At 34.5% G+C, this 54,842-nt stretch overlaps 4 protein-coding genes and 1 pseudogene across 5 annotated transcripts; 3 read left to right on the top strand and 2 right to left on the bottom strand.

Annotated features, from left to right (window-relative positions):
- Window positions 1–10,170: 10,170 nt before the first annotated feature.
- On the bottom strand, window positions 10,171–11,405 carry LOC146899502 (uncharacterized; annotated as a pseudogene).
- Window positions 11,406–13,509: 2,104 nt separating this feature from the next.
- Window positions 13,510–14,879, bottom strand: LOC146899501 (akuammiline synthase 2-like). Its single transcript, XM_085737932.1, has one exon. It carries the CDS (start codon window positions 14,855–14,857, stop codon window positions 13,511–13,513), a length of 1,347 nt encoding a protein of 448 aa, XP_085594058.1. The 5' UTR covers window positions 14,858–14,879; the 3' UTR covers window position 13,510.
- Window positions 14,880–16,142: 1,263 nt separating this feature from the next.
- Window positions 16,143–17,489, top strand: LOC146899500 (akuammiline synthase 2-like). The gene has a single exon (XM_085736797.1). It carries the CDS (start codon window positions 16,143–16,145, stop codon window positions 17,487–17,489), a length of 1,347 nt encoding a protein of 448 aa, XP_085592923.1.
- Window positions 17,490–33,704: 16,215 nt separating this feature from the next.
- Window positions 33,705–39,270, top strand: LOC146899499 (centromere protein C-like). Of its 2 annotated transcripts, none has more exons than XM_085737806.1 (11): window positions 33,705–33,908; window positions 34,836–35,041; window positions 35,139–35,227; window positions 35,318–35,426; window positions 35,530–35,690; window positions 35,858–36,729; window positions 36,818–36,893; window positions 37,185–37,255; window positions 38,043–38,154; window positions 38,238–38,345; window positions 38,877–39,270. In XM_085737806.1, exons 1-11 carry the CDS (start codon window positions 33,753–33,755, stop codon window positions 38,999–39,001), a joined length of 2,085 nt encoding a protein of 694 aa, XP_085593932.1. In that variant the 5' UTR covers window positions 33,705–33,752; the 3' UTR covers window positions 39,002–39,270. The 2 variants fall into 2 exon arrangements, with proteins under 2 accessions (XP_085593932.1, XP_085593931.1); XM_085737805.1 differs by having other exon boundaries at window positions 37,158–37,255.
- A 2,727-nt stretch (window positions 39,271–41,997) lies between these two features.
- Window positions 41,998–49,433, top strand: LOC146899498 (uncharacterized). Its single transcript, XM_085737804.1, has 10 exons — window positions 41,998–42,235; window positions 43,227–43,318; window positions 43,705–43,812; window positions 44,550–44,632; window positions 44,829–44,962; window positions 46,083–46,132; window positions 46,377–46,469; window positions 47,837–47,928; window positions 48,715–48,821; window positions 49,141–49,433. Exons 1-10 carry the CDS (start codon window positions 42,017–42,019, stop codon window positions 49,177–49,179), a joined length of 1,017 nt encoding a protein of 338 aa, XP_085593930.1. The 5' UTR covers window positions 41,998–42,016; the 3' UTR covers window positions 49,180–49,433.
- The last annotated feature ends 5,409 nt before the right edge of the window (window positions 49,434–54,842 follow it).

The following is a 54,842-nucleotide window of genomic DNA, read 5'->3' as shown; positions in this document are numbered from 1 at the left end:
ATCTTTGTAGCTCTGGGATGAATACTTAAGCTACTCCTATGACTCTCTTCAAGAATCATCTTCCTTATCTCGGCATTGTCTGGAATACAAATCCTACCTCGAAACCTCAACACACCCTGATCATCGACCTTAAAGTCACTATCTTCAGTTTGATTACTAGCAACCAACAAGTCCACAAACTTAACATCAGCTTTTTGCGCATCCTTAATATCTTTTAAGAAATCATTATCAATTTTCAGCATTCCTAACTTAACGCTCTGAGACGACATTTCACAAACTAAGCTCATATCTCTAAACTGTTCAAGCAATTCAAATTCCTTCACCATCATAGCAGACATATGTAAACTCTTCGTACTTAAGGCATCCACAACAATATTAGCTTTACCCGGATGGTAATTCAAACTAAAGTCATAATCCTTCAACAATTCGAGCCACCGCCGCTGTCGCATATTCAATTCTTTCTGATCAAACAAGTACTTCAAGCTCTTGTGATCACTAAACACCTCAAATATCGAACCATACAAATAATGTCTCCAAATATTAAGGACAAATACAACCGCAGCTAATTCAAGGTCATGAGTAGGATAGTTTCGTTCATGAGTTCTCAACTGTCTTGATGCATAAGCAACAACTTTACCATCTTGCATAAGCACACCGCCTAAGCCCAATTTGGAGGCATCACAATACACCGCAAAAGGTTCTTCAGGTTTTGGCAAAATCAAAACTGGAGCCGTCGTCAAACGCTTCTTCAATTCATTAAAACTGTTCTCACAATGGACATCCCACACAAAGGTTTTTACCTTTACACGTCAACTGTGTTAACGGAAGTGCTAACTTAGAAAATCCTTCTATAAATCTTCGGTAGTATCCTGCCAAACCCAAAAAGCTTCTAATCTCTGTAACTGACTTAGGAGTCTCCCATTGTGATACTGCTTCAACTTTAGATGGATCGACTGCAATACCACTACCAGAAATAACATGGCCCAGAAAACTTACCTCGTTCAACCAGAATTCACACTTAGACAATTTAGCATACAACTTCTTCTCTTTCAGCACTTGCAAAACGATTTTCAAATGTTCTGCATGTTCTTCTTCTATCTTAGAGTAAATCAAAATATCATCGATGAACACAACCACAAAGAGATCCAAAAATGCATGGAAAATGCGATTCATATACTCCATAAACACGCCAGGCGCATTACTCACACCGAAAGGCATCACCTTATATTCATAATGACCATATCGCGTCCTAAAGGCCGTCTTCTGCATGTCTTCATCTTTTACTTTAATCTGATGATAACCCGACCTCAAATCAATCTTGCTGAACACGCGTGCACCCACCAGCTGGTCCATCAATTCATCAATTCTAGGAAGTGGATATCTATTCTTTATAGTTACTTTATTCAGTTGTCGATAATCAATGCACAACCTCATACTTCCATCTTTCTTCTTAACCAACAATACCGGCGCTCCCCAAGGTGAAACACTCGGTCTTATGAACTTCTTATCTAGCAAATCTTCCAACTGTTTCTTCAACTCAGCCAACTCAGAAGCTGACATACGGTAAGGTGTCATAGACACAGGCTTCGTTCCCGGAACAAGATCAATAGAAAATTCAACTTCTCTCTCTGGTGGTACATCAGGAATTTCATCAGGGAAAACTTCAGGAAAATCACACACCACTTGCAACTTATCAATCACTGCTGGATTCTCCAAAGATAAGGATGCCATCAAGGAAAACATCAAGATCCCATCGCGTTCTAATTGCTTCAGCTGCTTAGTAGACAAAAATTCTGCTCCACTTTCCTCTTCAGCAGAAGAGAAACGCACCGACTTACTAAAACAATTAATGAGAACATGGTTGTACTCTAACCAGTTCATACCAAGAATTACATCCATTCCACTCAGAGACAGACAAACTAAATCAATCTCAAAATCACGATCAAACATAGATCAAGGACATCGTAAACAAACAAGAGAAGTAGTCACCGAACTCTTAGCTGGAGTTTCGACAACCATTTCTCCACTCATATCAGACACAGCAAGACCCAACTTAGAAGCACAATCAAAAGCAACAAAACAATGTGTAGCACCAGTATCAATAATAGCAACTAAAGGAGTATTGTTAATATAACAAGTACCTCTGATCAAACGATCCTCATTTTCAGTCTGAGTACCAGTCAAAGCAAACACTTTCCCTCTAGTCTGAGTCTTCTTCGGATTCGTACACTGAGACCCAATATGACCCTCTTATTTGCAGTTAAAACACACAATGTCCCCATGCTTACACTCTGCAAGTGTATGTCCTTTACTGCCACAACGAAAGCACCGTTTAATATCCTTAGTACAAGCATTACTCTTATGGCCTTTCTCGCCACAAGTGTAACAAACAATCTCAGCACCAGCATCCTTCTTGTTTGACCTCCTCTCATCATTAGCTCTTCCTTTCCCTTTGTCAGCAGGAGCACTGTAAGGCTTTGGGCGACTTTGTTGGCCCTTACCCCTCTTCTCACTCATAATCTTATAATGAGCTTTGATGTCATCTTCATAGATTCTGCATCTGCTCACCAAAGCAGAAAAGTCACGGATCTGTTGGTAGCCAATGGCTCGCTTAATATCAGCACGCAAACCATTCTCAAACTTGATACACTTAGAGAACTCAACATTGTCCCCAGTGTAGTGTGGATAGAACTGAGCCAGCTCCACAAACTTTGCTGCATACTCTGTCACCGACATGTTTCCTTGCTTCAGCTCAAGGAACTCGATCTCTTTTCTTCCGCGAACATCTTCAGGAAAATATCTGTTTAGGAACTCTCTCTTAAACACAGCCCAAGTAATAACTGCATCATCCTGCTCTAGGGTAGGTTGGAGGCTCACCCACCAGTCATCAGCTTCCTCAGCCAGCATATGCGTTCCAAAACGCACCTTCTGATCATCAGTACATTGCATAACTCTGAAAATTCTTTCAACCTCCTTGAGCCACGTCTGTGCTCCATCAGGGTCGTACCTTCCTTTGAAAGTAGGAGGATGATTTCTCAGAAAGGTCTCTAACATTCTCACATCAGCATTCACACCAGCACCAGCATTTGGATGTTGTCCCACAGCTTGGGCTACAGCTTCCAAGGCAGCAGCAATCGCAGCATCATTTCTTCCAGCCATTCTAGTCCTCTTATAGCAGATAAAATTCGCAGCCTCCAGGTCTCTTCTCTGCACAACACACAACAATTAGAATAACATAATAATGGTATTCCAACTGCTAAAGACACAACTCGACTCACTACTTGGCCGGACGGACCGACCTGCTCTGATACCAATTGTAACACCCCGTTTTCCCAACATAAAAATTTCATTTAAAATCATAGTATTTAGTTCATAACGGAATGTCACACACTACTTTAACATCTCAAAACAGATAATAATAATAATTATCCTTCAAATTCAACATCATGAAAATCTTAAACTGTTGCAGCGGAAAATAGTTCAACATTTAAAAGTCTTGGCACGCAGGCCTTATTGGAAAATCTCATAAATTAGCTCATAAAAGAGACACGTAAGGAATAGTAGTAAAAGCAAGCCCCCATCCCGTTACGTATCAGAGCACCTAGACACCAAGTAAAGAGTCCACTCATGAACGCCTCTAATCTTTATTACCTGCACATTACCCACGGTCGAGGCAACATATACGCAGAAGGGGTGAGATTTCATAATCAATACATTAAGCATATAATCCAATAAAATGCATTTAACAACTTAAACATTAATAACATATCAACGATTAACAATTAGCATATTTTTCATTTCATAACAAATACAATCATCAAATACCATTACTAATTTTCATCACAAATCATAATCAACTTAACACTCAACTTGACGACTCAACTCACCTTTGACCATGCAACTCTATCAACTCAACAACAACTTGACAACACAACTCATCTTTGACCATGCAACTCTATCAACTCAACAACAACTTGACAACTTAAACATCATGAAACTTCTTGATATGCAAATGCATGTGGTACCAATCAACAACAAAATGAGCATAATAGGCTCTTCAACGTGTGAGAACAAAGGCTGTCGGGCCTAAAGCCCCCAACTTTAATGAGCACAAAGGCTGCCGGGCCTAAAGCCCCATACTTTAATGAGTATGCAATGAACTCAAACTTCCAACAACTTAGACAACAACGTGAACAACTCATACGACTCATAATCATGGACAACTTCATAAATTCCAACAACATAGACCGACTCATGCAACTTCAAGACATTAACAGTCAACAGCAGGAAACAGCAGCAAGATACAACATTTAATAACACTTGAATGCGTTAACATCATCTAAGGAATGAATGACATCAACATAAGTATCATAAAGCATCATAATATCATTCATACAACAACACTACTAATCTCAGTCACCTAACAGACTTCTGGAGCTTATGAAAGTATCCTAAACAGCTCTCTTACTTACTTCTAAGATCAACTCAAGACTACACGTGCGAAAGGATCGCATCGGGACAATTTTGGGCGACTAACAGCCTAACTCGCAGTGGCGAGTAACTTTGCTCGCAATGGCGAGCAAAGCGTGCATTCTGGGGTTCCTAAGTCTTTACTCGCAGTGGCGAGTTATTCTGCTCGCAATGGCGAGCTTACAAGTCACTCGCGGTTGCGAGTTGCATTGCTCGCAGTTGCGAGCTCTGGGTTCTAGCTCTTAGTTGCGAGTGTTCTTGCTCGCAGATGCGAGCGATGAATGTCAGTACGGCCAGAAACCTAAAAATCACAACTTTTCACCTATATTCATGATTCCTTCATCCAAGTAGCATCTAATTATCATATTAAGTAATATCTAAGATCTGTACACTAATTTTGCATCAATCTAACATATGTTCATGATTCAATCATCAAAATTGATCTTAAACCTAATTCTCAATTCTCACCAAAACTTAACCTAATCATGCTAAATTCATCCTATAGAATTATACCCTTAATAATATTGAAAATTAGTCTCACCCTTACCTGGTTATGATGAAATCGCAGCTCTCCCTCTAGTTCTCCTCTTTTCTGACTTTTCTCCCTTTTCTCCAAAAGCGTTTCACGTAAAAATGTTTCTAACTTATGTTTGCCCTATTTATCTTTTCGTATTACTCTTCTCACCTCTAAACTTACTCTTTACACATCACAGCCCAACTTCTAATATTTTTATTTTATTTATCATATCTTATTTTATTTAATAATAAAATAAGTCATAACAACTTCACCACAACAAAATACCCCACATAATTCATTTATAAATCATATAAACCACTCAACTTCATGAATCATAAAATTCACACATATCAATCATGAAAATCACTTAAATCATATATAAATATATTTTTCAATAATCAAATAATTAAGACGGGCATTACACATAGTGCTAACAGAGTGTTGAGCATGCGACATAGAGATGGTTCATTGACTATGCTCATAGTAGATTTTTTGAATGCCTTCAACTTGGTAGACAGGTCAGCACTGCTACGTGAGGTGAGATTGAGATGCCCGTCTATTTCTTTATGGGTTGAGTTTCTTTATAGACGGGCAGGGAGATTGTATCTTGGTGATGGACATATTATGCATTCCACTTGAGTGCAACAAGGCGACCCATTAGGGTCACTCCTTTTTGCTTTTCTTTTGCACCCTCTTATTCAACATATCAAAGATAGTTGCAAGCTTCTTCTTCATGCTTGGTATCTTGATGATATGACTCTTATAAGGGATTTAGAGGAGGTGGCTAAAGCTCTAGACATCATTTGGGCTAAAATTGGGTCTTAAATTGAATATTCATAAGACTGAGATCTTTTGGCCTTCATGTGATGGTAATAAGCATCAGGGGGTTTGTTCCCTTTGGATATTGGGAAGTCGACATTAGGGGCGAAATTCCTCATAGGGGCTGTTAGCCGAGACAGGTTTTATCGAGGGACTATCCATGAAGAGAGCTTTCGGGCTACTGAGTTAATGCATCCTCTTCCACAATTACGATATCCAAATAGTGAGTTTCTTCTACTTCGATCATGCATGAATATCGCAAAACTTTTCTTTAGTCTAAGGATGTGCCAACCAATTCACATGGAGGATGAGGCTATGTTGTTTGATAAAGAGTCGCGTGGACTAGTTGAGGACATTATGGTTGGTGGAGGTCCTTTCTTTGTGGACCTCCAGTGGAGGTTGGCTTCTTTACCTATTAGGGTTGGGGGTTGGGTTTGTACTCAGCATCAGAGGCTTCCTCGTAAGCATTTGTGGCTTCCAGGGTACAATCATAGGTGTTACCAGATCATATTTTGAGAGACAGTGTCATAAGTAGTATGGACATGGATTTTGATAATGCTTTGGATGATCTTTTTGGTACAATTCCATATTTTTGACATTAGCTGTTTTACTTGCAAGGACATCGTCCTTCCTAAAACACAACATGTTTTGGCAAGTGCAATTTTTTAGTAAAAGTGTCCAAGATATGGAAGTTAAGTTTGACATGACCACTAGACAAGAGGCAGTTTTTGGGTGTTTGCAAGTAACAGATGCTCAAGATTTTCTTCTAGCTATCTCGATTGATGGTTTAGGTCAGCATATGTCACCACTAGAGTACTGTACTATCTTTAGATTTTTCCTTATGATCGCTTTATTTTCTATTCATGAGGTGTGCCATGTTTATCATAAGGTGTGCCTGAATAGTTTTAGGGAGCATGCAGTTCATAGTAAGGATCTCCCTAACTTTAAGTAAAGACATGACTTTGTTATGGATGTCCTTTTTAATATATTCAGGTCGGCGGGAATATCAGTGAAGAAGAAGACCCTTGTGAACTTCTTGATTGATCCACTAGATAGAAGATCGACACTTAGGTCTGCATATGTTTTGGTGTACGGATGGGTAGGAGGAAAACATGCATGTGTGTACTTTACAGAGTTTCAGCACTCGTGGGATTAGGGGCGATGCTTTTACGGTAGGACAGACAATCCTAAAAGTGGACTTATCAAAGTGGACAGGCAAATTGGCCAAACATGAGAAAACGTGTTCTGACAATCAAAATGTTTTATACCATTTCCTTTTGAAACTTTTAGATTCCTAGCACTAGAGGTTGTTGATCTTCTAGACGTAGTTCAAAGGGTCATGCACAACAATGTCATGACTCATTGGTTCATGAATGTTGTGTTTACGAGGGTTGATTTTGCTATCCAAAAAGGTCTAGCAGTGCAGCTTGTTGCCCGCTTGTCTTCTATTCGTGTGTAATTAATCATTGATGTATAAATTACTCAAGTTGTATGTTAAAGTACGTATTAGTAGACTTATTTAAGGACTTTTTTTATTTTAGTATCATTGGAGTCATTGAGTTCTTAATAAGTACTTTTATTTAAAAATTATATATAAATTACATGTACACATGAGATCCATTTAAAGATGCATGATAGTTTACTGTCATTATGGATGTTCTTAGAGCATCTCCAATGGGGAGTCATTTACTTAAGAATGACCTTAACCTATTAAGGACCCTCATTGGAGGAAGAAAAAAACAGGTACTTATTAGTTGTCGGCAACTATATAAGGACTCTTTCTCTTTTCAGTAACTAACGGGTCCCACTATCAAAACAAGAAATAAAGTATATATAAGTAGGTCCCATATTTCAAGTTCATGTGAATCTTTCTTTTTTTCAATTTCTTTTTATTTATTTTCTAAATGTACATGTTAAAGTACATATAAGTGGACCTATTTAAAGATTTTTTTTAGTTTAGTACCATTGAAGTCATTGAATCTTTAATAGGTAATTTTATTTAAAAATTATAAATAAATGACATGTACACATGAGACCCATTTAAATATTTTTTTTAGTTTACCACCATTATTGATGCTCTTAGTAGGAAAAGTAGTTTAAAAAAAACGATATATGTACGACTATTTTTGAACTCTTATATTCTAATTGTGTTCTTATTTTCTCTCTCTATTGTTTTTGTTATATATATATATAAAAGAAAGTTGTCATTAAAGTTGTCACAAAAGTTTTTGTTATCTAAAAAGAAGTTGTCATTAAAGTTGTTACAAAATGGTTGTACAAATATCATTACTTTTGTTTAAACAAACACTTTTTTTGTGGGTGTCATTTAGTACTTGGGGGGTGTATTGGATTATGATTTTAAAAGAAAATTTTGCCTGAAAAAGTGTAGTGGGTTTTAAAAGATTATGCAAGATTTTAATGACTTTTAAAATTTTAAAAGATTCTCAAGATTTGTAATTTGGATTTCAAGGGATTTATATCCTAAGATTTTATAAGATTTTAAAAGACTAGCAGGATTTCAAAGGACTTATATGAACAAGTCAATTGTGTTTTTTTTAGATGCTTATGATGTTTTTTTTTTTCCAACATTGTGTATTACACCATATATTCATTTCTAACTTATAACAGACTTTGAAGCCGTCTTGCATATTAAAAATGATTCTAAACAAAGAGTCATCTTAAAAGAAAATTAAAGTTTGAAGTAGAACTAATAAGTTGAACAAATAGCTAAAATTTTATGAGAATGAAATTAACTGAAAGTAGCTTGAACTATATTGACTAAAAGTTTTCTACACCCAGAACAATATCATTGAAGAGATATCTGGAATAATGTTTTGTGCACCTGGAAACTAACGAGAAAAATGAATCTCGTTGGACGGCACACAAAAGAAAATTGTGAGAGTCTCACAAAGTCTCACAAATTTTTGTAAGTCTCACAAAATCCATTCCATAAAAGAATCCATCAAAATCTATCAATTTTTGAATATCGAAAAACATTTTATTAGTTGTGAGAAATCCTAATTTTTGAATGACCAACGGATTTCGTTGCATTGAAAAAAATGTCTTGAATGTCTTAATTGAATACCACAAGATTTATTTATATTATATAAAAGTCTTGATTGAATACCACAAGACTTTTTTATATTCAAAAAGTCTTTTGAAATTCCTTAAAATCTCAATCCAATACACCCCCTTAAATATTAAAATTCAATGATATAGAATTATTGATAGATAATATACAAATAACATAAAATTATTAGATACTATTATTAAAATATATATATATATATATATATATATATATAATATTTACACGTAAGACTTTTTTTAGGAAATATTTACATGTAAGACTCATTTAAATATTTAATAATGAGTTTCTCTATTGTTCATGTTTTTATTTTTCCATCGAAGAGTTTTTTTCCTTAACAATACATGATAAATGCCTCGTTTTTCTTTAACAATACATGGAAAAGACCTCAAGTATTATGAAAGTTGGTCCGACGATAAATAGAACATGATTAAAGATTGTTTAAGCTAGTAAAAATATAATTTGATTAAAAATAATCGTAACCCAAACCTTTTTTTTGGGAAAAAAAGGTTTGGGTTACTATTATTTTTAATCAAATTATATTTTTACTATTTTTTGGATAAGCCAGTAGAGATGACAAACATCAAGAGGAAGTCATCGTTAGCTTAGCTCAGTTAGTAGGGGCAATGCATAAAATATGCAAGGTCCGGGGTTCAAATCCCGGCCACCACAAAAAAAAACATCAAGAGGAAACACCGACATCCCAACTAGGTTGGCACCCCGGGAACCTCCATCCTATGCCGCCAATCTCAAATTTTATGAAAAAAATGGGGAAATATATATATATAGACAAAGAGGGGGGACTAAGCCAAAACCCTCAGTAACAAAGAACAACAAGATAAAAAGTACCACATATTATGGAAATCTGTAGTTAGGAATACCATATATGTCCCAAAAAAAAATCAAAACCCAACTCAGACGGTAAACAGATAACCAGACTGCACCTAGAACCGTGTGTCTCATTTGTTACCTTCTCGGTAAAAATGGGATGAGATCACCTCGGACATTCCAGAAGTCATTGGGCTGAAGGTGAAGCTTTCCCCGTGGAGCGGGTTCGATAAGGTGCCTTTCCGTCAAACTCATGCTTTTTCAACATTTGTTTATGTTTCTTGGATAATACGGGAGGATTCTCTGCTGCACACTGATCATATTCTTTTATTTTCTGCCAGAGATCGAGGTCCTTCTTTATTCGAGGATTTGGATGAGTCATACCTTCCTCTCGCACAATCGAAGGGATGTTCACATCTTCTGGAACCGCACCATCAGGCACCACAAATTATACCACTGTCAAGACCTCACCATCTACATAAGAAGTGTTAATATGTTGTTCGAAGGTAGCGACATGGGAGTCATCAAGGGTGGCATCAGGCTGAGGGGAAGCATTGCCTGATGGAATAATGTCAACATGATGCTCATTGAAATTCTCTTGCATGTCAACGTGCTCAACAAAAATCAAAGGAAGAACACGAGACCGAGTTTCATCAGACACCGGAAGCGTTCTGTCCACCTCACTAGATAGCATGTCATCGTGCGCTACATTTGTCACCAAAGTCAAAATAGGTTCATCTACCTGAGGCAGGACACGCTGAGGAACTTCATCAGTCACGTTTTGCAACGCAAAACTAAAGGAGTTAGCTGCAACGTCTTTCACGGGAACCTCATCTTGCGTTTATGTCACATCCAAGGCCACAAAGGCATTGGAAGAGCCATTGGAAGAGCCAATGCCGGAAGGATTGGATTTTAAAGGCACCCATTCTTTCTTCTTAGATATTACCTTCAATTTCTCTTTGTCAACATTCGCAGAAGGCTCATTAATTTGCTTCCTTGGATACAACCACCGACAGCCAGATACGTTATGTCCAAGATTCTGATAATGCGAGCAAAATTCTGGCATCCATTCATAGATAACCTCAACAGGAAATGAGAAACCCTCCCAATCTACCAAAATCTCATAAAACATCTTCTTCGACAAGTCCATATCAACTAAGATTATAGCATAGTGTCCATATAATCTTTTGTGTTTATGCATATTAAAATCACGAGTCCATTCAAACAGTCTCAAGACACCCGACTTCATATGTATTGTTCCCATAGCCCAAACAGAGCGCATATCTCCTTCGAAAGCGAAGTAAAACTCAAAGTAACCTCTGCCCAATGATAACAGAGACCACGAACCTGAAGTATTCCATTGTTTCTGTAGCTTCTGTTGAATTTCAGTCGAGGAATACGACTTATCACCCTTATTCAAAATTAGTCTCCCTCGGAGATTTCTCTTACATAATTCAATCCCTTTTTATACGATGTTTGTGAAATACGAATGCTGTCCAATTCACCTCGGATTGTTGGTTGCGGCAAAGCATCATTGGAAGTAGGAGTAGTTTTCGACGAGGACAACACCTGAGCAAAGGAAGGCGCAAGAGCAGTAGCTTTCACCGATTGTATAGGTTGAACCAGCACAGCAGAAGTTGGAGCCGTCGGTGCAACAAATTCGGCCTGCCAATCAAACGGCATGGCCGCGGAGAAGGCAAAAAAAAGACCGGACCAATATCATGTTATATTGGATTAAACAGTGGAATTGGTGTTGTAGAGACCAGGTGGAGAGTCACATGTATCACCAATTGGAAATAGCACCACCATTTGGAAATTAAACAAACGTGAAGCAAAAAGAATTCCAGCTGAAAGAATTAAATCATGAGGTGAATATGTGAGTGGAGGAAATAATTGAAAAGCAATTTGGTGATGAATTTAAAATTAAGGGCAGCGCTTATGCTAGGTGCAAACCCTAGCAGAGCGATTCATACTTCCTTCCCAATATTCTATATTTTTACTATTTACAAATAGCAATCGGCAATGTTTTTGTCTTTTGTCAACTTCAAAATATTATATTGATGCTTTTCATAATAATAACATAAATGATCTCTAGCTTTGGTTAAATTATAAATCATTGTAAAAGCTTTTTGAATTCTCATTATAGAAACTTTCATTCTAAATTTAGTAGCAGATGTATAATGAGGATCTCTAAAAAAAGACAATGAGGTTGTTCATGATTTAATTAAAGTGGCTACATCTTTAACTAGTTTTCAACTTTCGTACAACCTTGTTTTTTTTCTTCTTCTTTGTTTTGGTATTTACTATTTTCAACTATCAAAACATGGTTGGTCTTGAAATTTTGATTGTCTCAAAAAAAAAAAAAAACAGAGAGAAATCAATACTTTTATAATAATATCTAAATTATTTTCTTCTTCTTGCATTTTTTTTCATTGCAATGTCATAATAATATTCTAATAATCAAGTTTTTTTAAGGAAAAAAGTTTTTGACAGAAGTTTGTCTATTTGTAAAAAAAATTAAAAGAAGTGATTATTAATCTACTATCTTATAACATGGTAGATCATAGATAATATTTAATAATTTTAATTTATAAATATTTAATATTTACACACATTTCCTACACTTAAACCTTCTACTATACCACCTCCCAACATGGACAATCTGTTGGTGCATGAATTGATACAACAGATGCCGCAGCTATCCTTAGTATCCCGTCCATGCTCGCTGCCTCCATGATACCCGAGCATGCAACCACTCATACTTTCATTGTTTGCCATCGATGCACTCCCCTCCATCATTATACAGCGCGCAAAAGATGCGTTACATGACTGGAGATGCATGCAAAGAGCATCATTGAATTTTTTATGTTTTTTGCGTTTAAAAATTTGTATTTAATTCATGTTTTGTTAAAAATTCTATTTTTTAAAGAGAGATTTATAAGCTTCACGAAAATTTGATATATTTATAAAGACCAAAAACATATTTAACCTAAAAAATTATACTAATTACTCAACTGATTAAAAAATAAAAATTGTAGTGACTCCATTATGTTTTTTAAAGAAAAATTGTCCCTGCCTTTTTTAGGGGAAAATAGTCCCTACTTATTTTTTTGAGAGGAGTCCATACATAACTATTACGGAATTTATTAGAATGATTTTGATCTTAACTATACAAGAGCTTATTTTAACCATAGACATATGGAAGTGTGAATCGTCCGTCTATCGGCTCATTTTATTGTATTAATATGTATAAATTACAAACAATAGTTTTTGTAAATATTTTATTAAAATTGTTTTAATTTTGATTAAATTATAGGTATAGATAATATATATTACACTTTCATATTGTAACAAACTATATTTAATTTTTCAATGATATCAACAATATAACAAATATTATATAAATTTTAATCATTTTGAATGACACTCCAATAAAATAGAATTCTTATACTAAGAATATGGCAGATGAATTTGTTCGACCTAGTAATAATGTACCAGTACCTCCAATACTTGAGCTTGTAAATGATCCGACCAGCCATGACATGTATGTAGATAACATCCATTTGCACTTGAATCTAACAAGTTAAAGGATTAGAATAAAATTTTAAATACATATAGTTTAAAACATGTATTAAATATAAAATATGCGCCTATGACCCTAATTTTTTTTGGATTGGGTCATGTAACATGTGTATTACAATGAAAGTTGAAATATTTATCAATTCTATGGTATAAAAATATCAATTATTACTATTATTGTTTTGGTTGTGCTTATTCTATTTTGGAGATTAAATATCAGAACGGTTAGAATTAATATTGGGATTAAGCAAGGCAAATTTCAGAAATTCTTTATTATTTTCCAAGTCATCTAAATGATTTTCAGCCATTGTCACCCATGCCTCAATTCCCTCATATGTTTCCATCAACACAACTTGGTTTGGAATAGCTTCTTTTGTAACACCTCTTTGTGCGATCCATAAAGGCTTCCCCCAACCAAAATCAATCTCTTTGAATCCCATATTTGCCCAACTTGTGAACACAAATAAAATTGGATTTTTACCCACTTTTTCAAGCGTTAATTCGGCACGCACGTCACTCCATAAAAAACTAGGATCGTTTTTCACTTTTAGAAACAATTCCTCATTAACATTTCCAATTTCTTCTTCTAAAATTTTAACCATGTCGCTAGTATTAGTGTTTTTGTTGACATTATCACAAACAACCGTTGCTGGCCATATTAAATTTCCTATTGAATTTTGTAACACATCCTCTCCCATCCTTCTCCTGATGTCTACAACATGTAAATTCACCACTTGATTCTTGCTTTCGTCACAAAGTTCCTTGATGCATGCTACAATCATGTGTTTACATATAAATGAAGACACTACCTTGTAGGAAGTAGGTTTTGTAATTCCGTCATTTTTTGAAATTTCCTTCATTTCATTTATTGATTTGTTATCAAACAAGAATCTTCTTATAGAACACTTGACTTCTATCTCTACTCCTTCCTTAATATTTAACACATCGGATCTAACACCGATGGTGTTTCTTAGAGGGAAATATGAAGAAGCAATTGAGAAATTCGGCTCACAAATTTCATTCCTTGATCCATTACAAATAGAAGACCATGTTTTCAAGAATAAACTACAAGAATGTGCATCTAGTATTGTGTGAAGATTGCACAATCCAATAGCTATCCCACCACAATTAAAAAGGTTCACTTGGACTAATATTTGAGGCAATACTTCATTGTAAGGTTGTGTTTTGTTTGGCTCACAAGGAAGCAATTTGTTCATTAATTCCAATTTGGGTGGACTTAGGAACTCACTCATTTCCAAGTTTATTGAAGCCTCCATGTAAATTGCTCCTTCATCATTGCAATCAATGGAGAAGATATCACTTCTTCTACCACCAAGAGGGTAGAAAATTGTTAGCGCCTCAGATAGTGAGTTTTTCAATTTTCTTGAGACATTTGAGAAGGCTTCCATATCATTGGTTTTGTGATAAAATATGATTAATGGAAAATAGGTGTTTTGTTGAAACCCATCAAACAAACATAGTTTGTAGGTTTTGTGTTCGCTTGATGTAGGAGCTGATGGTTTGATGATTTCAATTGATTTAACTTTGTTTTCCATTGTTAGAAGCTAGAGCTTTTTACAAGAATTGTGTTCATCCATATGTGTATATATATATTATTTATTTTTGTGAACGTTAAGAACATTAAATTAAAAACCATAACTTATTAATTATCATTAATTTATATATACTTGATTTTTTTTAATAAGTTGATGCTTGATGTTATATAATTAACTCCAATTTATCAAAATTAAACTGTCCATATCAATGTAACATTTGTTCGGTTTTACATTCAATTTTAGTTTTTCATTCTCACACTCAAAAAAATATAGATGTGTTGGCTTGTTAGGAACTTCAACTTTTTATATTATTTTCAATTTTTTATTGTCTCAACTTTTTGTATAAGCCTCATCTAACAAACTATAAAAAGATAGAATTGTTAAAATTAACCATTGATTGTCTGTTTTGAAACAAACTATTCAATGTGAAAAAATATAAAAAAAAATTAATAGAAGCCTCACGAAAGTTCGTTATAGATAATGTAAGTTTTAAAAAAAAATCAATTCACACCACTTTTCTTTAAGTGACAAAATATATAAAAATCAAACAAGAATCGGTTTAATCAATCCTGCATAATTGCATCAAAACATAAATCAATTTTGTTTAACTTGATTATGAAAAAATCAATTATGTTCACAACATAACTAAAATATACACTTATACTACTATTGTTCAACGTGTAAATTTACCATCTCTAACTAGAATTTATAAGACGAAAAATAAAAGACTTTAGAAGTATACAACAATCTAAGTTCTTTTGAACCAATAAAAATGTTACAAAAAATTGTTTTCATTATTTCATAAAATGTATCATCTCTAACTAGAATTTTATCCTCTTCTAGAAAAAAAACTAAAATTTTATTTTCTCTTCATCGTAATGAATTATTTTAAAAGGCTCACATATTTTTATTAGTAAGTTAAAATTAACAAAAATTTTCAAAAATGAAAATAGAAAATCTTTTCATAAGGTAAACAGACCCTACTTTCATGGAGAATTTGTGATGGTGAAATTGCTTTTGAGTGAGAGAACGAGAAACAAAAATTAAATGTAAAACCGAACATATGTTACATATGTATATGAGCAGTTTAATCTTGATAAATTGGAGTTAATTATATAACATCACAAGTATCTACTTCTTCAAAATAAATTAAGTATACAAAAATTAATGATAATTAATAAGTTGTGGTTATTGATTTAACATTTTTAGCGTTCACCAAAATAAATAATATATAAACACACAAGGAAGAACACAATTCTTGTAATAAAAGCTCTAGCTTCTAAGAATGGAAATCAACATTACATCAATAGAAACCATTAAACCATCATCTCCTACATCAAGCAAACACAAAACCTACAAACTATGCTTGTTTGATGTGTTTCAACTAAACACCTATTTTCCATTAATCATATTTTATCAAAAAACCAATGGCATGGAAGCATTCTCAAATGTGTCAACAAAGCTAAAGAACTCACTATCTGAGGCACTAGCAATTTTCTATCCTCTTGGTGGTAGAAGAAGTGATATCTTCTCCATCGATTGCAATGATGAAGGCGCAATTTACATGGAGGCTTCAATAAACATGGAAATGAGTGAGTTCCTAAGACCACCCAAATTGGAATTAATGAACAAATTGCTTCCTTGTGAGCCAAACAAAACACAACCTTACAATGAAGTATTGCCTCAAATATTAGTCCAAGTCAACCTTTTTAAGTGTGGTGGGATAGCTATTGGCTTGTGCAATCTCCACACAATACTAGATGCATATTCTTGTAGTATATTCTTGAAAACATGGTCTTCTATTTGTAATGGTTCAAGGGATAAAATTTGTGAGCCAAATTTATCAATTGCTTCTTCATTTTTCCCTCCAAGAAACACCATTGGTGTTAGATCAGGTGTGTTGAAAATGAACGATGGAGTAGAGATAGAAGTCAAGTGCTCTATGAGAAGATTCTTGTTTGATAACAAATCAATAAATGAAATGAAGGAAATTTCAAAAAATGACGGAATTATAAAACCTACTTCCTACAAGGTAGTGTCTTCATTTATATGCAAACACATGATTGTTGCATGCATGAAGGAATTTTGTGACGAAAGCAAGAAGCAAGTGGTGAATTTACATGTTGTAGACATCAGGAGAAGGATGGGAGAAAATGTGTTACAAAATTCAATAGGAAATTTAATATGGCCAGCATTGGTTGTTTATGATAATGTCAACATAAACACTAATACTAGTGATATGGTTAAAATTTTGGAAGAAGAAATTGGAAATGTTAATGAGGAATTGTTTCTAAAAGTGAAAGGTGATCCTAGTTTTTTGTGGAGTGATGAGTGTGCTGAATTAATGCTTGAAGGAATGGCTAAAAATCCAATTTCGTTTGTGTTCACAAGTTGGGGAAATATGGGATTCAAAGAGATTGATTTTGGTTGGGGGAAGCCTTTATGGATTGCACAAAGAGGTGGTACAAAAGAAGCTACTCCAAACACAGTTGTGTTGATGGAAACATATGAGGGAATTGAGGCATGGGTAACAATGGCTGAAAATTATTTAGATGACTTGGAAAATAATGAAGAATTTCTGAAATTTGCCTTTCTTAACCCCAATATTATTTTTAACCATTCTATTGTTTAATCTCCAGAATATAATAAGCACAGTCAAAAAAATAATAGTAATAATTGATATTTTTATGCAATAATAAGAATTGTTATGCCTTCTAACTTTCAATGTAACACACATGACATAATCCAAAAAAATTATGGTCATAGGTGCATATTTTATATTTAATACATGTTTTTAACTATATGTATTTCAAATTTTATTTTAATCATTTAACTTGTTAGCATCAAAATTATTGATCAATGTTTAATAATAGGCACTAGCAAAATACCAGTGCATTTCCACGAGTTCACTGATTTTTACCTGAAAGTTAAGTTCGACATTAAATTAAGTTAGAAAATATAGAATGTGAAGGTGAGAAAAACACAAGAGGATGGGGGGGTTTGAATTATGTTGGATTTTTCTAAAAGCTTTTCTAAGTGTTTCAGAACTGGCAAAAGTTTGATGGATTCAGAGTTTGTATGCAGCATAAATATCAAACACAAAGATAATAGAGAGAGAAAACACAATTTGTAATGGTTCCTCCCACAAAACAAGAAACTGCCGTCCCCTTGCACTTCAAAGGGATTTCACGATAATCTCACTAGATTACAATTGCTCAAGGACTCTTGCAAGAGACTTCCAAATGCTCAAGCACACTTGCAAGAGAATTTCAATGCTCAATATCAGCTGAAAGAGATTTCCACTGCTCAACCATGCAGGCAAGAGACTTTTAAGTGTTTATAAATAAACAAGACATGTTGTTACACTTGATATACAATCAAAGATGTAAACTAAACAAATCAGCTTACAAACTCTAAAGACTTAGAATTTCTAAGATATAAACTTTGATATGAAATTCTTAAGTATTTTTGCGCTATATGATTCTGGAAAATCAATGGCACAGTAAACATAGCAGAGTCTTGCTATTGTTCTTCAAGTTTTTAATTTCTTATATAGGCAAGGATTTGAGAGACGTTGGAGAACCAATGTCAGCGCAATTAAAGTCGTTGACAAGCTTCAAATAAAGAACGTTGACCCTTTGCCTGTTATTGATAGTTTCGTTGATTAGACATTTAAAATTCGTTTGCAGAATCAGAAATTATCTATTCATTCTCTTTGTCCTTGAAGTTCTTTGTTTGTTTCTACACGTGATCGGAAGAAGACAAAATGTACTAACAATCTTTGATTGATAACTACAGAAGTGGACAAATCTGACGTGGAGTCTGGGTCCCTCAAGATGTTCTGAGACTGGAGGTCTTCCAAGTCTGATGGAGATCTTCCAAGTCTGATGAGGTCTTATGAGTCTGACGATTCTTCAGAGTTCGACGAGAGTCTTCAAATTTTGAGTAGCATCCTTTCTTTTGATCTAAGGTGTTGACTTCTAGTTGACCTTTCTTTAGATCTTCTATCATAGTCTTTGAGCTTCTCTTGTGCATCTGATGCTCTTATACATGTCCAAACCTTGTTAAATTTTAATCTATGGTCCTGCACACTTGAATATATATTAGCATATCCAATTTTTATTTAATACTTTGTTTTTTTTTTTTTGACAATTTATTTAATACTTTGTTTTCATCAAAACCATAGAGGAATTGTACAAACCAATTTTATTATAATTTTGATGATAACAAATACAAGTATTTTAGGATAATTGTTGTTAATCTAATTAACAAGTTGACTACATGGTCTGAGGGTTGTACCGGAGTCTGACAGTCCCAGAGTCCAAGGTTTGTAAGCTCCCCCTGAGTTTGAGAGTCCATAAGGTGAATTTTGTAAGCTCCCTCTAAGTTCTATCCAAGTTAAATAAATTCCTTTATAATCACATTAATTAAAACGTATCAGAGCATAAAATGCTTATCAGAGCATATACTTAATACATACTTAGTTTTTAGCTTATAACATATTATATCAGAGCTAAGTATATCAGTTAAATTAAATTAAACTGAGTTAGATTGCTTTTAAGTTCCTTAGTCCTTTCAGACTTAGCTTTTTTGTTATAAATGTGTCTATATTTTTACTCATATATCAACACGGACACCTAATTATTTTTAATTTATATATGTGTTGATATCTTTATTCATTTATCAATACGTGGGCCTATTTTTTTTAATTTATACTTGAGTCTGTATTTTTGCTCATATATAATTACGGGTACCTAATTATTTTAAATTATACACGAGTATATGCTTTTATTGGTATATCAATTGCCTATTTTATTTTATTTTATACATATTCTATATATTTAATCATATATCTACACAGGTACCTAATTATTTTTAATTTATACATGTGTTTATATTTTTATTCATGTATCAATACAAGGACCAATTTTTTTTAATTTATACTCGTGTCTATATTTTTATTCATATGATAGCTCATTGGGAACAAGCAAATGTTGAGAGATGTGGGAGAAAGTCTGGCGAATATTACTTTGTTTCTATCATTGTTCACTGTCACCTAGCTTCACCCTAAAGCAATCCAACAACCACCACCGCCGTTACCATTCTTCACCGATCAACCATGAACTCTTACCAAATACTGTGGAAATGTCTTAACCCTACCACTAAACCAACCATCCCGACCAAAATCCAATAGAAAACCCACAAATCTTTTGCTTAGATTGTATCAAATGTTTGCGAGATTCCGGCTTCGCAGCTGCCTCAACCTTGCGTTGTAGGAGATGAGCTTGCAATCATGATCCCAGAAGACAAATACATGGCAGGAATTGATGCATGCAAGCTAAATCTACATGGAAGACAGGAAGAGTAATATGACCCAAAGGTGCAATGTAACACCCATACCAGACGTATCTAGAAAGTCTGGCACGTGCGTTAATATTAGTACTGGATACATTAAAATATACAACAATTAAAAACTTCGAATGAATAATATTTACATCAAGTTACGTTCGTATAAATAATAATACAATACAACCCATCCATGCATAAAAATACATCCTTGAAGTCCATAACGTCCTGCAGCTTTACGAACGAACCCTTGAAGTAATATCCATCCGGCTCCGAACATGCATATACATCCTGCTTATCTGAAACAAATAAGGATTGGGATGAGACATAATGTCTCAGTGAGTTCCCCTAAATCCTAGGCTATAGGCAACCTCAAGGGGAAACCTACGGTCACCACGTGTCTACATTACAACCTGACGGTTGATTATACGTGTGTGGGGACTTGCATTCTTAGACGGTAGTGCTTACTAGAGCCGTCATAATCATATCCTACTTGTTACAGGCTTCTCATCTATACATGTCATGGCGGTCGAAGGGAACCTAAACCGCATTGCCAAGTGTACACTTTACGTAACAAGGCCTAAACATAAATTAACATAGCATATCATGACATGATTCTAAACCGGACGATTAGGGAAACCTAAGATCGTCACCGGTATCATATTCTTTACTTGCTCTAATCCATGCCTTATACTTATCATGTAGCATCTAGTGCTCTTGTTCTTAAACATAAATGTGCATAAGTTCATTCTTGCATAATCATGAAACTTAACCATAGTCATATCGAGCATAACGTATCTAAGTTCATTCATGGGTTAGCGTTGAACAAACAATTATTATCTTGATTCATTTTACGGATAGTCCCGGGTGGAGTAACCCCGAGATCAATCCCATACATGACCGATGTACGTACATCGGACTCCCTCGGTGTCGTGCGGGTCCCTTGCGGCTTGAACCGTTCCCCTTAGGTCGAGAACCTCCCGTATCCCCCTGGCGTGGATAACAAGAGACACGAGCACCTACGTCTTGTTACTCAGTGACATGCGGGTCCCTTACGGCTTGAATCGTTCTCATAATGAGAACCCCTTGTATCCCCCTGATGTGGATAACAAGAGACATGTCACCTACACATATTAATCATGGTCTTGTCGTGCATATAAGTTAAACATAATCATACATACATATTTACCTCGGAACCTTAATCGATCCGATTAACGGTAACTTATACTTATTCATAAACATATTATCTTGGTGGAGAGATTAACTAGTCAATCCACGACTTACTTACTTGCTAGGTCATACTTGCTCATATGCGAAGAGACTACACTTCGCGTCTTATCATTCCAGGGAATCATATCCTATACTTGTCTTACTTATCATTCATGCTATCTTTCTAGTTCTCAACACTATGTCGAGGCTCTACATCCATTCCCTTTCTTAAATCATAGCTACCCGAGCATATTGCATAACATATCACTCTTGCGTATCATTTATCAACAAGCATTGTTAACGATTTACCATGCCTTTCCTTTGTTTAAAACCTTGTTTGGAATTGTACATTAGGCACTTGGAATTGAGGGGTTTCATAGTTTGAAAAGATACTGCAAGATCAAGCCTCGGATAACCCTTGCTGGCCACGAAACGAATTGACAACACATGCTGTGCAGTCAATTTCGCCAGGCCAAATATTTCTCCGCCAGGCGAAGTCATGGCGAGCTCAATGGCGAGCTACTCCAGAGAGCACTGATCCCCAGCTCGCCATGGCGAGCTAAATTCCGCCAGGCGAACTGTAGCAGTCCAGAATTCTGCAGAAAACGTGATTTCACATAAAAACCTCAATTCAAGTGATCTAATTCATTCTAATCATCCATAACATCATAAAAACAACTTATATCATGTGCATGGCATCAATTAACAATACTTGATCATAAATGATACAAAGGGGTACCAAAACCCTAGTTTTATAAACTAACATAATTCATGATTTTCTTCACAAGATTATACAAACCCAAAGGTAGGTAATCTATTTATGGAACTCACCTAATCAAGGCTGCAAAAGATCCCAAGCTTCCAAGCAACCAAAACCCTAACATGTACCACTTGCTTCTTTTGTTCATAACCTTTTCATCTTGATGATTTCTTGCAATCTAAGGCTTCATGATCCTTGCTTGATCATCTTTGATCCACCCCAAAGCTTCTTCATCAAAACCCTAACCTTGAATCTTTTCTAAAGAGAAGGAAGGATTGGAAATAAGCTCAAACCAAGTCACCAATCTCTTGTGGAAAGATAGAGGCACTAAAACTTGTTCTTGGATCCATGAAGAAGAAGATTTGATGAGTTGGTGGGGTGAGAAGAGAAGGAGAGGCCGATGGAGAGGAGAGAGGGGAGAGCAAAACTCTTCTCTAACCTAGAGAGAGAAAAGAGATAGGAAAATGAGATATTTTTAGCCCATACCATATAAATATCCTTTTTCCGTGAAATTACCCTTATGCCCTTGTCTTCAAGCGTGTTTAATTCGTCTCTGATACTTTATCCGTGATAAGCTGACATGTCATAAAAATATTTCCATCAACTTACTTCTCATAAACTTTCTTCCTCTGGCACGCTTGACTGATAATATTCCGATACTGATAAGCGGGATATTACATTCTACCCCCCTTAAAGAAATTTCGTCCTCGAAATTTAGAGATCGCCTACCAATTATCATGATAAAAAAAAAAAAACTTAGCATCTTTAGTCTAAGCCATAAATATTCAAAATATTGATTCTCAAAAAGTTCATCGTTGCTTGTGTTTCGTCTTGTTTCTTGATACACATACATAAGCATATAGCTTTCTTGATCTTAATATCACTCAAACTTAGAGTTATCTTAGTATATCATGATTTGGAACTTACCTTGCTACACATAGACGTATTGTCTCAGACTCGTATCTTACCCGTGTAACATGAACCATTCATAAAGGTATCTTATCATAAACATGAACACTCAGGATTTGCCTTTTTAACTGGGATCCTACGAAAACCAGGTTTGCCCTGCAGTGCTTACTTGCAACATAAAACATATTTCATACATACGTCTTATCATGAATACATAATCTTACTGTACCTTGAGACACATGCTTCTTACTTGTATTACTCATATAAACAATTCCACGGATCACTTATCTCTTTCCGAGTCTTAGGAAATCTTCGATCTCATTGCAATCTTATTGCATCTTATCACCCGTACTAAGGGATAACTCATATTGCCTGACATGAAAAAGTGAAATCAACTCACCCCTTCATCTGATAATTAACCACCACCGTCGTGGTTCACATGCTCTTGAAACTTTCTAGCAAATCTACTTGCACATATATCAATCATTCTTAAAACATTTCCGTGTATCCTACCTGATATTGACTTCATACGAACATTGTCGTTTCCATAACATGTACATACTTTCAAGTGCCGCCTCTTGTTAAATGATAACGATACATGTTCTAAAATCTTCCTTAAAGAAATTTTTCTTAAATTTTGGTATTCGGGTTCTTGGAACGAATTTATACATGACTAAAAAGATTTTATCATTTCCAAAACTGATTGTACAAAGATGCCACAGAACCTCCGGACGAGTTTTTATATTCTGAAAAAAAAAAAAATTTAACAACTCGCCCCAAACTTGTCCATGACAAGTCGGTCCTGAAGTTTGTACGTCTTAAGTGAGTTTACTTACGACGTATCTTAGCAGTTTTGGAAATGTATAATTCCATGAGTTTTTAAAAAAAATAATAAGCATCATTCCCAAGTTCCTCGATACCAATCTTAACTTTAAAATTTATAAATCATGCTTTATCATATCTTAAAAAGTATCATTTTCACTCAACAATTATTGCGTACGAAAGTATGATTCTCATTACCTAAAGCTCAAGAGTTGCATCTCCTTTCTTGATAACATGCTTAACTTCGAAGATGGATTCTTCCTTTCTTATCTGATATACTTATTTGTATTACCACTCATCATAACCATAGAAAATCCTTGAACCTCTTGACGTTAACTTGTTCCTCTTCTTCGGAACACTAAACTTGAATCTTCCAATAATCCTTTCAATTATTACTTGAACATTAATACCTTCTCCGAATACCGGTCATCCTTCTTGATGCTTGGATTCTTCACTTGAGTCACGGAAGGTAACCTTTTAAACCTTACATGTTTTCCATTATCATCATTCATACATCTTGGCCAATTAATATATAGCAACTCTCGTCTTTCACATCTTACTTACGTAAAGGCACATACTTAAAACTTTTACCTTAGCCAACACTGATTGAATAAGCATTCATCCTTACTTATCACATTGAGAATTCCTCGTTTGTCTTATGATGCTTCTTGTTACACTTGTGTTACCAACCGAATATTTTTTTCAAAGATTCTTTCATACTAAAATCCCATGTTTCATGTTTAACGATTAGCTTCCATGGCGCTACTCTGATTCCCACCGGTTGGCTTAAACCACTACTCTAATCCGATAGAGCAATTGAGACTTCATATCCCTGTTTACCACTTGAATACTAACTTCTTGTAATGTTTTCAAAATCTTCCATGTTGCAACCAACGTCATAACCTTACACTTATCTTGTAATTTCAAAACTCGTGATAACTTATCTTATACTCATAATACTTGACTTGGGGGTAAACCTTACATTCTTGCTGGTTGCATTCACCTGCTGAGGTATACATATCATACTTGAACTTGGTTCCGAGTAAACTCAAATTCCTTTGACAACTCGTCTTGTACTTGAACATATCTGTCTTAAACATTTAGCCTTTGCATTCTCGCATACTATATTTTGCTTAATCATATCAATGCTTGCTCATAAATTTTTCCTTTAAAGAAAAACTTCGTAAACTAACGCATGGGTCATTGACGTTGAAAATTTTCTACTATATAAATTGAGTTTAGGCCCGACCGTTGCTCTAAAATCATAGAACGAGTTGATAACACATACGTGCCATCAAACCTAGACTCTAATTAGTCTAGTCCGCTCTACAAGTGTCGTAGCAGCCCTGTTCCTAGAAAATCTCGTAAATTTTCAAAATATCAACCTCAATTACCCATACGTGTAAATCTTTTTAAAATCCTTTAAACTTTATAGTTCAACTTCATAATGAGCCTTAGCAAGTCAATTAAGCAAAACATAGGTTCGAGATTTACGTCATAATTCCACATAATCCGTGAACCTTGTGATTCCTCATAACTTTGCACCGCTTAACTTCTTACTTCATACCTCTTGCATAAACATCTGTGACCTTCCTTCTAGATACCGGAACTTCTATACTCTTGATCTTGGCTCGTTCTTGACTCTTAACACATTAATTTCCAAAGTTACCTTAAACCGTATCGATTTCATTGATGGTTTCCCATGTCTTTTCCTTGAAAATCTTAGGATATGATATGCATTCGTTACTTGATATCATAAAAGATTTTTCGTCACATAAAAGATTATGGTGAAGACATCTCCCCAATAGTCATTGCAAACCATAGGAACGAAAGGGAAGATTTTATAAAAACAGAAAGTTTCGTCCCAGGCTTGCTATTGGTGGGTTTCTTCAACTCTACTTTTCAGAAAACATTTATTGCATAAAATTCTTATTCTCAAGTATACAATGCACATCATTCATTCCTATCATCATAGAATATTCTATAACATATGCATGGCAACATCAACCTTTTTCGATACAATTCTTGGCACGTCGAAAATCAATGCCTTACTCCTGATAACATAAAACTTCATCTTGAATCCTTATCTTCATCCACTACGAATAACTTACCTCGTTACATTGCCACTTACGCAACTTTCCGAGCATACATGTCCTTAACTTCATTCACATATTGCTATTCCTGAGAGCCTGCTGACTCCGTCAACATATGTCGACCTCTTACTACCTTGTAACCTTGTTTGGACACATTCTAGAATATCATAAACACGTTCCAACAACAACTCTTACCGAATCTTTCGGTCATGATTAGATATATATATATATATCCAACTTCTTCACTTACGGGTACATGTAGTATCACTATCATCTTACCCGACATTGTCGGAACGTTCCTTCTTAACATGCCTTACATTCCCGGAGGATTCACACTTCTACTTGATTAGTTCACCGGCCACCTTTTGGCACGATCAAACTACTTCATCACATACTTCGTTCCTCCTGGGTCCTATTCAGCTCTCAGGCATCCATTCTACTCGTTGAATGTTAAATTGAGTTGATCAGGCTCAACTAACAACAACAACTAGAACATTTACCCGGAACCCAATGGTCCCACTACCTTAGTTGTAACATTAATGACCCAAGGCACGGTCTGAATCGACCTGCTCTGATACCAATTGTAACACCCATACCAGACGTATCTAGAAAGTCTGGCACGTGCGTTAATATTAGTACTGGATACATTAAAATATACAACAATTAAAAACTTCGAATGAATAATATTTACATCAAGTTACGTTCGTATAAATAATAATACAATACAACCCATCCATGCATAAAAATACATCCTTGAAGTCCATAACGTCCTGCAGCTTTACGAACGAACCCTTGAAGTAATATCCATCCGGCTCCGAACATGCATATACATCCTGCTTATCTGAAACAAATAAGGATTGGGATGAGACATAATGTCTCAGTGAGTTCCCCTAAATCCTAGGCTATAGGCAACCTCAAGGGGAAACCTACGGTCACCACGTGTCTACATTACAACCTGACGGTTGATTATACGTGTGTGGGGACTTGCATTCTTAGACGGTAGTGCTTACTAGAGCCGTCATAATCATATCCTACTTGTTACAGGCTTCTCATCTATACATGTCATGGCGGTCGAAGGGAACCTAAACCGCATTGCCAAGTGTACACTTTACGTAACAAGGCCTAAACATAAATTAACATAGCATATCATGACATGATTCTAAACCGGACGATTAGGGAAACCTAAGATCGTCACCGGTATCATATTCTTTACTTGCTCTAATCCATGCCTTATACTTATCATGTAGCATCTAGTGCTCTTGTTCTTAAACATAAATGTGCATAAGTTCATTCTTGCATAATCATGAAACTTAACCATAGTCATATCGTGCATAACGTATCTAAGTTCATTCATGGGTTAGCGTTGAACAAACAATTATTATCTTGATTCATTTTACGGATAGTCCCGGGTGGAGTAATCCCGAGATCAATCCCATACATGACCGATGTACGTACATCGGACTCCCTCGGTGTCGTGCGGGTCCCTTGCGGCTTGAACCGTTCCCCTTAGGTCGAGAACCTCCCGTATCCCCCTGGCGTGGATAACAAGAGACACGAGCACCTACGTCTTGTTACTCAGTGACATGCGGGTCCCTTACGGCTTGAATCGTTCTCATAATGAGAACCCCTTGTATCCCCCTGATGTGGATAACAAGAGACATGTCACCTACACATATTAATCATGGTCTTGTCGTGCATATAAGTTAAACATAATCATACATACATATTTACCTCGGAACCTTAATCGATCCGATTAACGGTAACTTATACTTATTCATAAACATATTATCATGGTGGAGAGATTAACTAGTCAATCCACGACTTACTTACTTGCTAGGTCATACTTGCTCATATGCGAAGAGACTACACTTCGCGTCTTATCATTCCAGGGAATCATATCCTATACTTGTCTTACTTATCATTCATGCTATCTTTCTAGTTCTCAACACTATGTCGAGGCTCTACATCCATTCCCTTTCTTAAATCATAGCTACCCGAGCATATTGCATAACATATCACTCTTGCGTATCATTTATCAACAAGCATTGTTAACGATTTACCATGCCTTTCCTTTGTTTAAAACCTTGTTTGGAATTGTACATTAGGCACTTGGAATTGAGGGGTTTCATAGTTTGAAAAGATACTGCAAGATCAAGCCTCGGATAACCCTTGCTGGCCACGAAACGAATTGACAACACATGCTGTGCAGTCAATTTCGCCAGGCCAAATATTTCTCCGCCAGGCGAAATTTTTCGCCAGGCGAAGTCATGGCGAGCTACTCCAGAGAGCACTGATCCCCAGCTCGCCATGGCGAGCTAAATTCCGCCAGGCGAACTGTAGCAGTCCAGAATTCTGCAGAAAACGTGATTTCACATAAAAACCTCAATTCAAGTGATCTAATTCATTCTAATCATCCATAACATCATAAAAACAACTTATATCATGTGCATGGCATCAATTAACAATACTTGATCATAAATGATACAAAGGGGTACCAAAACCCTAGTTTTATAAACTAACATAATTCATGATTTTCTTCACAAGATTATACAAACCCAAAGGTAGGTAATCTATTTATGGAACTCACCTAATCAAGGCTGCAAAAGATCCCAAGCTTCCAAGCAACCAAAACCCTAACATGTACCACTTGCTTCTTTTGTTCATAACCTTTTCATCTTGATGATTTCTTGCAATCTAAGGCTTCATGATCCTTGCTTGATCATCTTTGATCCACCCCAAAGCTTCTTCATCAAAACCCTAACCTTGAATCTTTTCTAAAGAGAAGGAAGGATTGGAAATAAGCTCAAACCAAGTCACCAATCTCTTGTGGAAAGATAGAGGCACTAAAACTTGTTCTTGGATCCATGAAGAAGAAGATTTGATGAGTTGGTGGGGTGAGAAGAGAAGGAGAGGCCGATGGAGAGGAGAGAGGGGAGAGCAAAACTCTTCTCTAACCTAGAGAGAGAAAAGAGATAGGAAAATGAGATATTTTTAGCCCATACCATATAAATATCCTTTTTCCGTGAAATTACCCTTATGCCCTTGTCTTCAAGCGTGTTTAATTCGTCTCTGATACTTTATCCGTGATAAGCTGAAATGTCATAAAAATATTTCCATCAACTTACTTCTCATAAACTTTCTTCCTCTGGCACGCTTGACTGATAATATTCCGATACTGATAAGCGGGATATTACATGCAACTCCGTTAACACTCCTTGCCTTGAAGAACAAGTTGTCACCATTTTGGAAGGATTTATCCAAATGGGGGATCACATCACTGGGCAAAGGATACTACAAATTTGTTTTCTCAACCCTATAAGATGTTAACAGAGTCAGATCCATTCGCTTCTTGGAGTTTACATCCAGGTATGTTAAATCTCTTTACTTGGTCAGATTTTAACCCTAGAAACCATATAAACAATGAATTCCTAAAATAATCTTGAGCCAACATAGCAGAAAATGAAGTTAGACTCCTGCATAGTTTGGAGCAGGAACATATTGAAGATCCTGACCAAAATGTGGAGAAATTACCTTTCAAAATAGTGCAGAGGCCAAAAAACAAAATTTTGAAACAGTTGAAAGCAGCCAAGAGTAATTACCAAACCATGTCAAAGGTTTCCATACCTAAACCTTCAAATGAAGGTAATAGATTGGAATATAAAGGGTTTTGCCAATGCCCCTTCAAGATTGGCCTTGAAAAACCTCATTGTAAATAACAAACCTGATTTTGTCTTTTTATCTGAACCTTGGATGAACATAGATGCCACTCATAGAAACTGGTTCACTAGACTTAACCTTAAACTGTTTGCTCTAAATAGTAGAGATAATCTGCTTCCCAACCTATGGTGCTTTTGTAATCCTAACCATAACTCTACTACCCATGATGGCTTTGGTACCTTCTTTTACCAGACTTATTGAGATATAATTCAAAATGATCTTACTGATGCAATTTTGCAGTTTTTTGTCACAGGTTAGATCCCGTATTGATATATGAGTAAATATATAGACACATATATATTCTTAAGATAAAAATAAAAATAGACACATATATAAAAAAAATTAGGCGTTGGATATTGATATATGAGTAAAAATATAGACTCATGCATAAATTAAAATAGTTAGGTTACTATAATTATATATGAGCAAAAACATAAACACGTATATAAATTGAAAAAAATAAAATTTCTCGTATTGATATATGAATAAACATTTTAAAAAAAGTTAAGTACCCGTGTTGATATATGAGTAAAATATTATTTTAATTTGAGAAATGTTGGGAACACATATTTTAACACACACTCTATTTGATTGATTAAAATTTACATGGGACCCACAAAATTAATATGGAACCCCCATGATTTGGTGGAACCCAGGTGAGTTTCAACCAATAAAAGAGGTGTTGAAAAGTGTGTGTTAAAATTAGAGCTGTCAAAATGGGCCGGGCCGTACGGGCCGACCCGAAAGCCCGAATAAAATGTAGGGCTTGGGCCGAATAATTGCAGCCCGAATTTTTTCAAGGCTTTTTAGCCCGGCCAGAAAAAACACGTAGCCCATTAGGGCTGGCCCGTTCGGGCTCCGGGCGGCCCGCCAGCCCGCCAAAAAATACCATTTTTTTTGTTTTTTGTTTTCTTTGTGTGGTCTGTAATCAATTAGTGTCCTCCTTTAACTCTAAATTTGTGAAACTATGATAGCTGTGCATATAAATGTATACTTCAAGATTATTCATAAGTTCCCATTATATTATGATGGTCATTAATTTGCCGAAAGTTACACCATGAATCTTTAATACTTTATGATGCATTCCATATCTCTATCTATTAAAGACAGAACAATATTATTCGGAGGCGTTGATGGTAGTTGCAATCAAACATGCTATAATACTATTATTACTACTGATACAGTTTTGAATTATATGCACAATGTCGTATTATGTTCACTTCTTTAGGTGTAATAACAATTAACAGTAATGTGCTACTTGCTATGGTTGATCAACTGGTACCATCATCACATGATCCATTATTATTTATAGGCTTAATTACACTTTTGGCCCCCTAAGTTTCTCAAAGTTGTGATTTTGGCCCCCTAAAAAAAATAACTCTTTTCTGGTCCCTTAAGTTTACTTTCTGTTGCAATTTTGGCCCCCCACGCCAATTTTGACCCAGTCAACAGACACGTGGGCGCCACGTGTGTAAATTTTTTTATTTTTATTTTTTTAATTTATAAAAAATAAAAAAATATTTTTGTAATTAAAAAAATGTTTTTTTATTACAAAAATAAAAATGTTTTTTTAATTACAAAAAAATCTGAAAATTAATAAAAAAAATTGAAAAAAAATTCTGAAAATATTAAAAAATTATGGAAAATTGAAAAATTAATAAAAAAATTGGAAAAAATATTATAAAATTCTGGAAAATTGAAAAATTAATAAAAAATGATTAAAAAATAAAATAATCTAAAAAATTCTGAAAAAAATAAAATTTCGAAATTTTCTGAAAAAAATTAAAATTCTGGAAAAATGAAATTTTCGAAATTTTAATGAAAAAATTCAATTAAAATTTTCAAAATATTAATTAAAATACTGGAAAAATTCTAATTAAAATTTTAATAAAAAATAAAAATTCTGAAAAAATTCTGGAAAATATTTAAAAAAATTCAAAATTTTTTAAAAAATTAAAAAGATTAATCATTTTTAAAAAAATGAAATTTTTGAAATTTTCATTAGTATTTTTCGAAATTTCGAAATTTTCATTAGTATATATGTCGAGCTTAGGTTTTTTCAGTGTATTTTTTGAAATTTCGAAATTTTCAGTAGTATTTTTTCCAGGAAAATTTTCATTAGTATTTTTTCCGGGAAATTTTCATTATGTGTATTCCGGTTTACAAAAAATTATGTGTATTCCGGTTTGTAAATACACATATTTCGGTTTATAAATACACAAAAATTCCCAGAAAAAATACCAATGAAAATTTCGAAAATTTTTAAATATTTTCCAGTATTTTCAATTTTTTCAATTTTCCAGAATTCCGTTTTCAAATTTTCCAGATATTTTCGAAATTATTAATTTTTTTTTATTATTTTTTCATTTTTCCAGAATTTTTATTTATTTTTTAATTACAAAATAAAAAAATATTAAAAAATACAAAAATGCGTCCACGTCAGCGTTGACTGGGTCAAAATTGGACTAGGGGGTCAAAATTGCAACAGAAAGTAAACTTAGGGGGCCTGGAAAGGGTTATTTTTTTTAGGGGACCAAAATCACAACTTTGGGAAACTTAGGGGGCCAAAAGTGTAATTAAGCCTTATTTATAACATTGCAGTCCTTAAAAAATGAAAAAAAAATACGTGCGGGCTCGGGCTGGCCCGTTAGCCCGGGATCCCGTATAGGGCCGGGCTCGGGCTCAAGTATTCCAGCCCATATTTAAACCGGGCTTTTTAGCCCGGCCCTAAAAAGTCCGTTAAAATGTGTGTTACTAGCTTTTTCTTTTAATTTAAGCTTAATAGGACTTTTGGTTCCTTAAGTAATTTCTTGTTTTCATTTTGGTCCCATAACTCGTAAAATCAACATTTTGGTCCCTCAACGTTTGCTCCGTTAGTTTAAAAGGTCCATGCCGTTAGTTTTTTAATGACTAAATTTTTCGAATTAATTTTAACCATTTGATTGCATGTCCATTGTATTTAATAGTGAACCGTCAACACCTAATTTTTTTTTTTTCATTTTTCATCATCTTCTCTTTTCTTCTCTAGAATTCCTTTACTCTTCTTCTCTTAACAAAACACAAAAATACCAGTTTTTTTTGGGTGAAAATACATAGAAACAACACAACACAAGGAGCCACATATCTAAAACGCCAACATCAAATTGCAATAGATCTGAAATGCGTTTAACAGATCCGAAATAGATCCATTTGACAAACTTACCAATTCATTTCCTTTAACAGATCCGAAACGCGTTATGCAGAAAAAATCGCAACAAATCGGTATCAATTTTAAGGTTCTGGTTAAGTTTTTGATTTCTATTTTCTAGTTCGTGTTCGATTTCTTGTTTGATTTCTGCATAGTTGACAATATGATTGACGATGGAATCATTTGTGTACAGAACCATTATTATTCATCATAGTTGGTGCTTGTCTTCTTCCAATTCTGTCTCGACGTATTTGTGAGCAAAACTGAAAGATCTGTATGATTTTTAAGGAATATGAATATATGATTGAATGAGGTAGAAGAGTAGTGGAAGAAGAATGATTTGAGTTAATTAAAAAAAAATAATTTGTGTTTTTTATTTTGATTTTTTGGATTTAAAGATAAATATACGAAGATTATGATGAAGATCAAGAAATGTAAGAAAAAAAATTAGATGTGAGTGATGCACATTAAGATATAATAAACCTGCATTATCCAACGGTTTTCTTTTAAAACAAAAGATCAAACAGTTAAAGTTAAAAAATTACTAGGATCTAAGGTATATCACTCTAAATGTTGGTCCACCATAGACATTTGGAGGGTTAAAGTTAACTGTCAAAGACTTTTTTGACTAATAGAGCAAACATTGAGAGACCAAAATGTTGATTTTACGAGTTATAAGACCAAAATGAAAACAAAAATTACTTAAGCCAGCAAAAGTTCAATTATTTTAATATTTATAAACGTGTCTATTTCGTATCCTGCTAGTACTAGTTTAAAATGGATACGTTGTAATTGGCGAAAACGAAAATTTGAATTTAGTTCGGAAGCGGAAAGAACAAAAGCATTGAATGAATGGAGAAGCACGAAAGTGAAGTAGAAGATCCTATCGCAAACTATTCTGGTCTTTCTCTCTTTCGTTCATCATTTTCCCTTCAACCTTCTTCTTCTTCTTCTTCTTCCAATCCCTTTCACGATCTCGACGCCATTCACAACAATCTCAGATCCATGGTAGCTCCTTTTTCTCTTCTCTCTCCTTTTCCATTTCCCTTCCAAATTTCATTAGCATTGTAGTTTGTTACAACAAATTCGACTTCGTTTTAGTTTCATTCTTATTATGTTAGTTACAAGAAATTGAAATTCAAGTTCATTTTAGTTTTGTAATTGTTAGATTAGTGGAAATTGATGTTCATTTGAAGAAATTGAAGTTCATTTTAGTTTAATTTTAGTTTTGTAATTGTTAGGGTAGTGGAAATCGATGTTTGTTACAAGAAATTGAAGTTCATTTTAGTTTTGTAATTGTTTGGGTAGTTGAAATGGTGATTAGTTACAAGAAATTGGAGTTGATTTTAGTTTAATTTTTGTTAATAGGGTTATGGAAATGGTTGTAAGTTTCAAGAAATTGAAGTTGATTTTAGTTTTGTGATTGTTATTAGGGTAATTGAAATGGTTGTTAGTTACGAGAAATTGGAGTTGATTTTAGTTCTGTGATTGTTATTAGGGCAATTGAAATGGTTGTTAGTTACAAGGATTGGAGTTGATTTTAGTTTTAATTTAGCATTTGGGTAAACAACCATTTTAGTCTCTGAATCTGCGAGGCATTGTCACTATTGTCTCTGGATGTATCTTATATTCGAAAACACATCCACAAGTGTCGAGTCAATATGCTGCTTGAATCTGCTTATAGGTAGTCAATTTGGTCCTCAAATGTGTATTTACTTGGTCTAGTAGTCTATAAAATTACTAACAAAAGAAGCACTAGGAATGTGTTTGCAATTTTGATACATTTAAGGACTATAGTGACAACGCCTTACACATTCAGGGACTAAAATAATTGTTTTCTCTTTTAGCATTTATTAATGTAGCATTTAAGTAGTAAATTATTGTGTTAGTATTAATTTATAACTTAGATCCGTGTTTGTTATTATGTTTGTATAGGACTTGCGAAGTCCTACTAGACTTGCAGAGCAGGGACAGTCCATATTAGAGAATAATTTGGGATTCAACAAAGAAAACTTAACTCAAGATGTGGAAAATGATGATGTTTTTGCTGTGGAAGAGGGTGAAGAATTTCCTCGAAAACGGAGACCGGGTTTAGGCCTGAATCGTGCACGTCCGCGTTTCTCGCTTAAGCCGACCAAAAAGTAAAGCTTATCTTACGTTTATGATCTTTTTATTTGTCTCTGTTGATTTTGAAATTTTATTTGGGTACATGTTTCTCATGTGTTCAATATTTGACAGGCCCTCTGTTGAGGATTTGTTACCGAGTCTGGACATAAAAGACCATAAAGATCCTGAGGAATTCTTCTTGGCCCATGAACGGCGGGAGAGTAAGTGACGTTCTGTTTCTTTTCATGATTGCACCATGGATGCTTGTTCTTTTTTTTTTTGTTGTTGACTTCTGCTGTTTGATTTGATAGATGCCAGAAGAGAATTGCAAAAGCAGTTGGGTATTGTATCTTCTGAGCCAAATCAAGATTCAACTAAACACCGGGAGCGTCGACCAGGACTTCCAGGGTTTAATCGGGGGTACCGGCCATATTTACTTTTTCAACAGTCCGACTCCATTGTGATTATGTTGTTTGTCATTCTTTCTTGGTTGTTTGATGTGTCTTCATGTTATATTGGCCAGGCCAGTTAAATACAGACATAGGTTTTCCCAAGAAACTTTGGAAAATAATGTTGATGTCCTATCCTCCCAAGAGGCGTTTGAATCTGACACTCTCGATCCTGTTGGTGATAACACTGACACAGGCGATGCTTCACCTACATCATTGGATAACGAAGTAGCTGGTGAGTGAACGCATCTTTTCCCAATATGGCCAGACTTGATTATCCCTGTGTGGATCTTATTCAGTTACTCTTCTTCAGTTGTTTTATTTTTTATTTTTTGCCTTCTGATATCAGTACCTTTTTGTCACTCTTATTTTGTATATTTCAAACGATCTTAATTGTGGCAGGTTCACCAGCTGTTGAAGAGAACAAGGGCAATGACATTTTACAAGGATTGCTTACTTGTAATTCTGAAGAACTAGAGGGGGATGGCGCAATGAATCTTTTGCAGGAGAGGTTAAATATCAAACCCATTGTTTTCGAGAAATTATCTGTGCCAGACTTCCCAGATATCCAACCGATTGATCTGAAGTCCTTGCGAGAGAATTCGTCAAAGCCAAGAAAGGCTTTATCCAACATAGATAATTTGTTGAACAGAATAGATATTAAGACACCGCTTAGGCTGGATGTAGGATACACTGAGAAGCAGTTAGGTTCCCCCACGCCACCAAGAAGTCCATTTGCTTCGCTTTCAAAATTGCAGAAGCAGATTTTACGGTCAAAGCCATCAGTAGATCCATTTTCAGCTCATGAAATTGATCACATATCTAAAAGAAACTCTCCACCAACTGATACGATAAATCAGGAAGTCAATATTGTTGGTTCTAGTAAGCCGGCAGGTGAGCTGAGTGCACCTGTAATTGAAGATGTTATTGCTGCTGGTGAGACAAATACAATTCTGGACACTTCTGAAAAATCCAAGGAAGAAGATTCGAGGATGTCATCAGAACAAGTTAATGCACCTTTAACTGAAGATAAAATTGCAGTTAGTGAGACAAGTTCAGTTGACAATCCTGTCAGAAATTGCACCAGTACTCTTCAAAAGTCCATGGTGAATAATTCAAGGGAACCTGAGTTTAATGCTAATGTTGACTCAAATGAACCTCCTGTTGACATGGATGTAGATATTGGAGGCAGTGGTATGGGAAAGAGAGTTATGGATGACATAGTAGGAAGGCAAAATGTTGAGCCAAATGAACCTTACCAATCCGAGGACAACGTATGTTACCTGTGTATTTTAGTTTAATAATAATCTTAAGTTGTTGTCAAAGGTTTAACTCTGAAATCTGAGTGATTTTGTATTACAGCTGCCAGAAAATATGCATGAATATACAGCTTCTCTACCAACAGATGATGCAAATGTGAACTTGGTGATTCCACTAGGTATGTATATATTCACAACATTTTATAAGGCCTTACTCTAAGTTTATTTATCAAAAAGCTCAATGTTATCTCTTGAATATGTAGCTGGCCTTTCTTAGTGGAACAGAGACTTGATTATTGTAATTGTTTTGTTGCTGAACTTTTTACAACAATGCAATGAACTCTGTACATAGGTTTTCCTCTGATTTGAAATTATAGAAGAATTTAGTTTAAATAGTGTTCATGTACCTTTGATGTCACTAACTCACTTGTGATATGCATTAGCTGATCAATCAAATGCTTCAAATCTAGACGAGCATCAAGCCAATTCTATGGACAAAAGGTCTGGAAGATCCATTGATGGTCCAGAACAGAGTTTACAGGTTCCTAGCTTTTGCTGGTTTTCTTTTTTTTACTTTAATCTTCAAACTGTAGGTATCTTAACAATTCAATTTATCATTTAATAGCACTTCAGCTGAATTAGATAAGTAACATTTTCATAAAATTTATTGTATTAAAGAAGTTTTTCCTTTTCATATAAATTTTCTGAGGTTTTCCCCTTATACAATCAAAATCAATACCATCATCATCACGTGTCCACATCAAACTTTGAAATAAATATACAGTGGTCATCTTGCATGTTTCCACGGGCTCCACCCCTAGGATGTAAGGTAATTAAGTTAAATATGATATAATACTATCAGTTTATTTTCTGGAATGGGTAGGTGATCAAGTGTAATTCATTAGATCATTTGTAGCAAGGCAGTAAAACTTAATTAGTTATCCCCAAACTTTAAGTTCCCTCCATGCTATTCTAATCAAAGGAAAATAAACCGTTTTATACAGTTCAGGTTGAAAATTGATTATGTAGAATTGAACACTATATATATATATATATATATATATATATATATCTTAAGAAAAGTCTTCACTCTAATGAGTTACATGTAACAAAATTTCACTCCTTTGTTTGTTGCTATTTTTTACCAGATCATGCTAAAGCACATACAGTATGTAATAGGGTTTAATTGGTTTTATGATACACAAATACAATTGTACGAAAATAATTATACCTAAATAAGCCTTGGAATTTTATTCTAGATGATTGATGGCAATATTATTTTTTTCGGCTAGTTGCTTTTAGAATTGAATCCCTGTCTTCTGATACAGGAAAACACAGTTGGTTCTGTGGCACCTCTTAATGGGCAAAAGAGAGTTAAAGTATGTGCACAGAAAGTGTCCAAGGGTAAGAAGAGACTTCAGCACAGGATGAGCCTTGCAGGTTTGTACTTCTCATTTATCTCATTCATTAATTTTCAAAATTTTCGTTTGCTGTCAAGTTATATTCTTATCGTATCTTTCCAGATGCTGGTACATCATGGGAGTCTGGAGTAAGGAGAAGCAAAAGGTTCAGGACAAGGCCTTTGGAATATTGGAAAGGGGAAAGAATGGTGTATGGCCGTGTACATGAGAGTGAGTACAATCGTAGTATTTTGTTATATTTGTAAATTTGGCCAAACCTTTTATTTGTTGATGGGGGAGACGTGTCATTAGACTAGGGCCTGTTTCGATAAACAACTAATTTGCAGCTTATAGCACAAGCGCTTATCGTGACAAGTGCTTATGTATAAGCTTGGATAAGCTATTTTTATAGCAAAAGGTAAAATAACATTAAATTGTTTTTATAAGCTATGTTGTTGGAGAACTTATGAAAATAAGTTGAAAAAAGCTTATGAAAATTGTCATATGCTGTTTTCATAAATTCTCCCAAACAATCTCACAAAACTTATGCCTGTAGATAAGCTGAAATAAGCTAGTCCAAACAGGCCCATAGGCGTGAAGCTTATGAAGCTATATTTTTGGACTTTGGCCAAGTCATTATTATGTGTAGATAACTATCTGCATATTGACACCAGAGATGTGTATCTGTTTAATTAATTTGGCTTTGTTGAGTGTGAAATTACACATGTGCTTACTGTAGGATAAAACGATTTAATTGTGCAGGTTTGAGTACTGTCATCGGGGTGAAGCGCTTTTCTCCAGGAGGTGATGGGAAACCAAACATGAAGGTGAAATCATTTGTATCCGATCAATACAAACAGCTTTTTGAGATAGCTTCCTTATATTGAAAGTGCTTTTTGAGATAACTTCTTTATATTGAAAGTGAAAAGAGATGATGTTTTCTCTTTCTTTCTTGAATGACTTATCTTTAGTCTATTAATGGAGTTGACATGTAAAAAGTGTTCTTTCGATGAATGAAGTGATACTTATAAACATCCAGAATTCAGCAATGGTATGACATTAACCAACATGACTAAATTCAGCACTAATTGATATGATGTAATAAACTGAATTGTGATTATGTGGTTGTATAAGTATTATCTCCCTTGTTGGAGAATGGATGTGTTGAAGTTGTGCGAAAGGGAAAGTGTGGTAGTGGTGTGTTGAAAATGCCAGTTGAATGTGCTTGGTCTCTCGATAAAATGAAGTGTTATGAAATATTTGGATCACTTATTGATTATTATAACAGTGGAGGGAAGTTTGATGAGAGCTGAAGTATTTATTATAGCAGACTATATCGAATACATATATTGGTGTAACATTAGCATGGATGATACCAAAAACACTTCTTCACCATTACCCACCACCTTCAAAAGTTGATCATCAAATCAACTCCATATATTCAATACAACTCATTCTTTAATAATAGAGAAATGATATTTTGACAACCATTTTTTGACAACTTTTGAACAACTTTCTCTCTCATACTCACATGATGTTGTTATTCTCTCTCTTCCTTTTTCTCTCTCCATTGTTTTTGGCCAATAAGAAGTGAGAAAAATAAGGTTGTCAACAAAGTTGTCATCAAATGGATGTCAAAATATCATTACTCTTAATAATATGTATCAAATTGCTCTTTAGACACAGTATTTGCCCAGAGACACCTCAAACTACTGAAAATACCCCAAATGATAGTTAATTACCGTTTGAAAGAGAACGAGAGTTAATTACCGTTCACTAGGACAATAATTAATGACCGTTCATATTGAGAGCAGAATCCTTTTACACATGTTTAGTGCAGAGGTTGTTTTGAGGAAGTTGATTCACAAGGTCGATGCAAGGGTTTAATTAAGCATTTTTGAATATTGTCCGGTGTATGTAATAGTGCCACCAATTCCAATAGCAGCAACCAATATATCAACATTACCCATGGTATCTCCCATATCTATGGCCCTGTAGTTTCGAAGTGGAACTGTAATTTGGGCAAATAAATCTTACTAACATTTATTTAATTTGTGTTGTAACTTCTGTCTTCACAGCATAAAATTAACCTTTGTATTATTCTTGTTATCAAACTGTTGAAAAATGTAAGTATTGGGTGCGGCATAGACAACAGCTTTGTCAACAACCCTTTCAACCCCTTCTTTGCACTCGTCAAAACAACCTTTTGCACCAAACGTGCTTAAAATGATTCTACTCTCAACATAAACAGTAGTTAATTACTGTCCAGAAAAAACCCATTTAGGTTGATCTGGTGGTATTGACTTGGGACTTGGGAGTGTGCTCCTCCTCGAAGTCTCAGGTTCGATTATCTCCGGTGTCAATTTAGGTAGACTAATTTAGCTCTTAAAAAAGAATTACTGTCCAGAAAACGGTAGTTAACTTCAAAAGTAAATACTCGAAAAAAGAATTACTGTCCAGAAAACGGTAGTTAACTTCAAAAGTAAATACTCGATACCTAAGGAGCAATTGTCTAATATGTAAGCAATTTTATCAGTTAACAAAGCAATTTTATCACAAAGAAGCTCTTAAGCCCCCCATCCAACACCATACCATGGTCGATCCGGTATTTATGTGATAACACCTTAAATCACAACACATTTTTTTTACTAAATCAAATGACGAAGATGACGCTAAAATGCTATGTGACAAAGCATTGTACAGTGGAATCATCACACTACTACATTCTTTTTAGCGTTAAACCTTTAGTTTTTAAGGAAAGAGAGTTTTAGGGGAGCTACATAAAAGTGTAATTCACAAAAAAATCGTCAAAAAAGTGTAGTTTACAAAAATAAAATTGGGGTTTGCTAGAACACACCCACTAGTTTTTATGTGGGAGTGTTTTAGCAAGTTATAACTAAAAAGTTAATAAATACACCTTAAGGTGTATGCTGCTATAACACACCTTCTAACAAAAACAAGTGGGTGTGTTCTAGCAAATCCTACAGGCATTTGCTAGGATACACCCACTTATTTATTAGAAGGAGTATTTTAGCAAGTAAATAACTAAAAAGTGGTTAAATACACCCTAAGGTGTAGCTTTGCTAAAACACTCCCACATAAAAACTAGTGGGTGTGTTCTAGCAAATCCCAATAAAATTTAATCTAAAAATTTAAATACCAATTGTTTGGGTTGAATCCCTTTTTTTCCTTCTTTCTCTTTCTATCTTTTTTCCATCCCTCCCTTTCATATTTGATGATTTTTAGACTTAGGGATTATGGGGATTTAGGGAAGTTGATAATCAAGGAAAATTGAAAAAAAGATAGTCATTAAGAGTTTTTACACGGTTTACTATGTAATTTCTCTATTAAAACATACTCTATAATCAATTTCGAGCCGTCGAGTGAGGATTGCTCCATCTATTAAGAAAGGACGTAAAGGGCATTGTTTATTTATAAAGAGAGTACTCTCTTCTCTGATGTGCGTTCTATTATTGCCTATAACATTCACGTGGATACGCTATAATGTCACTTAATATGAAACATCAACATCTATAATATATCAACTTGACGGAATGAGCAATTTGACCAACATTAATTAAACAACTTTGATAAACACTATGTTTCATTAATTTGAGTTTTCAATTTGACTAACATATTTTTTTTTGTTAAATAATCCAAAATGACTATAATTTCATCCGTAAAATATGAATAAATAAAAAATCCAGATTTAAAGCCTGATTTTTGTGTTGTATAATGTTATGTCTCTAAGAACTAAACTATATTCATACACGGTAACAAATACACTTTTACTCTCTAAATAACTAATTACATGAGTGAAAATAAGATTTAACATCCAAATCCAAGTCTGGCTATCTACTAGCCTTATCCCCATTTTCAAAACATTCAACTGTAACACAAAAATGGTTTCAATTTCAAACTCAATTGTAGTTACTTCTTCTCTTTATTCACCATCATCACTTCTACCACGCACCCTCTTCCATCCCCACAAACTTTCTTCCTCAAACCAAACCTCTGTATTTCTTTCTCACAATTATCGTTTGAATTCTAAAAGAAGTCTTTCCTCAGTTTGCTTCTTCAACTCTAGAGACAACAAATCTGACACCAAATTACAGGACAAGGTGCTCGCTTGCTTTTCACACCCCTCTTTGTTCTTTTAACACCTCCCTTTGTTTTTTTTTTGTTGTTTTGTTTATTCGCTTTAGTTTGCATGATTGTTGAATAAAAACGAAAATGACTCTAACTCTATGAAGCACGTACAAAGACACGACACTGACTTGTCGACACCGATAAAATTGTGAGAAAATGACACAATTCAAAGTAATCACAAGTGTCGGTGTCGGACACGACACATGTCAGACACCAAGAACACCTTCAATCAGAAGTGTCCGTGCAACATAGCTTTATATGCAACTTGTTGAAGGAAATAATAAAAAAGTACATTTTAGTGTTGTATTGTATTGTATGTTTGGACTGAAGAAAGGGATAGAATGGAATCATACATTGTTTGGATTGTGTCAAATGGGTTTGAGTATTGCGGTCACGGTTGTTTTTTGCACTTCGGACCTTTATATTGTGGTAAAATACGTGTAAATGTGATCAAACAGACAAAATTGTGGTTGTGCTGCCATTGCAAAGACCTCTAAAACCGTCATATCGCGGTTGTGGACTGCAATTTAAAACTATGGGCATGAACTCAATCTCATATCATTTATACCCCTTTTAATTTTGTAGGAAAGGATAAAATATATGTAGCACCGACACATCATATTGAAGCAATGTCTACTATTACCGGTGTCGATGTTTTAGTGTCATTGCCATGTCCAATGTTAGTGTCTGTGTCGATGCTTCATAGGATGAAACTAGCTTTTTCTCTATTCCATCATAAAATATCCAAACAACACCTTTTAGTTTATTCCATTATACTTTTTTGCTTCTTTTCATTTCATTTTGTTCCATCTCCATTATATATTCAACCATATTATGATAAGATTCTATTTTCACGTATAAATTTGAACTTAATGCAATGAGAAGTATAGTTAGAGGTCTTTTTGCTGTTTAGTTTTGTTTGCATGAGTATAGATTTTATGAATTGCATTGTTCTTCTTTCAGGACTCTGGATCAGAATGGCCTATTCTTAGGCGATGGGAGGTACCTTGGGAATGGCAAACAGTTTCATTAACATCTCTTGCTTGTGGATTGGGGTGTGTTTTAAATAGCTGTTATAAATTCGTAAAATGTTTCATGTATTAGATGTAATAATGCAAATATACTTAGGTAGTAATGTCAAATAGCGGCCAAAGAGGTGCTATAGTGTAGCGAAATTTTAACAAATTACTATAGCATTGTCAAATACTTGCTATTAAGTATATAGTGTTGTCATATAGCAGCTATAGAAGTGCTATATCATTATAGCGAGCAGAATTTGAACAAACTGCTATTTTTCACGATCTGCGATTGAGGATACACTTAGGAAAATATCATTTAAAAACTTATTCCTGATATCATCATTGCATTCTTTCACAGTTTTTGCGTGTTATAATTACTTTCCATGTTCCTAAGTTTGAGCCATTAATTTATTCCCAGGCAGTTTTGTGTTGACAGGTTTGGTTGAGGCAACAGCTCTACCATATCTAGGAATTCGACCTGATATGCTAAGTCTAGATGAAAAGGCAGAGTTACTCTTTATAGATCAGGGGTATGGCAATTCTTTCGACTCAAGCATTATAATTCTGGAAGTTGAACAACTGTGAAACAACTTCCACATTTTTATTTCACTTCATTTGGTCATTGACTTGTTAGGAATATGTGAAGATGACATTTTGGTCCCGTTTGGGTTTTGAAGCTCAGCTTCTAGCTTATCGACATCTTAGTTTTGCTTTTTACTCTTTTTTTTTTTTCCTCGTATATTTCTGAGTGCGAGGTTATTGAGAAAAAGAAAGTTGTTAAACAGTCACTCTTCAATATATAGGTGCTTATGGGGAAGTTAATTGACTTATGAAAATTTGAAGTACTAAAAGTAATTTTAATCTGTATGAGTCTATTAATTACCAGATAGAGATTTCATATCATATAGAAGTTTATCCAGACTACTGCTTTATCTTTAGCTGCTTCACATGATGCTCATGGCAGTGAGCTAGATGCATTAAGTTTTTAGGATCTCATTTACTACCATATCTACTGATTATTTTCTTTTTCAAAACTCAAATGTCGTAATGTTTCATTGTATCATTTTCTTTTAACTTTAGGCCTTGTCTTTTTAACTAGTTGGCCTATGTATGGATTCAACTAGATCCATCTTGAAACAATGAAAGTATAAAACACATTTCCACTGTCTGTACCTAATAATTTTCAATTTTCTGTTTGCTGTTAAAAATGCATTATATGAAATTCATGGTTACATTCTGATATTCTTCTATTATTATTATTTGGCAGCATCACAACTGCTGCTGTACTTGGGATCATATATAGTGTTTTCAACACTTACCAACCACTCCCGGAAGGCTTCTTCAAATATGGTAATTATAACTTCAGAACTTTTCAAGTAGTGATTGACATCTTTAAAACTAGTAAGAAAGTATTAATAATTTAATGAAGTTCACTTTGCAGCTTGTTGGTTTATTGTTCAGTTTGCAACTGGCTTATATCTAGATGAATTATACTATGCTATGTGCTGATGCTTACTTCCATTTAACGGTAAAAACTTTGTTGCAGATTTGAGGGAACCTTTTAATCTTCAAAAGGGTTGGCTTTTGTGGGCAGGAGTTGGACTTGTTGGTGCCCTAGTTTCCATTGGATTGACAGGAGTTGCTGTGTCCTTTTTTAATGGAGAAACCCCAGAAAGAGAGGTTAATAATTTATCTTAGATCATTCACAGGCAGACATAAATGTAATTCTTATTTGCATTACATATGTTTTTTGTCCCTACAAAATCACAAACATTCAAGTTTAGTTCCTATTAAATTTTAATTGCAGTTTTAGTCCTTCATAAAGTTGATGTTTGAAAGAGTAATCCTTATTTTAAAAGCTTTTTTTAGTCCTCAAAGTAGTCCCCCATAAAATACAAATAGGGACTGAAAATGAGTACATTTTTTTGAGGGACTAAACTTGAAAGCTTGTGATTTTATAGGGACTAAATATATTTAACCCTTCTTATTTTCTATATGCCGAATTATTTTTTTCAGTCTTCTAGGAAGCAATTGACATTCACCATCATTCAAAGTTCATTATTAATTTTATTGGTTTTATGTTACCAATGTTGGGAGTTGCACCATAACTGTGGTCTCTCAAACTGCCTTATTTGCAGCAAATTTAGGCCACCTTCAATGCAGTCTCCAACACCTTGATTATGCTGGGTGTAGGTTTAGTCCCACACTGCCCAAAGATATAGCCTTTGTAGTGCTTATAACTTATAAAGGTCTACATTCCTCACTTTTCAAGTCAGTTTGGAGGTTGAGTTAGACCCAAAGTCTACGACAGTGTTAAAGCCTACCTTAGATCCGTTAGGCGGGCCATTATCAGACTATTATCAGGTCATGTTCCAGATGTCTTGTCGTGGGTGTGAGGAGATGTATTGAGAGTTTAGATAGTGATATTACTTCAATAATGGTTCTAAGTAGTGGGTACCCTTCACCTTACAAGTCAGTTTTTGTGAAGTTGAGTTAGGCTAGATATTGCATAGAGATATAACCTTTTTAGTTCTTATAAGGTTTGACTAGTCCTCACCTTTCAAGCCTATTTTATGGGTTGAGTTAGTTCCAAAATATAAGAACTTCAAAATGTATGAACCATGTTGCCAACCTCCTATTGTGTTATGAATCATCTATGCTAAGTAGCTTCACCACGTGATGAGTATGAATCAGTTATCCTTATTTTCTTTTTAAGATTACTTTACATAACATGTTTTAGTTTTTATGAGTTTTCAAACTAGAGGAGACCTCTTACTAGCTTCTATAAACTGATTTTCAGACTGATGCTCTTGTTCGCTTGCTTCCATTGATTGGTTCTTCAAGTATCAGGTATTTTAAGGTATCTAGGTTCCTTATTGTTAATTGTGGCTTTGTTAGAAGCTATACTTCGACTACCAAACTTGCAGATAGTTGCAGTAAAATATAATTTTTGTGATTAACAATTGGTTTGAATTGAACTTAAAATCATAATTCTCCTATCAATGGAGAAAGAAGAATTGTCAAAACGTTTTCATTTAGGTTCCATATCCCAGATTTTCAAGCAAGTGACTGATTGTGTTTATTTTCATTGTAGCACTGCTTGTTTGGTGGGCATCACAGGCGTTTTTGCCCCACTTCTTGAGGAGACAGTTTTCCGAGGCTTTTTTATGACGTCCCTAACTAAATGGTATTGACTATTGATTGTCTCTATGTCTTTTCCTTTTACATTTAGTTCCCTGTAATTTCTTAATAAATTTTTTTGCTCTTGACTTTTTGGTTTCATTTCCATATATATTGGTTAAAGAAACGCAGCTTGCCTCACAAGTGAGACTTTTTTCTTTAATTTTTGAATTAGATATTGAATGGGTAGATAATTGAAAATGATTTTTTTACAAGTGCAGCCTCTCTTTGCTGTCATCAATGAAGGAAAAAACCCCCCAACTATTCTTGTTTTACATAAGCTTGAGCTTACAAAATACGTTGTTTGTACAAAAGAACACGAGTTTGTTGGTGTTGATGTTAATAAAAGGACATTAGTCTAACACAATAATTGAATAAGGTCATTGTATAGTCTTGTCGACTTGTCTGTGTCCGGTGTTCGTGTCTAAGTCTGTGCTTCATAGGTCTAACACAATAATTGAAACCATCCAACTTGGCATTAGAGCATCGAAGAATACAAAATGATATTAACTTGTAATTTGATAGAGCCCCTGAATACTGAGGAATGTGAATTGGGATCAACATGGGCTGGACAAATTTGGTCTAGATGGTTTATTCTCGCCAGAAGCAGGAAAATACATGCGAAAGTTTTTTAGCATAGAAGGTAAACTGCAGGTCATTATACCCAGGGAGCGTTTTGGTGAGGGAGGGTTTGAGGTCATTATGATTCAGTTAGTCATTTGGTTAGTTGTAACACAAAATTTCATTCTCTGAGGAGCCTTGGTGATTTTAAGAGCTAGTCTCTATTCTCTATTTTTCTTGAGTTTCCATCATGGTTGGGCTCCTTAAACATTTTGTCAGGAGTTACATTTTTGTCTCTTGCATATGGAGAAAATTTGCTTGGGAGGGGAGAGCCCACCCTGTTTGTTAAACAGGTTTTTTGACATAGTTTACTCACTCCTAAATGGCAGTGGATACTTTATACCTATATCATGGTTCCGAATAAATAATAAACATGACCTCTGTCGTAATGAATCGTGCTGAAGTGCTAGATATCTTAACCACTCTAACCAAACTCAAGGTGATTGTATAAACCATAAAAGGATTTTTGTGACCTACAAAACAACCTAACTTCCTCCAAGCAACAACTTTAGGTGGTTTCTTCATATAGATCTTCTCCTTTAAGTCCACCTTTTGCTTCAATTATTGCTCAAACTGAGCTTTGAATTCTTCACTAAATATTCAAAATGTGGCAATTTTATTGCTTTTTGTGTCAGTTATTTAGAGGAAAAGTGATTACTCTTGGATTCCTCGCTTAAGTTGTTTATGTTTTGTGAATTATTCATTGTTACCTAAGGGCAAAAAATTTCTCATTCGTCATTAATCTCATTGCAGGGTTCCTACACCAGTTGCTATCATCCTTAGTGCGGCTGTGTTTGCCCTTGCTCATCTCACTCCTGGTGAATTTCCCCAGTTGTTTGTTCTAGGTATTGCCTTTGTTTTTTTGAAGGAAGGTATTATGTTAATAAATACATGAGAAAAAGTAAAAACACGATCTTATGAAATGCCAATAAACAAGTTTCATATATAATTTTCGGGTAGATGCTGAATGTACAGATATTGAACAAGGGGGATAGGATAAAACAAGGAAAAATATCTAAAGCCTAATTTACTTTCTGAAAATATTTTATAAAACATATATCAGTTTTTTTTTTCCTTTCTTTTTCTCCTTCGTTCGGGTTTGAACCCAGGCCCTCCAACTGCAACTCTTTATCCCTTACTAAGCTCAAACCAGTCGAACTACAACCCAAGACACACACACACACATATTCATTTTAGAAGCAGGGCCATCTTAAACATTTTAGAGACCCTGTTCTAATATTAAAAATTGGGCCTTAGAAATTAAATCAAAATACTAAAAATTTACCAAATAAAGTACCAAAGACTCAAAATTTGGGCCCTTGGAATTTCGAGGCAATGTGCTGTTAGTCTCTTTGTACGCCTTAATATTGGCAGGGAAGCTAGGAAGAATGCATTTTTAGAAACAATAATATCAGTGTTTTGGCATTTTCAAAATTTCTGAAAAATGCTAGACCTGGTGTCAAATTGCAAAAGAAAACGGTGGATCTATATTCTCTTATGTTTACTAGTTGATGTAAAAACAAAAGCATTAAAATGGGAAGTAAATATACTCTAATATGTCTTGAATGCTGCACTTTTTCATCCATCTACTGTGTATCTAAAACAACATAAATTTATGACATCTTTTCTAGGGAGTGCTTTAGGGATTTCATATGCTCAAACTCGCAACCTTCTCACTCCTATCACTATCCATGCGTTCTGGAATTCAGGAGTTATATTACTTCTCACTGTTCTCCAGGTATACTGTATAACATTATGCATGTGTTGCTAGTCTTTATTGGGATTTCGAATCATTACGGTCAGAGAAAGCACACATTCATGCAATCATTAAGTTAGAATCATTGGATGAAGATCGGACAACTGATATTTTAAGCATGGTAACCTGAAATCATGAGCCGTCCGATTTCATCCAACAGTTCCAACTTATTGCGTGAGTGTGTGCTTTCTCCGACAGTAGGGATTTCTATCATGCTTTACTGGTAACCCAAATCAAGTTAGTATTTGAAATTAGGCGTTTTACTTATTACTAAGAATGCTTCCCCTAATTTTATACACAGTTGCAAGGATATGATATCAAAGAATTATTGCAGAGATAGGAAAATTTTCTCTCCTTTGTAAAGATGTGGAGTATGTACCATACAGAACACAGATCCATTTTGTTTGTATGTTTATGCTCCTTGTACTTGTTGTAAAATGTTAGACAAGGATGAAGTAGAAAACGATTATTTGATCATGGTAGTAAATATATACAACGAACTTGGACTTTTTTTGCAGATTCTGATTGCAAAGAGCCAAGAGTCATATAATTTGGATGGAGGGAGTAATAATTTATTGTTATTTTCAACAAAAACTTGCTACTTTTGGTTGCTTTTTTTGGTGGTGGCCGGGGTTTGAACCCCGGACCTTGCATATATTATGCATTGTCCATACCAACTGAGTTAAGCCCACAAGGACTACTTTTGGTTGCTTTAACATGTACAATATTGCACATGTTAGACAAACCCTAAAAATATTTCAGTGGCATGTTCGACTTTTTCTCTTTTAAAAAATGCTTTCAATTTTCATTACAAATAATAAATGCAATAAATAGATAAGAATAAATTTAAATATTAAAAAAATGTAACAAACACAATATATATAGGGATTTGCTAGAACACACCCACTAGTTTTTATGTGGGAGTGTTTTAGCAAGCTACACCTTAAGGTGTATTTAACTACTTTTTAGTTATAACTTGCTAAAACACACTTTCTAAAAAATAAGTGGGTGTATCCTAGCAAATGCCTATAGGAGTTGCTAACATACACCCACTTATTTTTTAGAAGGTGTGTTTTAGCAACATTCACCTTAAGGTGTATTTAACAACTTTTTAGTTATATCTTTGCTAAAACACACCTTAATAAAAACTAGTGGGTGTATCTTAGCAAACCCCATATATATATAGGGTTATGATAGAAGACACCTTTTGTGAAGGTGTCTTTTATCAAGTTACTCTATGAGCATTTGTTAAAAGACACCAACTACTTTTTATGAAGGTGTCTTTTATCAAAGTTATAACTAAAAAAGTGAAAATCACACCTTGAGGTGTGACTTGATAAAAGACACCACACTACTTTTTATGAAGGTGTCTTGTAACATAACCCATATATATATATATATATATATATATATATATATATATATATATATATATATATATATATATATATAGTGTAACAAATTAGATAAGTATATTTATACTTTTTTCTATAATAAAGATTGTTGTTTTTTTTTTTTGAAAGATAATAAAGATTGTTGTTGCTGTCATTAAAAAGAAATTTAAATTATATATTTTTTGTTATATTGTTGGTGTCATTGAAATAGATAGTTATGGTTAGTTTGATTTGTTATAATTTGAAAGCAACAAACTTTTATATTTTTAGTTTTAATCAAAATCAAAATTTCATAAAAAAAAAAAACGTTCATAATTTTCAAAAACGTGCCCGTCTTTTCGCTAGTATAGTATAATATCAATTGGATGAGCATGATAAGGATAATTAACATAGTTTTAGAGCTCATGAACTTTTCGGAAACAAGTGAAGGTGTTACATAGTGATATCAATTTAACTACCGTTGGAGAAGTTCATCTTCAGAATCTGATTCAGGTATAGCATCAGAAGTTGTTGTGGCCATCAAACCCAGATTGGCTTCTTCATAATCTTTGTCAGATTGTGACTTCTCATCAAACTCGTCCCAAGTTGCCATGAGACTTTTCATAAACTTTCTCTTCTAGCTCTCTTATTTTGAGATCTCTTTCTTTGACTTGCCCTTTTGCAGCTCTAGTCAGTCAGCAATAAAGTGACGAGGTTTCTTGCAATTGAGGCATCCATAATGATCTTCTCTCCTATTCTTGAAACCTGGCCCTTTTGAGACACTGCTCCTTTTTGGAAACTCTTGCTCTTGGTCAAGCACTGAAATCTTTTGGTTAAATAAGTCATTTCTTCAACATACGAGTCATTGTCAGAACCTCCATTAGGAGTTTCTTCTTCTGACTCACTAGCATGGAGAGCTTTAGCAGATTTTTCCTTGGATTTCAGACCAATAGACTTGGATTCTTTAGAAGGTTTGTCTTCAACAAGCTCAATCTCATGACTCTTGAGAGAGCTTATGAGATTCTCCAGGATTAGCTTATTCAAGTCTTTTGCTTCCTGAATAGTTGTAACCTTTGGTCTGAATCAGGCATGAAGACTCCTACGTAATAGCTCTTGTTCAGAACCTGAAGGCTAGACACAAGAGTTTGAAACCTTGAGTACATGGTTTCAATATCTTCATCTTCCTTCATTCTAAAGAGCTCATATTGATGTACCATTTGGTTAGCTTTAGCTTCTTTAACCTGTTTGTTCCTTTCATAGGTAGAGCACAAAGATTCAAATATAGACTTGATACTAGATATGTTCACAATTTTTGTATATTTTGAATGAGGCAGAGAATCCACAAGAGTACCACGCACTTTGTGATGTTTCCTGAAGATCATCTTCTGAGCAATAGTCAGACTCTGTCTATCTAATACAATACATTATGTATCAACTTCAAATTCTACACCATCTTCAATGATGTCCCATAACTCATCATCTTACTCTTCCACCAGGAAATCTGAGCAGCATCTCCATCAAAAGATGAAGATCTCATAGAATAGATGTTATTCTCAAAAGTGGAAGTATTGTAATCATTGTTGACAATAGAGTTGTTCCTAACAATAGTACTGTTGCTCTCATCACCAGACATGTTTTTCTCTCTGAATCTTTAATTGTGGTAGGGTTAAGTGGATGAGCACAGACCATGCTCTAATACTAAATGAATGTCAGGAAAAAAAAACAAGAGGGGGGGAGGGGGTTAATTTTGTTGGCTTTTTCAACTTTTCTAACTGTTTACACTTGTTAGAGTCTGAATGAGTTTAGAATCTGAGTCAAGTTCAGAATTTGAGGAGTACTCAGAAACTGTTTGCAACAAAGTAAGCTAAACACAAAGATAAGAGTGAGTGTGTGTGTGTGTGTGTGTGTGTTTGAGAGAGAGAGAGAGAGAGAGAGAGAGAGAGAGAGAGAGAGAGAGAGAGAGAGATCGGACACAAAGCAATTATACTGGTTTCTCCTCCAATCCAAGAGTAGTACAGTCCCCTTGCACTTCCAAGTGATTTTCACTATAATCACAACTGATTACAAATTGCTTAAGGACACAACCAAGAGCCTTCCAAATGCTTAAGCATACAAGCAAGCTACTTCCAATGCTCAATCACAACTGAAAGAGACTTATAAGTGTTTACAAATAAACAGATTTGCTCTTACACTTGATATATAATCAGAGGTGTAAACAATACAAAACATAACAAACTCTAATACAGTTAAAACTCTATAAATTAATAATGTCAGGACCGGAGAAATTTATTAATTTAGAGAGTTATTAATTTATCGATAAATTAATAATTATTAATTTAAAGAGTTTTTAAGTAATTATACTGTACATACCAAACAAAAAGGCAAATTAGTCTATGCCTCTTAGAATTACGTTGCAGCGAACCTTGAGACTCAACGTAAATTAGTAACTACTGTGTTCATATGCATTGGAAATCAATAATGACTTTTGAAGTACAGTAAATGTAAACAAGAGGAACAAATGTGTTCAATGTATTCTTAATACATTTTTTTTTTCAGTTTCTATGTATTATTAATTTATGATTTTCTTGGGACCGAAAATTAGAAAGGAATCTCCCGAAAAATTATTATCTTATTATTTTATCGAGTTTTTCAATTTTTTACATTGGCCCAAGTCGGGACCAGACAAATTTATTATTATAGAGAGTTTATTAATTTACCGAGTATTAAATTAAAGAGTTTCTACTGTACTTAGAATTTCTAAGAGGTGGCGTTTAGCCTGGGTAAGTAAAATTCTTTCCCACGATGGGAAAATGCCTTTTTTGCAGCACACGTGTAAGTTGCAACCGGTGGTGGCCAAACAAAAAAAAAACTTAAGTTTGTATTTTTTTAATGTTGTTTATATCTTTACTATTGTACCTCCCTGTTCTCACATCTTTACTATTGTACTTTATCAACAACCATCCTTTATGACTGTCATTGAATCTCACCTTCCCTTCTTATAGCTTGAACTTCGTCTTCAACCATTTGCAATCTTGCAACCCCCGCCGTACCGGAACGTCGCCGGAACCGTCGCGAAAACGCGTGGGAGCGGTGGAATCAAGCGTCTCGGCCGATTTTAAATGTCGCCAGAATCGTAATCTGGTGGGAACAGCCGAAATCGCCGTGAAAACGCGTGGGAGCAGTAGAATCGAGCATCGCCGATTCTGTGCGTCTTCCACACAATTCTGGCTTCGCAAGTCGGGTTTGTCACCCGGTTACTTAATAAAAAACGTTTTCTTTAATATTCTGTATTTTTTGCTCAATGATTATTCCAATTAATTGCCGAAAACTGTTCTATTACACCCACTAAAACAATTAATTGTTGACTCTTGCTAGTCTCACCTTATATAATTCTAGTTACACCCAAATTTATTTAAAATTTTACAATAATACCAAAATTGCCCTCTTCATGTAAATTTCTAAAAACCCATCTTTTTTTATGATCATTCTGAACTCTCACCCCCTTTCATCCACAAATCACCGTAGATGTGCAACCAAGATCCGAATCAACATCTTTGTCATTGATTTGTACTCTATTCATAAATTTCATGAATTTCATTTTCTAAGAGTTTCTATTTGTTTATTCTTTGTTTTGGTATGAGATATGCATGTGTTAACCGCAATTTGATTTCACTTAGTGAGAGGTTAGTGTAAATTAAGTTTACGTATCTATATGAGACGTTAGTGTAGGTTAATGTAAATTCAGTTTACGTATGTTCAATTTAGGTTAATGTAAATTCAGTTTACTTATGTTCAATTTAGGTTAATGTAAATTAAGTTTACGTGTGAGGTTAGTGTGAATTCAGTTTACTTATGTTCAATTTAGGTTAATGTAAATTAAGTTTACGTATTTATATAAGAGGGTTAGTGTAATTTCAGTTTACAGAGAGGTTAGTGTAAATTTAGTTTACGTATGTTCAATCTACGTTAATGTAAATTCAATTTACGTATGTTTAGTTTAGGTTAATGTAAATTAAGTTTACGTATGTATATAAGAGGTTAGTGTGAATTCAGTTTACTTATGTTCAATTTAGGTTACTGTAAATTAAGTTTACGTATGTATGTAAGAGGGTTAATGTAATTTCAGTTTACAGAGGTTAGTGTAAATTTAGTTTACGTATGTACAATTAAAGGGGTTAATGTAAATTAAGTTTATGGATTAGCCAAGACAGTTGATTTCAGAGAGACTATGTGCACGCAATTTGGTTTGGAAGTTTCAAAAACACGGTGTGAGTGTTTGGAAGGAGGAATACATTACGTTTACGTTTCCAGGTTTCAGTGATTAAGCGATGGATGAAAGGATTTTAGATTAATTTGAAATTTTTATTTTAGTTAAAGGGTATATTAGTCAGTCTGGGGTGTAACTTGTGTTTTTTAGGGTGTGAGTAGCATCTGTCATTATGTCTTAATTGTCCCTTAAAAGAAATTCCCATTAAAAAATTCCCATTAATTGTCAGATTTTTCTTTTACCAAATTAATTGCCAGTTTATTATTATTAGTTTGTCGTTTTGCTTCTTTTTTTTTTCTTGGTTATTTTGGGTTTTTTTTCTATACTTCTAAGTTCTATGTCCTTTTGGTTTATACTCTTTCA

This window comes from Medicago sativa, chromosome 8 (assembly GCF_051527215.1).
Source record: "Medicago sativa cultivar Bolivia chromosome 8, Bolivia_mono, whole genome shotgun sequence".
Lineage (NCBI taxonomy): Eukaryota > Viridiplantae > Streptophyta > Magnoliopsida > Fabales > Fabaceae > Medicago > Medicago sativa.
The sequence above is the reverse complement of the archived record's forward strand: the minus strand, read 5'-3'. Positions and strand labels throughout refer to the sequence as shown.

Excerpts from the sequence above, each read along its gene's own strand:
- LOC146899501 (XM_085737932.1), bottom strand. The coding sequence starts at position 14,857 with ATGGAAAACAAAGTTAAATCAATTGAAATCATCAAACCATCAGCTCCT.
- LOC146899500 (XM_085736797.1), top strand. The coding sequence starts at position 16,143 with ATGGAAATCAACATTACATCAATAGAAACCATTAAACCATCATCTCCT.
- LOC146899499 (XM_085737805.1), top strand. The coding sequence starts at position 33,753 with ATGGAGAAGCACGAAAGTGAAGTAGAAGATCCTATCGCAAACTATTCT. Across the intron at positions 35,228-35,317 it reads GGCCCATGAACGGCGGGAGA|ATGCCAGAAGAGAATTGCAA; the intron begins GTAAGTGACGTT and ends TTGATTTGATAG. Across the intron at positions 36,894-37,157 it reads GAACTTGGTGATTCCACTAG|CTGATCAATCAAATGCTTCA; the intron begins GTATGTATATAT and ends GATATGCATTAG.
- LOC146899498 (XM_085737804.1), top strand. The coding sequence starts at position 42,017 with ATGGTTTCAATTTCAAACTCAATTGTAGTTACTTCTTCTCTTTATTCA. Across the intron at positions 43,813-44,549 it reads TTACTCTTTATAGATCAGGG|CATCACAACTGCTGCTGTAC; the intron begins GTATGGCAATTC and ends ATTATTTGGCAG. Across the intron at positions 48,822-49,140 it reads TACTTCTCACTGTTCTCCAG|TTGCAAGGATATGATATCAA; the intron begins GTATACTGTATA and ends TTTTATACACAG.